The sequence below is a fragment of the Protopterus annectens genome, chromosome 14.part0 (genome assembly GCF_019279795.1).
Source record: "Protopterus annectens isolate FY-2018-M chromosome 14.part0, PAN1.0, whole genome shotgun sequence".
NCBI lineage: Eukaryota > Metazoa > Chordata > Ceratodontiformes > Protopteridae > Protopterus > Protopterus annectens.
Genome location: NC_056748.1, coordinates 1,036,882,293 through 1,036,954,381, shown reverse-complemented (window position 1 = coordinate 1,036,954,381; position 72,089 = coordinate 1,036,882,293).

The window sequence follows — 72,089 nt, the reverse complement described above, 5'->3', positions numbered from 1 at the left end:
AGTACCTAACTTCTGGCTAAAAGCATTAACATAATTACATGAAGATTTAACCATGAGTAAGAACTATTTATATGTGCACCCCGAACAGACACCAACCTGGTTAACAAAAGGAAAAACAATACTCCAACTTAAGACTGAACCTGCAAGCTGTCCTAAAAAATATAGCCAATAACTTGCCTTCCGATGATGTATAAACTATACACTGGAATTAATGCCAACAGAGTTTATAGTCATTTAGAAGAAAACTCAATCACGGCAATAGAACAAACGGTTAACAGAAGAAAGTCATATGAAACAAAAGAGCATTTGTTGTTAAATAAAGTCATAATGGAGAACTATAAAAAGGGGAAGAATCTAAGTATGGCATGGATAGACTACAAAAAAAAAAAAACATTTAACAATGTTTCACATTCATGGATATAAAAGTGCTTAAAATGTATATTATGATGACCATGAAATAGTGGCAAGCTAGTCTGCAGTTAAGCCATGATAAAGGAGAGATTATTACACCGGGGATAAAAATTCAAAGAGGGATATTCCAGGGTGATTCTTTGTCACCGCTGCTCTTGTGTCTTGCCCTTAATCCATTAAGCTGTCTACTTAAAGGATTAGGTCTTGGCTATAACTTGGCTCCCGGAAAACAACAAAATGTAAAGATTTGTCATCTTCATTTTGTGGATGATTTAAAACTGTGTAGATCATCAGATGAAGAACTGAAAGCTCAATTGTAAGTAGTCAAAACTTTTTCAGATGAATTAAGAATGTCTTTTGGTCTTGATAAATGTGCAAAAGCAACCTTTAAAGCAGGAAAGCTGCAGCACCAAGAAAACATCAGTCTGATTCAGGAATGTGACATAAAAGAACTTGAGCAAGAGGGAATGTATAAATATTTGGCAATTGATGAAGGATCAACAATAAAACATGAGCAAATGTGAATAAAACTTAGTAAGGAATATTTTAGAAGACTAAAATGAATACTGAAAACAGGGTGGCCGCGGTGGTGCAACGGTTAGCGTTGCCGCCTCACAGCAAGAGGTTCTCTGGTTCGATTCTTGGCTGGGGTGCCTTTTGTGGGGAGTCTGCATGTCCTCCCTGTGGTCGCGTGGGTTTCCTCCGGGTGCTCTGGTTTCCTCCCACATCCCAAAGACATGCAGTAGGTGGATTGGACACTCTAAATTGGCCCTAGGTGTGAGTGTGTGTGCCTTCTGAGGAAGGTTGGGCACCGGGCTGGCAACTCGACACTGTAAAACTCCACTGCCAATCTTGAGTGGACAGATGGTCCGCTGTGGTGACCCCTAACCGGGAAAAGCCGAAAGAAGTAGAAGAAAATGAATACTGAAAACAGCACTGACATCTAGGAACAAAGTCCAAGCTATAAACCAATTTGCTTTTTCTGCCCTAACTTTAAGTTTTGGAGTGATTGACTGGCCCCAGCAGGTGTTGGATTGGTTGGACAGGAGAACAAGAAGGAAGCTTCATGCTTATTAAATGATTTATAAAAATCAGTACATAACAAGATTATATATTCCCTGTTCTGAAGGAGATGCGTGCCTCCTTGAAATGTATTACATGTATAGATCTACAATTGTAGGACTGCATGCATATCTGCTGTCCTCACAAGACCCAAACATAGTGAAAGTTTTAAACATGATGAGAATGTCTAAGATGACTTCCCTGCTTAGTTTAGCAGAAGCATATCAGTGTCAAGAGGGAATGGAAATCAAACCAGAAGTAGATAAAAATCAGGCAGAAACTGAATGTGCCAAAAAACAAAGGAAACAATATAAGGTGAAGGTTCAGATGAGAAGGCAAAAAATGTGGAAAATGCATAAATATAGTTGCAAGTATAGAAAACTCTTGGAACAACCTAACACAGGAATGGTTAAGGACAGGTGAATTTAAACCAAAAGATGAAAGATTAATATTGACAGTCCAAGACCATGGACTACATACACATTGGTTTACAAAGTCCGTTTAACATGTGGGAGAAACAGATAAATGTAGGTTTTGTAAAACAGAATTCGAAAAAAGTTGCACATCTTTTTGCTGGTTGTGATATACTAATGGCAGAAGGACTGTATACTGAAAGGCATAATAATGTGGCAAGACTGTTGCACTGGGGATTGTGCAAACATTGTAATATTGAAGTAGCTGAAAAACACTGGGAACAGGAGCCACAAAGCATCATAGAAGATGATGAAGTCTACATCACATGAGATCACCCATTACCACCAGTTCAAAAAATAGATACGAGAAAGTAGTCCATGAAAAGAAGACAAAAGTACCATTGATCATTGAAATTGCTACTACAGTGTCTTACTAAGAAAGACAGAAAATCATAAAATACCAGGATTTGCAGGCAGAAATTAGGGTAATGTGTGTAAATTGCAGAAAGAGTCATTATGGGGCACACTGCAGGTACTGCAAAGAGCACTTCTGGCTAACATCAAAGATTGAAACAATATTAACTTCATGAACTTTAATCATACCCTAACTTATGAATGGGGTCCATTCCTGTTATGGTATTAGAAACCCAAAAAAAGAAATTAAAAAAGGGAGGAAGAAAGGAGACTATAGGACACAATAAAGGTGTGGGGATAGGGGGATTAGAGGCTGTAGGAGACAATAAAGTAGTGGGGTTGGGGGAAGGTCCCAAATTTGCCAGGAGGAAACTGGGAAAAAGATGTTGCAAGGTAGAGGAAGAGTGGCAGATGCCTGAGGTCATGGACCACAAGGGGTCTGAACAAATTGATGTAGGGCTGTACCAGAAAAGACAGCATTTGTGAATATGATCCTAGCCAAGACAGAAGAGGTCATGGATGTTCAAATGAAGGCACCATTATCCAAAAGTGATAATATCACTGCATGGTTTGGGGTGTTTAAGGAAAGAGTAAGAATGCAAAGATTAAGGTGATGATGTAGAAATTTTAGGGGAGTGGCTTATGCTCAGATGATGCAGAAGGACAGATGATACTCGTAAAAAATATCCTGGTAGATGGAACTGCCTTTGTGGTACACTGTGGTACAGAGGGATGACGTCCTAATTGCAACCCAGATGGCTTAAGTTTTATAAGTGGTATTTATCTTGGGGGGTATGGATCAGGGAGGACTGGAGCCATTGCTGGCTCACCAGTTCTTGGGGTCGAGGTGGCTTTGCCTCATTACAACAAGCAAATCACCCTAGACATCCACATCCCAGCCTCACCCCCCATTAGGGAAACCACCGTAAAAAAATTCTCCAAAGCCAACTTCACGCTTCTTAAGACAGAAATGGCAAACTTCACGACACCCATGCTAACGGATAATAGAGATACGATTGCTGAATCCTATACAATTGTACTTTATAAGCACTTACACGAGTGCATGGATCGTCAATCCCTAACAGAACCAAGATGCTATCCTCGAAAAAAAAGAAGCCAATCTGATGGTCCTCTGCTATAAACAAACTCTACAACAGAAGAAAGAAACTGTTGCAAAAAAGAGTAAAATCCCATGATTGGAGGAACTCCGTGGTCAGCCTCAGTAAGAAGCTGAGATCCCTCATAAAATCCTCCAAAGCTAGTTACGAAAACAAAATCGCCACTGATTCTAAAGACAACCACAAAGCATTCTATAGCTATGTCAAGAATCTCAATGGCAACACTCAAATCTGCTCTGAGTTACAGCACAATGGCACTAAATATACAGAACCAACTGATAGTGCCAACATCCTGGCAGATAGGTTCAGTGCTAAGTTTATCCCTCTCTCATCCCCTAAAGGGCCCATCTCTATACCGGAAGAATGCAAAGTACCTGTAATCACGGCTGCACAGGTAAAAAACACACTCTCCAATGCCAAGAACACAGCATCCATGGGATCTGACAACATCCCAGGCTGCGTTCTACATGAACTACAGAACGAACTGGCACCCCACCTAAGTACCATGTTCAGTCATAGCCTCACTTCAGGCTTTGTGCCCACTGAATGACGCACAGCAACAGTTATCCCACTCCACAAAGGGGGTGCCACCACGGACCCCGGGAACTACCACCCCATTAGCCTGACGAGCCTGGTCTGCAAGGCTATGGAGCGTATCATCATGGAACTTATAAACAATGACATTGGTAATCTCCAAACTCTGGACCCTACCCAGTTCGGGTTTGTAAAAGGCAGATCATGTCTCCTAAACCTGATAGACTTCTTTGAAAAGGTCACCAAAGCTGTAGATGAGGGTAAGGTGGTAGACACAGCCTATCTAGATCTCGCCAAGGCTTTCGACACCATCCCCCACTCTGGAATTATAGACAAACTCACTAAACTAGGTATAAATCCCTATGTCACAAGATGGGTTGCCAACTGGCTCACTGACCGAACACACACTGTGAAAGTAGCAGACTCTAAATCCAACTTCAGACCAGTGACAAGTGGAGTACCACAGGGTTCAGTCCTGGTTCCTCTCCTGTTTGGTATCCACTTCTCTGAAGTACAGGCTAACACAGAAGGCCTCTAGCTAACAAAGTTCGCAGATGACTGCAAACTAGGAGCCATAATCAAATCTCCTAACGATGTGGACATCCTACAAAAGGGCCTCACTGAGACAGATGCCTGGTGTCAAAGCCATGGCCTCAAGCTCAATGCCAAAAAGTGCATTGTCATCCCTTTTGGTAAAAACACTGTACCCATGAACTACCACATAGGCGGTAGTCTACTTAACACAGAAAGTGTGATAAGAGATCTTGGAACACAGGTGGACAGTAGTCTCTCCTTTGATAATCACATCACCACAGTAGTCAGGAAATCCTTCTACGTGGCACACCTCATCACAAAAGATTTCTCATCCATGAAAAAAGAGGTAATTGTTCCCCTCTACTTATCACTCATTAGCCCCATTATAGAGTACAATGCCCCTTTTGGTATGTACCTCACAAGACATCTACAACAACTGGAAAGGCCACAGAAATACCTCACAAAGAGGATTACCGGCCTCAAACAGATGCCGTACGAGGACCGTCTAAAAAAACTCCAGCTTTACTCTGTTACATATCGCTTACTCAGAGGCGATCTCTGCCTAACATACAAAGCTATGTCAAACCCAGAGCTGTTGGACATGCTCCATGTAAAGAAATCCCAATCCCTCCAAGCTACATGCTCTAGGGACCTAAACCTTGTCACCACAATAAACAGAACATGCTGGAGGGATAGATTCCTGTCTCAGAGACTTCCCATACTCTGGAACAAACTACCTATCTCTATCAAACAAAGCTCCTCATTAGCACTCTTCAAGAAAAATCTTGATGATTGGATGGGAGATAGGAAATTCACCTCGGGGATCACTTCTGTGGCTCTGCCTGACAGGGAGACAGGAAAATAATTTTCTTGGGTGGCAAAAGCCAGGGTACTGTTTGGCTAGGCTTATATAGGCCCTAGGGCCAATAGCCTAGTACCTACCTATGAACCTATGAACTTGTGTAACACCTAGAACAATCAAAGGTTGTTGCACTCACAGAGCCTGAGTCTACTGAACACATGCTGCTCACCCTATCCAGGAAACGTTTGTGTGGATGTGTGCACACCTCCTGTGAAAGGCAGCATATAGCACAGTGCAGGAGAGATACCATGGGAGTTAGGAACTCCACAGCTTGTAAGCGGAGTCTAATATGTCTGGCAGACTGCCCCACTCCCTGCTACTTAACTCCCACCTGTTTTGGAGAACAATTGGGCTGATTAGACTCTCCATCCATGGGGAAAATGAGATGCAAGACTCTCATCTATGCTGGAAGATGCCTAGCTTTCACGTTAATAAAGTAGGAGATGGGCCAGTGGGATAAAGGAAGGGAAGCCATTGGGCAAGACTCAGGGGGTGGGGGAGGAGATCCTGATACGTATACTGAACTTTTCAGATAGAGGAGCATTGGATTAGATTGGATTAGATGTACATTGGACATGGTCATTAGTGGTGTTTTTGGTCAGGAAGAATGAACAGCTTTATAGCTAGAGGTATCTTTCCTTTTGGAAACTGTCTGAATGTTATGGAGACTAAACAGTTTAGAATTAACAAAAGGTAATTTTTTTCCCTAAGCAATTTTTCGTATTCTGTTGTAATGATGTACTGTATATTATAAAATATGGCTGTAGTCCACATGGGTGGTATATGAGTCAGACAAGATGAAATGTGAAGATCATAATCCTGGAACACATTACAGATATAGAAACGAATAATGTTCTTAGCTCAGTAGTAATAATGTTCTTAGCTCAGTAGTAGTGTGCTTTAAGGAAAATTGTAAATGAAATGCAACTTCTTTAAGATTTAGTGAGTTAGGAAATATGAGAATGTTTTGGGTTGGAGAATCACTTTTTTCAGTTAAGTGTAATAGAAACAACAATCTTTTTGAAGTATAATAATTATGGCCAGATATTTTAAATAATGAACTTGTGAGGAAGTATTTAATGTTGTAATATTTATATGTCTCTAAAGTATCAATTAAAGTATTTATTTGAAATATTTACATTTTGAAGTTTAGATATATGGAGTTAATTGGGTTTCACATGACTTGTTAATGAGGCGAGTGAATATCTTTACTTAATAATTTTTTGAGAGGTTCTGCATCCCATGGAAGATTCATCTGAGGGTCTCGGGAGTTTAATAATGTAAATAAAGAAATAAATAGTGAGTTGTTGATATACTGGTTTATTTTTGAATGTCTTCTTGTAAGGTTATCATCTTTCCATTTTTCACTACCAGCAGCCAGTGTGCATGTGTTAATTAAATAATATTCTGAGGGGTTCTTTTTTGGAATCTACTCTTCTTTTGAAAGAGAGCACCAAGAGCAAGCTCAGGTCCTGAACTACTTGTATACTTCATAAAATTAGGTTTTTATGTGTGTTGATAAGAAAAGAATAGTTTCATAGCATGAGTCAAGGCAAGGGTTCTTATTGTCATAGGTACCAGCAATAAAAGTTATGAAGGGAAATATGCCACTAAATGTTTTGGTCGTACCCATAAGATCTGAAGCTAAACTATTATTCAGACTGTTTGACTGGTTCCTAAATGTGTAAAATGAATATTTACAAGAACTGAAGTAATTTAAGACTGATTTTTATTACTCTGCAGTCAGTTCATAATTTTGTATTTATGTTAGTTTTTTTTCCCATATTACTATTATATTTTGGCAGCTTGCTTGCAATGTTTAATTTAGTCCAGTTGAGTTTATTAGGGTATCTTTTGTATAATTTGAAAACTTTTGTTTTTAAAGTTATCTAACAGATTGATATAATCAAGAGATTACTGTTCTAAACAGGTTATTCTGTTTTAACATCCTAGACATATGAGTGTATAATGATACAAAGGTATTGTCAAACACCTAGAAATCATAGATCAGGTAAAAGTGAGCATTTTCCATATTGATAGGACTAAATAGGTAAATTCCTAAAGGAATTCCTATTGCTACAGAATACTGTACAATAAAAATTGGGCATTTCAAACTACCAAATTTAAGGTATCCTACCCAACCTTTTTTGAGTTGTTCAAAATGATCATCTGATAAAAAAAATTTAGAAAGGTCTTGAAGACTAGAGTGACTTGCTAAGGTGGTTAATAGCTCAGTGGTGAAATTATTAACATAAAATACACAGATCATATTAAAAGCTTCTGAGTTAATTAAGAAATTAATATTGTTCACTTGATATTTTTGAAGAGGTGAGATGTAGAGTGCTAGAGACAAAAATAAATACTTTGTATATATTAAATGTAATAGTTTCATTTTCTGAAAATGGTATGAATGTATAATAATAATTTATAATACTATATATTGTATAAATCGATAAGAAGCATACAGTTTCTGTGAAAAATGTACACAGTTGCACATCCCCTCACCTCTTGTTGAAGTTCTAGACAGATGATGTTCAACATGACCCAAGAGAGTAAGGAAATCTTTTATTCATGGTTCAGTGACAATAGCCATATCATCCTGAAATCAGAACAGTTCTGCATCAAAATAGTAGCCCTAGTTATCACAACAAGCATGGATTGATAGTCATCTTGTGCTTTCTTTTGCTGGGGAGATAAATTTCATTTGAGGGGGGAAAATTCATTTTTTTTAAATTTTATTGATTTTTTATTATTTTCCTCTTCAGGAAAGTTATTTTAAAGCTAGGAGTGTTGTGTTTTAATGCACTGTCTCAAGACTGTAATGTACTTTAAACAAAACACTCTTTTTTCTGTCATTTTAAAAGCAGTATAACCTTAATGGGAACTTATTTTCTGTGGAGAAATTATGTTTATATTTCCTTTGTGGGGCTGACATAGTGTTGTAAAGTGCTTGTTATTGTTTTTTTCTGTCAAAAAACTAACTTTTGTGGACTAGTAGTTTTACTGGCAACTGCTGCTGCTTGTCTTCCCTGGGAAAGAGACACCATTTTTGGCTTGACCATGGAGCAGACTGTTGGTCCCATGGTCGGTCCTTCTTCCTACCACAAAAAGAAAAAGTTAAGCAAACATAATCTGCCACCTCTGCAGCCTAGCAATGATGACTCTGCTGTGGCCATTTGTTCTACCTCAGACAACTCATATTTTACCCTGGATCCCTCTGCTGTACCACGTACGGCCTCTGTGGACCTCGGGGGGTGGCCACACCCTCTGTGGCTGTTGGAGTTTTCTCAGTAGGCAAGACAACGCCTCTCTTGTTGGTCCTGGGACAGGGAGCAGGGAAGGTTTCCCTGTTGTTTCAGAAGGTGTGCCCATTCCTGGGGAATCAGCTGCTGCCATTAGTGACACAGGTGGCCCCATTTTTCCTGTCAAAAAGAAACTGAAAACCAAACATGTGTACACTCTTCCTTAAATTTCCTTGAATAGGAGTAGTTTACTGGGTCTTGCTCAGGGTTTAAATCAGGCTTTTGATCCTTTTAAACTAGCTTCTGGTAAAAGAAAGAGGGATTCCTCTTTTCCTGAACAGATTCGGGATCCTCATCTGAACAGGAAGATGTAGGGATGGATTCAGGGTTTCTTCATCAGATTTCTGATTCAGACTCAGAGGAGAGTTCAGTTTCTGATTCTCCCTGTATCTTTTTCTCTGAGACTATTTCTAGAATGTGTCAGTGTTTTTGGTGGGAGAACACTGAGGTTTCTTAGTCCCGCAGAAAATACTGAGTTGATACAGAAGGATTTTACATAACCTACACCCATTCCTCCTGTTCTGTCTGCTTTAGAGGATGGGTGTGTTACTGCCTGCAATTTTCCTGATAGTCAGCTGGCTGCCCCTAAATGGCAGAGAGGATGTATAATGTTCTGCAGTAGTATTTTTTAATTTTTATACGCTAAGGTATAGCTTTAGTTGATCCCATTACTGCTAAATGCTTAGTTAATTCCAATCCTACTTTTTCTGATAATGATGGGAAAATTAATGATAGGTATGTGAAAAAAAGTGTATACTTCTGCAACTTTTATTTTCAGAATTTTGAATTGTCAGGTTCTTGCTTTAAATGTTGTTCTGACATATTGTGAAAGTATGAGGAATGTTTTATCTGCAGCTTCTTCTTGTGAGGAAAAATCTGCTTTAAATAACTTAGTTTCTTCTATTGCACAGGTCACTAATGATTGTTTGTAGCATGTGTATGACTCTTGATACTTCCTCCAGGGCTATGGGCATAGGTACTGTTTTAAGGAGCTTTGCATGGCTGCAGTCTCAGAACCTCTTATATAATGATAAAAATGAGATTTTACATTCTCCCTTCAATAGAGAAATAGTGTTTGGACCCTATGTGCAGAAGTGATCAAAAGTGTGATTAAAAGGGCAGGCCAATCCAGGGAATCTCTAAGATTTTCCAGTCCATCTTTTCCAAATTGTCCAAGGGATTTTTTAATCTCCTCATCCAATTTGGCAAAAAACAGATTAAACACTCTCAACAAAATTCAGTTCAACAGACATTTAAGAAAAATGGAAAGGAGGTTCAAAAGAGAAGCCTCGAACTTCCTAAAACCAATGACAGTACAGTGGATCTGAATGACTATTCAAGAGACCGCTTCCAACCCTGGCCCCCCTTTTTTCCCCAGAAAGTCCGAATCTCTTTTTTTTTTTCTCTTCGACAACATGTTGTTTCAGACAAATGTGTTCCTCCTTTTCAGGGGTCATTCCTCTTTTCCCAGACTAGACTCTTTTCTTTCCACCTGTTTTTCTTCCAGTCCCTATTCATTGAGACTTCAGATGTTTCTTAAGGTTTTGTGTGAGTGTATAACATTAGCAGTAGTCTGTCTTACTATTTGGACTATTCATTGAGTCCTGGGTTAGTACATGCATTTAGTTTGATCTGCCAAACCAGTTCTCTGAACTCGATCAAATCAACTCTAAAAGCCACCTGGGGTTTCTTTCCAATCCTATCTGTAACCTTGTCAAAACCTGAAAAAAAGCCTCCAGTTTTTCTCCAAAATCATCCTAATATCCAAATAGTTAAGTGTGAAGGTGGTGATAAATTCATATAAGTATCACTATTGTCATCTTTCGTGTTGACATAAGTATTGTTGCTGGCACTAGCTACCTTGGGCAATAACAAAGGGGAAAAATACCATCTTTTCTTTTAGAAATGACCTCCTTTTATATCCCTTGGACTAGCTCACCTAGATACCCCCTAGCTATAAACATGTTAGATAAAGCCTCACATTCTTTGATGAATAAATTGTCAGAGACCATCCTTGCCAATAGAACAAATTGGCCTTTAACAATCCCCGTTTTCTGATGGGCAGGATGACAACTAGTAAAAAATAAAATAGAATTCGAATATGTAGGTTTCCTGTAGATGTTACTAATAAAAATCTTTTTTTTCAACACCCTTACTAATTTTAACATCCAAATAATTAATTTTGTTAAAATCATATACAAAGGTAAACCTCAAAAAAGAAGTGGTAGAATTAAGGTAATTAACAAATATGCTGATATATTCTATAGGATTTCTCCAAGCAATAAAAATGTCACCCAAAAATGTGTATTAATAGCGCTGGGAGGTTGATTATAGTAGTTAAAAACATTTTTTTCTCACACTGGATCAAAATAATGTTGGCAAATAAAGAGGTATGTGCAGTGCCCATAACAACTCATTTGGTCTGCAAATAGTATTTTCCTTTGAAAAAAAATGAAATTATTATTTAAAACAATCTCCATAAAAACATCTAATACCTTAATTTTGTTGGATCTAAATTTGGTAGATTCCACTAAAAATTAATGCAACCATCCCAATCCCATATTGTGGGGAATCACATTAAACAAATTAACCACATCAATGGTGAGAAAACGGGTCTATATTATATCATCGAACACTTAGAAAAGCAAACAATGATTAACTGAACCCATGTAAACAAAAACTTACAATCTCAAAAGCTCAGAACAGCAATTTTTTCCAAGGGAAAAAAAATCGCTGTTCCAAAAAAAAATTTGAAATAATACATAAAGTGGGGGGCTTCACCCCACACCCCCTACTTAAATATACCAACTCTGAGATCACACTACAGTGCTGAAAACGGCAAAGTAACGGAAGCGGCCAAGCAAATTCTTTCCCCTGGGAAATAATTTGCTTAAAAGCCGCTTCGCTATTTTGCATTTTCGTTGTTTTATGTTCGACCAAGATGCATTTGATATTATGCATCTTCGGTCATCTAGTGGGAACCCGAGAAAACATATGTTGTCTGTTAAAGGCACTTCCTAAACTTTTGTAAAAAGTCCCACGAATCCTTGCATAGATAAGAGAAAGTTTCAAGTGCTTGTTAAGTAAACATCTATATATTAAGCTAAGGGATGAATTTTAGCTTTTCCAGCATTCACAGTAGGTCTTAGCAGGGGAAACTCTGTGCATTTATGGATCTTTGGACTCCCAAAGATTGATGGAACTAAGGGAAATTTTGCGTTTAAAAAATACAAGTTATCAATTAATCAGACTAAGGTCAACTGAGTGATGAAGCAGCCATTGAATTGTCATATATGAAATATTGACATAATTAATCAAGTATTCCTCATAGAATTCCTTGTTTAAAAGTAAGTTCATTTTAGTCACCGTCCAACCTAGCCATGATTACATCTCCCCCACCTTTCTCCAGCTTCATAACTTTTAATTCTCTACCCTGACATAGTTCCTTTAATAGCCAATATTCTGCAGATGACAGATTAAAATAAGAATTTTCCACCTTAGTATTAAGTTACAATCTAAAATCGAATTCACATAATATTTCAAACAATGGCAGTACTGGATGTAAAGGGGGTTGGCCATACTTTTCCTATATAAACCTTTCATGTCTATGTGAATTTTTCTGTCACCAAAAATTAATTTAAAACTAAGCTTTCTTAAAAATAATTTAAGATCAATAACAAGATCCTCAATTCTGGATCTAGTCATAAAAACAAAGCTGAAGCCTTTGACTAACACTTCTGCATGTTTGGGTTTAATACAAAAATCGGTATAGTTAAAAATCTTAAAACTCACCTTTTTCATTAGTCACAATAGTAGGTCCACAGGGTTCAAAACTAAAAATATCAACATTGGAAAAAGAATTTAGGATCTTGCTCTCCTGTTGTAGGTCTTCCGATTCCAGCTCTATTAGTACTGGGTGTTGGAGTCCACCCCTGTTTGACCCTGCTGTTGTTGGTGAAGATTGTCCTGATTCCAAATCCTCTGTGAACATCTTAAGGGGGGGTGCCCTGAAGGGAGGGAGTCAGTTGCAGGCTCTTCAGTTGGCCTGATGTGATCATCGACTTGCTCATAGGGCCCACTCACAAATCCTTTATAAGGTTTGGGCTAGGCGGTACCATTAAGATATTCTAAACAGTCCCTCTCAAACTTACCTTTGTGAATTTTTACAGCAAAGGAAGTCCTATCCACTTCAATAAATATGTTCTTGAACTGTTGATGGTTACAAAATAGTAGATCACTGGTAATAACTTTGTCTAGATCAGAAATCTCACTTACCAGTCATTTCATCACTTTCTGATTATGTTTCATAAGCACTTCCGTTAGTTCACATCCTTGCCTGTCAAACAGACCTAGAAACTCCTTGTGCAAATCTGAATGTTCCACTAACCTTGTGGGAAACTTCCAGCTTCTCAAACCTTTATGTACCCATTTTGACAAGGTTATGGATAGGACTGGAAAGAAACACAGATGTTTTTTAGAAGGGGGGGGGCTATTAAAATTCTTCTGGAAGGTGGTGATCAGCTTACTTTGAGTGCCCATCTAAATAAGAAAGGCACATATAAGTGTGGATTTTGTCCCCTATGTAAGTTTATTTTCAAGAGTGAGTGCATAAAAGTAGGCAATTATTTTATTAAAATTCCATTTAGTTGCAATTGCAACTCAACTGGTCTTATTTATTTGGCCAAGTGTCAACTTTGTCCCTGTTTCTGTGTGGGAAAAACACAGAGGAAATTTAGGGATCATATTTACGAACATCTCTATGATGTCAGATGTAAAAACACCAATAACTCTCTTTTCAAGCACTTGCTTTACTATCCCACACATCGTTTTTTTATTTTTTGGAATTGAGAGAAAGAAAAGGATCCTCGGGGGGAGAGGGTCTCTGGGCTGATTTGATCAAGTTCAGGGAACTGGTTTGGCAGATCAAACTAACGGATGAATGAACCCAGGACTCAATGAATCACTTTCTATTGTCAATTTTTTAAAATTGCATTCTTACCTGGTATCATTAAATTGTGCAGGTCTTGGCTTTTTTATTGGAATATTTCTTAAACAATATTAATAATTGTGGGTTAATGTTTGTAAGATGTATATAGCATTATGTTGGTTATTTTTTTTAATTACATGAATTTTTTTACTGTTTTTCTGTTGGTTGTAGTTTATCCGTGTGACTTAAACTGGTAAGTTATTAACAAGGTTCTTTGTTTAAAGTTGCCATTATAATGAAGTCGATGGTTATAAACTGATGAAAGAGCTTAATTGTTGTTGTATTTATTAAAAATACATATATTTTTCACTGTACACAATGCGTGGTTGCTGGCTCCTGTTGTGGATTTTCACGTTTTGGTCTTTCCTCTTCTCTCAGACCAGACTCTTTTGTTTCCACCTGTTCTTCTTCACATCCCTAATCATCAAAACTTCAAATGTTTCTTAAAGTTTTGTGTGCGTAACATTAGCAGTTCTCTTTCTTACCTTTTGGACTATCCACTGCACTAAGACTGTTCACAAAGTATCTAGCTCCAGTTACATTTCATGGCAGGCTACAGGGTATTCACTATTTTTCCACATTTAAGACTACTTGCTTATCTTTGTGGAGTCTTTTTTAAAGTGTCAGAGATCTTTTACATAAGATGGGATTCCAAGAGAACATGTAAAAACCTTTCTTGACTCCCTCATTCAGGAATGTGTTCCTGGGATGTTAACTTGACACCTCTGTTCTAAGAGCTTTTCTTCCACAGGAATAAAATAGATCTTTATTTAGATATATTTCTAAGATTTTCCACTCAGATTTTGGTCACTGTGAGGAAATACCTCAGGATTTTAGGTATCATGGCATCTATGATTCTTATGATAGCCCTGACAAAAACACCACATGAGAAATATACAGTGGCATCTGAAATCTCTTTGGTCCTAGTATCAACACCCTGTATCTTTTCCCAGTGCTGGGGTTTGTCTGAAGATAGATCTTTTGGTAGAGACAACAATTATCCTTGAATTCAGGTCTCCCTGCTCTAAAGCAGTCACCACAGACACTTTAGACTTTGTTTGGGGAGCATCTTCAGGAGGGATAAAAGTGCAGGGAGTGTGGAACACCGAGGACAGATGAATGCACATACATATCTAGGAGATACTCGCCCTGATGAAGGCACTCGACTCTGAATCAACATTGGTCCCTGGAACCTGTTCAAGTGGCTTCAGACAGTACCACAGTCATGTGTTAAATTAACAAGCAAGGGAGAACCAGGTAATACCCCATTTCAGACTAGCCGTATTAGCATATAGCTTCACAGCGGCAGACACACTGAGCAGGACCAGCTTGTCTACACACAATTGGGAAGACAGATGCTTTTCCACAAGGACCAATTTTAGTCACTGTCAGGGGAACACAGTAGGATGCAGAGTTTAACAACAAATTTCACAGCTTGTGCACATGTATAAACACTGACCGCACTTCACAATATACACATTAAATCAAATGTGTATTTAAAGTAATAAAAAGCTTTTTTTGTTTGTTTTGCTGGGGCTGGGTGCAATGGAAGCTAGTTCAGAAGGTTTTCCAAAATTTGATACATCTTTCTGGAGTTCCTCAAGTACACATCTTTCCTCTTTGAACAATCAACTGACAAGATTCTGTTCTAGGATTCTATGCAAGAAGGCCTGGAAGACATATGCCTTTTCTTTTCTTTGGACAGGAATGTTCTTGTATACTTTTCCACCCTTTCCACCAATATCCAGGGTACCTCTGCAGATTTATAAGGACTTTCTCAAGATCATTATGGTGACTTCCTTCTGGCCCAGGCAACCATGTTTCTACCTTCTTTTGGAAATAGCCAGTGCAGTTACCACAGGATTCCTCACAAACTGGATCTACTCACACAAGAACAGGGGTGCTTGATACACTGCAACACCAGTCATCTTCAAATGACTGCCTGAATGATAGAGTCTTAATTCCTTTTAGACATCTGTTTGCTGAGGACATGCAGTATGTACTAATGGAGGCAAGAAAGCCTGCTACTAGAAAATCATATATTAGGAAATGGAAAAGGTTTCTAATTGGTGCCAACAATGTAACCAGCACCCATTCAGGGCTAGTTGTTCTGTGGTTTTACAGTATTTGCATGAGTTACTATCCTATGATCTTGGTTTTTTCCTCTAACAATGTTCATTTTAGGCCATTTCAGAATGTCTGCACGTGGATCCTCTGGGTCTATATTACATCACCGAAATGCAATTCCGGCAAACAGCTATCCATTGACACCTAATCAGTGAAACAATTCACTGAAGTTAATAAGGGCAAGGAAGTACTTGCCTGCAGCACAATGTACCAACATCTACATGAAATCAAACCCATCTAATTGGGGGGCTTCACCCCCCCCCTAACTATATTCCAACTCCCAGATCGTACTACAGTGGAGAAAAGGGAAAAGTTCTGTTGTTGGCCAACTATGTCTTTGCCCTTATTACATTCAGTGAATTGTTTCACTGATTAGGTGTTGATGGATAGGTGTTCGCTAGAACTGCATTTTGGTGGTGTAATATAGACCCGATCTTCCTCTTTCAATGCAGTCTCATGTAAAAATGTTCTTGAAAGTGGCTTTGCATAAGAGGCCCCCAAGTAAATTGTGGCCCCTCATTAGGATCTTAATTTTGTGTTACAGAAGTTAACACTCGATCCATTTGAACAACCTAATCTCTAACTTGAGGTTCTTAACATGAAAAACATTTTACTGATTGGTCTGACCTCTGCAAGAAGGGTATCTGAGTTGCCAGCTCTTATGGTACGTCAACCCTACCTCATTTTCCATAAAGGCAAGGTTTCTTTGAGAACTGAACTTCTTTTATGGCTAAAGTGATATACAAGTTTACTTTAAGATAGACTTTCCATCTTCCTGTTTTCTTTTCTGAACCTTAAAATGAGGGAGAAGGTAAGTAGCAGGGACAGCCTGTGTCAAAGAAGACTGTTTACAAATGGTTGTCTAAGGCTATTACCTTTTATAATATTCACCATAACAAATCTATTCCAGGCAGGGTCAAAGCTAACTCTATCAGGGCCTTGGCTTCATCTGTGGGTTTTTGGAAAGGGTTGGAATTTGGAAGTATTTTAGAAGCTGCTACTTGGACCTCTCTACATACATTTACAAAGCACTATACGGTTGATTCCTTCTCTAGGTCCAGATCAAGGTTTGCTAGGACCATTCTGCAGGGGCTCCTGGACGCTTCTCCTTCCACCTCCCAAATGTAGTTAGCTGTGATAATCTACCCATATAGCTAAGGCTACTGTAGCAGAGATCAGTATGATGAACATACTGCAGCTGTGTAATTTGAACTTATCTTAAAAGTAGTTGTTTGAATGATCAATGCAGTAACTGTTCCCTCTGACCACCCCCCCTTCTTTTTGGTGTTTTTTTATACCATGGTGTCAAAATTTATTTTTTGTTTTTCCTATATTTGCCCTTTCAGAGCTCAGCCTTTCTTTGTCTGCTGGGAGGATAGCTCTGAAAGGCTTCCCACCCAAAGTTTTCTTTTAGCCAGCTCAGCTCAAGCAGCTTGAGAGTTTGGGAGCATGGAAAGTGCCCTGAATCTTTGGAAGTTGGTCAGCTGTTATATCCTTGGCAAGATATAACCCATAAAGCTAAGGCTACTGCAACAGTGATCATGCGAACATCTACTGTTGTGGTAAGTTCAGCTTACACAAATGCACTTTATAAATGTACTCTAGAATTGAGAGATTTGTATGAGATCAGATGTAATATTAAGGCAAAAAGCAGATGATCTGAAGATAATCAGATCATCAGAATACAAAATGAGATTAGAGAGGCATAGGTTTGAAGGGCGTAAGTTGTTAAACATGGTAAGTAGAACTGGATTCTCAGGACTGTGTCTTGGGGGCACCTTATTGTAAATATAGAAGATTAGGAGGACTCAAACTTGACTCTAAGTGATATTTTGGCAAGATAACCTTTAAACCAGGAAACAGCATCTTGGGCAGTAGTGGTATTCATGCAGTTAAGATAATGTTTTAGTTAACAAGGTTGGATGCTTTTGACTCACTCAAGCTTATAACACTATTTATGTATACTTCCATTTCATACCCATGACTCCTTAAGTGACTTGTCAGCTAATAAGAGTCAGTATTAGAAAGTGCAAAGAGTTATTAACAAAATGACACTAAGATTGTTAATATAGGATATGTAGTAGAGAAATCAGTCAATTAATTTGTCACCTACTCATATTTTCATATTCATATTTTCATAGACAGAGCCCTACATGTTGTTAGGGGGATATGGTGTGAAATGCCATGATTAAAGAGAGGAAACGTCATTGTCAGTGTCCATTTATATAACATTATACCTGAGATATTGCTAGCTGTTTGTAAGTAATTATGAAAATGAATAACATTTCCATATGTACTTAATATTTCAAAAAATAAGTGACTTACAAACTGTAGCACGACATCAGGTGAAACCTTAGAAGTTCTTGAAGAAAACTGTCTTTGATATTTGAACTGTAACTTGCACTTCTTTAGAGATATTCAGTGGTCTTTACAACATTAATTATACAATTAAGTATATGTTTTAATTTTTCTGTAAATATCTTAATAAACATGCACTCATAGATGAATTTCTTGTCATGTGAAACCTCATGTCTGGTTAACAAATTTGTTCTAACAATATATGTCTAGATAGTATAATTTTTAAGGTATGACAATTTGTTAGTGAAAATTTAACAAAAATATAATTTATGTTTTGTGTGCAATATAATAAATTACTGTATTTATGGAAAAAAAAACTATGCATGCACCGACTATTATCACTGTAAAACATACTTCTTTCTGATAACATTGTGAATGGTATAGTTTTAATACATTTTATTGTTCACAAAATATTTGGGGTGGCCACGGTGGTGCAGTGGGTAGTGTTCCCGCCTCACAGCAAGAGGTTCTCCGGTTCGATTCTCGACTGGGGTGCCTTCTGTGCGGAGTCTGCATGTCCTCCCTGTGGTCACGTGGGTTTCCTCCGGGTGCTCCAGTTTCCTCCCACATCCCAAAGACATGCAGTAGGTGAATTGGACACTCTAAATTGGCCCTAGGTGTGAGTGTGTGTGCATGTATGCCTTCTGTGGAAGGTTGGGCGCCGGGCTGGCAACTCAACACTGTAAAACTCCACAGCCAGTCATGAGCAGACAGATGATCTGCTGTGGCGACCCCTAACCGGGAAAAAGCCGAAAGAAGAAGAAGATTGTTCACAAAATATTTACATTTGTTAATCTTAATGCTTTTGTAAGTTTGTTTTTCAGAAAATGCACTGGAATGCAAGATATGTATAGGTTGCTAGAGGTGTGACATTCCATATCACATAGGTGTTAATGAGTTCAAGGAACTGTGAAATGGGCAACAGTAAGTAGATCCTTATTGTCTGCTGTACAAATAATGTCTGTAAGGGGGAACATGCCCTATGACCCTCAGTGAAGCCATGATGATGCCTGGACAGGATATAATATTTGTTAAGACATTCTAAAGTTTTTTTTTAAACTCTTGCTTTCAATCAGTTTGGCCAGGGTAGAAGGAGGGAGATAGGTGTATAATCTGAAGAAAAAGAGAAAAGTCAGTTTTTCGATGCAGGAAGATCTTAGTTTCATCTCAGAGGTGAAAAATGTGCCTTAATATTATGTAACTAACAGAGGGTAGACAATCAAGTTTTTGCACATCTTTAGAAACCATGGGAAGCTACAATCACTTCATGTTTTACTGAGAACAGGAAGAATATCAGCTAGTTTTTCAATTTGTTTAGGTGAAACTTTTTTGAAGAGAACGGTAGGAAGAAGAGATTCTGAGAGAGTTGAAGGAAGTTGATTACTGGGATAGTAAGGTAAGAAGCATATGTGAGAACTAACAGGAAAAGAAATGTTTCAAAGGAAATAGCCAGGGTGTACACTAAGAATTAATAGGAAAACCAAATGTGCTGCGGAGGCTGTTCTAGACCAGGAAGTACAAGAGGGAAAAAAAAAGTTTGTTTAGTTAATCCCCCACTAGAGGAAGCAACATCCTTGACCTGGTTATTACTAACATGGACAATCGTTGCTCTACACCAATAGTCAGTTCCTCCCTGGTTAGATCCGACCACAAACTAATCACCATGGAAATCCACATCTCACCCACACCCCCTGTAAAGGTAATCACCATGAAAAACTTCTCCAAAGCTAACTTTGGGCTTCTAAAAACAGAGGTGGCTAACTTCACAGCACCCATGTCAATGGAAAATAGATGCATGACTGCCGAATCATGCACCAGTGGACTGTACAAACATGTACATAAATGCATGGAACTAGCCATACCCAACAGAACCAAGACACTCTCCTCCAAAAAAAGGAAGCCAATCTGGTGGCCCCTGCCATTAATAAACTCTACAACAGAAGGAAGAAACTGTTGCAGAAAAAGGTGAAGTCCCAAGACTGGAAAAACTCCCTTATTAGCTTCAACAAAAATTTGAGATCCCTCATCAAAACCTCTAAAACCAGCTATGAAGGCAGAATTGCGGCAGACACTAAAAACAACCACAAAGCCTTCTGTAGTTATATCAAGATTCCCTACAGCAATAACTAGGTTTGCTCCGAGTTACTGCACAATGGTACCTCCTATACTGAGCCAACAGATATTGCCAACATACTGGCCGACAGATTCAGTGCCAACTTTACCCCCGCCAAAGGACCAATCACAATACCGGAGGAATATCAGGCACCCAGCATTACTGCAGCACAGGTTAAACCTGCATTGTCCAAGGCCAAGAATACAGATTCCATGGGACCTGACAATATCCCTGGATGTGTTCTACATGAACTATAACGTGAACTGGTACTACATCTGTGTGCCCTGTTCAATCACAGCATCACCTCAGGCTTTGTCCCTACCAAATGGCGCACTGCTGCAGTTATCCCTCTTCATAAAGAGGGAGTGACTACAGACCCTGGGAATTATCACCTCATTAGCCTGACAAGTCTGATTTGTAAGACTATGGAGTGCATCATCATGGACCTAATTAACAAGGATATAGGGAATCTCCAAACTCTAGATCCCATGCAGTTTGGTTTTCTGAAAGGTAGATTATGCCTGCTCAACCTGGTTGACTTCTTTGAGTCAGTCACCAGAGCTGTGGATGAGGGCAAGGCAGTTCATACAGCCTACCTCGATCTGGCCAAGGCCTTTGATATCATCCCACACTCAGGAATTATTGCTAAACTCACCAAACTAGGCATCAACCCCTATATCACTAGGTGGGTTGCAAATTTGCTCACGGATAGATCCCACAGTGTGAAAGTAATGGAATCCAAGTCAGACTGCTGACCAGTCACGAGTGGAGATCCACAGGGATCAGTCCTGGGTTCTCTCCTGTTTGGCATATACTTCTTAGAACTCCAGGCCAACACGGAGGGACTCTGGCTGACCAATTTCACAGATGACTGCTAGCTGGGAACCATTATTAACTCCAAGCGAAAAGAAAAGAATTACAGATATGTTCCACACTTTTAATAAAAAAACAATAAATAGTTCCAGTAGCATTGCTTTTTGCATAATACTGGTTTCAAACTTACTGCACCATTCAAACCAGGATACACATCTGCTTGAAGTCTTAGAATCCAAGAATATTCAATATTCTAAGACCTGCATGCAATCAACAACAATATCACCCCCCTGATATTTTTAAAAATTACCTTAATGACTCTAAACTTGAACAATATTGTTTTTATCAATTTTGTTAATTTTGTTAATTTTTATTAATTTTGGTCAATATTGTTATTATCAGCTATATGCTTATCCAATGCATTAGATTGAATGCCCCTTCTAATCTCCAATTTATGTGCAATTATGCAATCTGTCAATTTGCTACTACTTTTTCCAGCATAGAACGAGGGGTATTTTGTGCATGTAGCCAGGGTTCCCCTTCACAAGATCGAATATATGAATACTCGAAATGCATAAGCCTGAGCCCAAAATCTCGAGTATTCATATACTCGAAATTGTGAAGGGGCACAAAAGGAAAGAAAAAAACACTTTTTCTAACTTTTTTTGCAGGGGGGCTGTGCCTCCCTGCACCCCCACACACCCCTACTTAAATATACCAACTCTGAGATTGCACTACAGCAAAGGAGATGGAAATGTACCATTACACACTGTATGCATAAGCGCACAATGGGATACTTTCCATTCCTCCATTGAAGTGCGGTCATGAAACCTGCACATTAAGGAAGAAACAGTACAGGGGGACCCAGCCCCCTGCAAAACGGTAAGTAAAACCCTTAATCTAATTCTTTACACTTCCCATTCACAATTTCGAGTTACTGAAACTCGAGATTTTGAACTCGATCTTATGAGTTTCTAGCTTTCAGTAATTCGATCTTGTGAAGGGGAACCATAGCCAGATATATTATCTGTGATGTATTACAGTTAGCATAACAATTAAATACATATACATTCTTAGATGAAGGATGAACAAACTGTGTTAGCAGCAATATCTGCACAACAACTACACTTCAAAGGAGGAAAAGTTCCTTGTTTTGAGTAAGTAGTGTTTTTATTATTAATCAAGTCTTTAAAGCATAATCTCCTTTTAAAATTCTTCTCATAAGTTGGCACATATATTATTTTATCTCTCCTTTCATTAGGGTTATATGCACAGTCTGCACCATTAAAATAGGGGGGCATATTACCTATTCTCCATTCAATAACTTTATTCATAACCTGGCTAACTGCTTCTTCATTATATCCCCTTTCAATAAACTCGGATGCCATCTCCCTTCATCTGATAAGTACATATTTCTTCATCAGTATTCAACCTGCTTACCCTACTAAATTTACTTTTAATAATACCTTTAAAAGTATGCGGAGCATCCATACTACCACCCCAGCTCTTTGCAAGTAAGGTTTACCATCAAACAAAAAAATATATTATTTGTAAGAATCATATCAATAATTTCACAAATATTTCCTATTTTCCTCCCTGTTTCATCATCATCTATTTCCACTTTGAATTATATTTTTCTGCTTGTGCTATGTATAGGAGCCTTAACTGTGTTGCTATGAAATGCTCCTTTAACTCGGGTAATCCCAATCTTCCCTGTGCTATTGGAAGAATAAGCTTATCCACTTGACATCTCCCCATCCCAGATAAAATCCTTCAGCTCTTTATTAATTGCTATCCACAACTTCTCCTCTAGTTGATAAAAATATGTCTGACCAGTGTATAAGTCTAAAAGGACTAAAAACATTTTAACTGCTTGTATCTTACTAACAATATCCATATAACAGAGCTACCATTTTCTCAGTTTTTGTATTATCTCATGTTTAGTCTCTTCCCACATATCCTTAGCTGCCATAGCAGTATCATTTTTAATCCATACTCCTGAATACTTCATTTTATCATGTACCCATAAATATGGATATTGCTGAAGCAATTCATATGTGGTTACATAATTTACTACTATTGCTTTTGTTTTTGCTTCATTAATGTTGTATCCCGAAAAGGTTTGAAACTGTCTCAGTATGTTCCACAGCATTGTAATGTCCCTTTCTGGTTATGTAAAGTATAAAATAATGCCATCTGCAAATAGAGCCAGCTTTTCTTGACTACCATACCAATTATATTCTTGAATTTCTGAATCCCTTAATTTCTTTGCCCGTGGTTCTAAATATAATGCAGGTAACAAAGGGGAGAGAGGACACCCCTGCCTGGTCAAACAGAGATTATCAGAGAAGACCCCACCCACTTTAATTTTTTTTCCCTCTGATCCTTCATATATCCTCCTAATCAACCTTATCATTTTATCAGGGAATGCAAATGCTTCCATTGCTCTGCTCATAAAATCCTAGCTTACACTGTCAAATGCTTTCTCTGCATCAAGACCCACCATCAACAGTGGTGTTTTCTTACATTCTGCTTCCCTCTGGATCCTCACTGTTCTGTTTATGTTGTTAAATGCTCGCCTTCCCTCCACAAAACCACATTAATCCATATCTATCAATTTTGGCATCACCTTTGCCATATTTTAGCCATTACAGACACATACAATTTATAATCATGATTTAGTATTGAAATGGGCCTGCAAGAAGCTGGATCTGATGGATCTTTACCCTCTTTAGGTAGTACAGCTGCTATCACTTTCTTCCAGGGTGTTGTTACTTCTCCTCCTCTTAAAATACTGTTAAACAAAACCTTCCAGATCTTCATCAGTTTTTACCTTCCCAGCTTCCAAACTTCCACAGGAATACCATCTAATCCTGGGGACTTTCATGTACATTGGTTATACATCACCATTTTTATCTCATCTCCTCCGATGTTAATTGTTAGTAATTGAGCCTCCTCTCCCTCAAGCCTTGGCATATTTAATTCTTCCATAATCATTTCCATTTGTACCTTTTCTTGATTTCCATATTTCCCTGCTTTATACAGACTTTCATAGAGTTTCTGAAATATTTCTAATATTTTTACAGGATCCCAAGTTATATTCCTTGTAATAGGCTCCCTAAGCTTGGTGAAAGCCCTTTCTAGTTTCTTTTGTCTGAGTTGTGATGCTAAAAGTTTTTGTGCTCTAGTGTTATTATCCAAAAAAAAAAAAAAAACAGTTGCTTAACAGCAATCTTTCTAAGCTCATGCATATTATCAAGGTAGTCCCTTATTTTCTATTTAGCATTCTGTAGTTGCTCCTCTTCTTGTTCTGTGAGATTCCTCCCTGTTTTGCAATACTTTAATATTTGTGTAAATAATTCTTGTTACTTCTTAACCATATCTCCCTTTCTTTTATTTCCATGCTATTTTTAAATTTAATTTTAATTGTATTCTATTCTCCAGCTATATTTTCAAAAGTTTCTATCTTCTCTAATAGCTCCTGAATTATTTCCACTACCCATATTCCTCCCTTTTTAACAGGTAGGTGGGACAGTGCCAGTGTCTCATTTTTATTTCATTTCCCTGTGTTTTTATTTTAGTTATTATTGGGACATGATTTGAAATAGTTATTGGGCACATATCAAGACCTTCAATTAAATGCACATGTTCCTGTGAAATGTAAATTCTGCCTAGCCTAGTCCAGTTTTTGTATCTTGGGGAATAATATGTAAATTCACTCTGAATTCCTAGTACTGAATTCACATCTTCCATGCCAAATATTTTCATAAATTTCTTTAAAAATCTACCCACCTTTGTTATTTTCCCTTTCTGGGTCCCCCAGACACATCTTCAGTTTTGCAAATCAAATTCCAGTCCCCAACTATAATATACCTTGCTGAAAGCTGATTATTTCTGTGATGATAGGAGGTGCTGCCAGCCATCCAGGAGCAATAGGACAGTGGATTTGTAACATACACCAGCACAGGTAGCTGAAAGTTTGTAAACAATTATATGTCATTTGTATATCAAACTGATTTCTACAGATGCTTGTACTGAAAATGTAATTGTGAGGTTTGCTTGTGTTAAAATGTATCAACAGTGTGCCCTGCTGGAAGGAAAAGAGATGTACATGCAGTAATGTAAATGTTTAAATGTATACATTGTAACAGCATATACTGGAAGTGAAGAGGTTAATCTTAATCCACCTGACTTTGCAAAATATTCATGAAATTAAATTATTTTATGAGTTAAGCAATCAAGATGTTATCTCACACTTTTGAAGGGAGCCAGAGACGCAATGTCTATGCTAGAGAATAGGTTGCAGCTCCTGTAGGAAGAGTGAAATGGTTTTATGGTTTTATGACTTCCAGCAGCTGCATCACATCTGAGCAAATATATCTCTATCTGTGTGTATTGTAGCACATAGGTGCTAAACCCGGGTAGCTTCTAATGATGGAGGATAGTGCGGAAAACAGAGTCAGATGACCAGATGTATGTGATATCATTCTGTACAGGAATTATGTTTTAATATTTGAGGAGACTGAAGTCTCAGCAGCATTCTGCATTCTGTCTTGGATCTGACAACAAGGACCACTCACCAATCTTTCCTTGGTCTAGTCATTAAGTAGGAACAGTAATTCTTTTAGTCAATCAGGAATAGATAGTGAGACTAGCTAAATACTGTTTTTTGTATCTGTGTGAAACTTTCTATCGGTGCTATTTTTAATATCTCCTGTGACTGAAATTCTGGTGTTTACTGTACATAGATATTACTATAGTCATGTTATTTTATTATTTATTATTAAATATATTTGAACTTTTCATTGTGGCTGATCATTTTACGAAATATATTTAAGTTTTGACAGTATTTGCACATATTTATTTGGTGATAACTCTGGCCACTCCTGAAAGTCTGGCAGTTTGGTCAACATTACCATTTGTATTAATATTATTTTCACTCCGTATAATTGGATATCCTTTTAAGAACCTAATAGTAACTGACTGGTGGCAGTGAATCTGCCTTATAGTCTGGGCAAAGTTGGTAGAGCAGGTAATTTGTCCCAGCCTTTCCCATGTATGTGTGTGTGAAAATGAAATCTCAAAGAGTATGTGTCAGCTACTTGGGGCAGGGACATGAAGTACTGGTTTCACGGTGCCAGTGTGGTACCTTATTGGGGACCTGGGGAGAGACAGAACCACCCAGACCCCAGGCTGAGTGTGTGCCTTGTGTGCTTTTAAGGGAAATTGTGCTGGATGCAGGGAGGTCTGCATCTGTTAATACCAAGTGTATTCAGTTGTATTCCAAGTGAATGTCCCTCTTCAGTGTCAGTAGTGAGGATTCAGGCTCCTTTATTACTGGCCCAGCATCAGGACATCACAATTTCTCCCAGAATTTTCTTTAGCTCTATTATATCAGTTTTCAGAGGAATATAAATACATGCCAGTGTAATCCACCTCCCTTGCCGGTAGCCCCTTAGTACTCAAACCTACCATTATTGTCTTGTTTCCCTCTTTTATTACTATTGAGGCTTCTCTTGCAATTAATATAAGTACTCCTCTCTTCCTTTGCCCCAGGTAAGAGAATGTAGTGCTTATGATGAAATGCATATTAGATTGATATGCAGTTTTATGGAAATTGTGTTGAATAATAATGCCTTTGTGTTTGATGGCCATTACTATTTGCAACAACATGGGGTAGCCATGGGTACGAGCTATGCGAATAGTTATGCAAACTCAGAGGTAGCACAATGGGAGGTTGAGAGAGTTTTTTGCAAAGACATATGTAATAAATATGTTAAGTTTTACCGCCATTTTGTGGACGATGTGTTTTTGATTTGGGAAGGAACGCAACAACAGTTAGAAATGTTTGTGGAGTTTTTACACACTACATTTGACTTTCTCAAGTTTACTACTAAGTCCTCATTATTAATGATAGAATTTTTGGATGTTATGGTTATTAGAGATGTATCAATCATCACCAGTCTTTATAGAAAAGAATGTTATAGGAATCACATTTTACATAGGGATCGTATACATCCAAGAAGAGTATTTAAAATGTGGTTAAAGGCCAGGGGATGAGAATGTTAAGGTTACAATATAAAAAGGAAGGCTTTAAAAGGGGGATAGAACAATTGGAGAGTAATTTTGAAGCCTGGGGATATAAACATAATGAGATGAAGGAAATCTTGACTGAAGTGGAAGGAATGAGAGGGGGAAGGGCGAAGCCATATTTTGAGAGAGTGCGAACAGAGGGAATGGATGCAGTAGAGACTGTGAATAAGAAAGATGGATGTGGACATGTTAAGTATACTATGTTTTATACCAGCAATGTTAATAGTATTAAACAAGTGATTGAGAGAAACTGGCCCATTCTTTTAACAGATGAGAAGATTGCTAAACTGGTGGGGACGAATCCAAGTTTTTGTTATAAAAATTGCCAATCAATGAAAAAATTACTTTGCTATCCAGATAAGGTACCTTTAAACAAACATATATGATGTGTGAAGGGACACATCCATGTGGCAAATGCAGATATTGTGAGCATATAGATACTGTTTCAGTAGAATTTATACATCCAGATAATGGTAAATAATATAGATTCAGTGTGAGGGCTGATTGTAATACCAAACATATAGTCTACATGGCAAGATGCCTCTGTTGTCAAAGATTTTACATAAGGAAGACAGATCGCACCCTTAGGGAATGCATTAGAGAACATTTATACAGTGTCAAGAATGGTAATAAAAATAATGCAATAGCTAAATATGCTTTGAATACTAGACTTGAACATAATTTTAATTTTAAATTTATGATGATTGAAGTTATACATGAAACAGCTAGATTGGGTAATGTGAAAAATAAAAACGAAGGGGCAGAATTGAGATGGATTTTGAGACTTAGAGCTGATAAGGGAGCTGAACTTAATGAAGTGGTTTCCATTAAACCAATACTTAAAGCTAGAGGTTTACCTAGGTGATTGTGTATATATATTTTGGATGTGGTGATGGACTACTCAAATGTTCAAGTTTACTTAGGAAGTATGATATGCCTTTAAGATAGCTTGGATGATGATGTCATTAATGAATGGGAGGATAAGACATTTCATTGGATGTTTTAATTTACAAAGTTTTATAAGTGAACATTGCATAAATGTGTGTTATTAAGGTCTGAAGAAGCACTTACCTAAATAAAGTACAACTTGGTTTATTTTATATGCTCGCTGTGCTTCATTTTGCCTAAAAGCATTTGATTTTAGTGTTAATTTCAGGTTAGTTAATGCCTCTGTATGTAGATGTCAATTTTGGACAATTGTTCCTATCAGGAGGGTTAAACTTCACTATATGGAGATGTGCATAGTTTTGTGTATTTACGTTAATAGGTTATGGGGGTGTTTTGTGTGTGTGTGTGTGTGTGTGTGTGTCTGTGTGTGTGTGATATGTTTGAGGTCTTCATTAAAGTAAAAATTCTTGTAAAATTTGACATAGGTTCAAATAGAGATGACAAGAAACAACTGTATAAAGGACCTACCTGCCAAACATTAGTGGGTGCATATAACACAAAAGCTGGAAATAGATATTTAAAAAAGCTGTCATATATACTAGGTGGAAATAACAGCTTCTTATTATAATGGCTACACTAAACATATTGTTTTGGAACATGAATGGCCTTACAGGAACAGACAAAAAGGTAAGAGTACTGAATTATATTAGGAAATGCAGACTGCAAATAGCAATGCCAAAAGTGACTCGTTTGGAAAGAAGAGAGCATGTGAATTTGATAAAGAAAGGATTTCAGGATGGATATTCAGCAGAATGTCAAGGACAAAGGAAAAGTAGAGTACTTATGTTAATTGGTAGAGAAGATCCAATAGAGATATTAAAGGGAAAAAGATAGTCATGGTAGCTTTGTGGTAGTAAGGGGGTACTGGCAAGGGAGGAGGATTACACTGGCATGTTTTTATGTTCCACCTAAAACTCCTATTATGAAGATTAAGAAAATTTTGAAAGAAATAATCAGCTTTCAGCAAGGAATATTACTTTTAATTGGTGACTGGTGTGATGAAAGGAGATACTGCTGGCACAGCTAGCTGGAATGTTTTAAATAATTATATGTCATTTGTGAATATCAAACTAATTTATGCAAGATGCTGGTGTTGCAAATGTATTAGAAGATGCCTGTGCTACAAATGTATTAAAACTGTTTGCCATGTGTATATCAAACTGCTCTATACAGATATTTGTGTTGTGTTGCAAAGTGCTGTATTTAAAATGTAACCACAGTGTGCCCTACTGGAAGAGAACAGAAATGTACATGCACTATTGTGACTGTTTAAATGTATATATTTTAACAGTGGAAGCTGGAACACAGGAGGTTAACGTCAATCCAGCAAACTTTAGAAAAATACCTGAAATTAAATTTATGAGCTAGGCCATAAAAGATTGTATCTTTCAGTTTTCAATGCAGCTAGAGACACAGAGTCTGTACTGGGAAGATTTCTGCATTGTCCTTAGGGTGAACTAATTACTCATCTTGAAATGTGGAGGAATGAAATTGTTTTATGACTTCCAGCATCTGCCAAAGATCTGAGCAAAAAGCCCTAGGATGAGTATTTTTACAGGTAGATGCTAAATGCTACCAGCTGCCAGAACTGGGGGGTTTAGCCTGGGAACTAAAAGTCAGATGACAAGAACTGATGTCATTCTGCAAGCTATCCCAGCAGTAATATTTGAGATATTATTTTGAGAGGTCTGTTAGTGAGAGAGAGCATTCTGCATTCTGATTTGGACCTGGCAACAACAAGAAGATCCATTCACCACATCTGCATGCTCTATTAGTAAGTTCTTAGGTGATAGTATAATTCTTTTAGATTTAGTCATGAATATAGTGAAGCTTAGTTTAAATATCTTTCTTTATTTATCTGAGACTGTCCTGCAATAATGTTTTAAATATTTCCTGTGGTTTTCAACTCTGATCTCACTGTGAATATATATTTAGTATTGTCTTGTTCTTTTTTATTATTTATTATTAAATATATTTAAACCTTTCATTGTGGCTGATCTGTGTAGAGACATTTAAGTTCTGAGAGTACTTGCATGCTTATTTGGTGACACTGTGTGTGTCACTCCTTATAGCCTTGTTCTTGGTCAAACTACCATTTGTGTTAATATTAATATTACACAGTAAAAGTGGTTACTGTTTGTTAATGGCCTTAAAGTAGTTGTCTAGGAGTGACTGGTGGCAGTGAAACTACCTTATAGTCTGTGCAGAATGGGGCATAGCTAGTAAACCTGTGCCAGACTCTCCCAGAGCTGTGTGTGTGTGTGTGTGTGTGTGTGTGTGTGTGTGTGTGTGTGTGTGTGTGTTAGCTACTTGGGCACGGACACGAAGCACTGGTAGGTCAAAGAGGGTACTGGAGGTCTTGGTTTGGTCACTCAGCTGAGATCTCAACTCTATAGCCGTGCCATTGGGGAGTCTTACTGGGGATCTGGAGAAAGCATGAGAAAACAACCCTGGAGTGACTGTGATCTCTGTGTACTCTTAAGGGAAATTGCACTTGATGCAGAGAGCTGCATCTAGAAATACTGTGTGTGTACCTGCCATCTTCTCGGTGAACGTTCCCCCATTGTCGCCATTTGTGAGGATTGAGGCTTCTTGATTACTGGTCCAGTGATGGGTTGTCACAACTAGAACTTGATTTACATTAATGAGGATGTAGCTGGGGAACCTAGAAGGGAAATATAGCAAAAGAGGGCAGATTTATAAAGAGATTTATGAAAGTATTTGGTGTGGAAGACATGCATTCAGTAGTAGGAACTTGGAGAGAATTTACATATTATTCTCCAAGGTACAATAACTGAGCTAGTATAGACAAAAATATATATATTTCAAAGGAACATGCACATGTAATTGAAATCTTTGACACACATCCAATAACTATTTTAGATCATGCACCAGTAACAACTAGTATAAAAATGCAAGGTAGGGAAGTACAAATTAGACACTGGCACTTCCCCATCTACCTGTTAGAGAGGAATTTAAAGAATGGGTAGTGCAAGTTATTCAAGAGTTAATAGGGAAGACAGAAATTTCTTTAGAAGTTATAGCTAGTGAGTGGAATAAAATGAAAGTGGAGTTTAAAAATAAGGCAGAAATAAAAGAAAAAAGATATAGATACAGAACATGCTGTAGGGATAGATTCCTATCTCAGAGACTTCCCATACTCTGGAACAAGCTACCTATCTTTATCAAAGAAAGCTCTTCATTAGCACTCTTCAAGAAAAATCTTGATGGTTGGATGGGAGATAGGAAATTCACCCCGGGGATCACTTCTGTGGCTCTGCTTGACAGGGGCACAGGAAAATAATTTTCTTGGGTGGCAAAAGCCAGGGTGCCATTTGGCTAGGCTTATATAGGCCCTAGGGCCAATAGCCTAGTACCTACCTATGAACCTATGGATGGTGCAGTGGTGCAGCAGTAGCATTGTCGCCTCACAGCCAGAGGTTCTCTGGTTCGATTCTCGGCTGGAGTGCCTTCTGTGCGTAGTCTGCATGTCCTCCCTGTGTTTGTGTGGGTTTTCTCTGGGTACTCCAGTTTCCTCCCATGTTACAAAGACAGGAGTCTGGAGTGTTTCTCCCCAGGCTGCCGCTGAAAATTGGTTTTGTTCCAAGTCAGACTTTCCTGGTAAACAAATGTTAAATAAATGGCTAAGAAGTAAAATAATTATTTGGAAGGGCTGACAAAGGTTAAAGTATTGAGGAAGAATGGGGTCTCATAGAACAAGAAGAGGGGCAATTGCAGAGTGCTAAAGAGAAAATAAGGGAGTATGTGTATAATGTGCATGAGCTTAGAAAGATTGCTGTTAAGCAACTGTTTTTTTTTTTTTTTTATATATAATAATTCCAGAGCACAAATAATTTCAGCACAATGACTTAGACAACAGAAAGTATTAAGGGTTACTGCCAGACTTAGGGAGCCTATAACAAGAAAACTAACCAGAGATCCTGTACAGGTATTAGAGATATGTTGGAAATGTTATGAAAATTTGTATAAAGCAGAGGAACATGGAAATCAAGAAAAAGCACATATGGAAACATTTATGGAAGACTTGGGTACTTGGGTATTCCAGAGTTACAGGTAGATGGGGTTCAACAATTAACAGTTAAGATAAGATAAGAGGAGATGAGATAAAAATGGTGATATATATAATAAATGCGCAGGAAAGTCTTCTGGAATAAATGACATTCCTGTGGATGTAATACGGATGCCAGGAGGGAAGTAGGTGATAATGATTTAGAAGGTTTTGTGTAACAGTATTCTAAAAGGAAGGGAAGCACCAACTTCCTAGAAGAAAGCTGTGGTGGCTATAATAGCTAAAGACACTAAAGGGCCATCACACCCAGCTTCATATAGGCCGATTTCAATTTTAAATCATTATAAAGTGTTTAGGTCTATAATAGATAAAAGAATGGTAAAGGTTTTGTCAAAATTGATAATTATGGATCTTTGTGGTTTTATGGAGTGAAGACAAACATTTGACAATATTAATAAAAAAATAATGATCCAGAAGGAAGCATAATATAAGAAAATGCCACAGTTGTTGGTGGGTCTTGATGTAGGACAACATTTGACAGAGAAAGCTGGAATTTTATGAGTAGGGCAATGGAAGCATTTGCATTCCCTGCTACAATAATAAGGTTAATTAGGAGGATATGTGAGGTATTGGAGGCAAACTTAAAGTGGGAGAGTTCCTGTTTGGTAAGTTGTGTCTGAATAGAGGCAGGGGTGTTATCTTTCCCCTTTGTTATTTGTGTTTTATTTAGAGGCACTGACAAAGAAAATGAGAGACAGAAATTCAAGGATATAATTAGTATGGTAATCAAGAAAAGTTGACTTTATTTGTAGATGATGTTATTCTGCACCGGATAAAACCCAAAAAAAGGACATCTCACTGTTATGGAACCTTCTGAGTTTCATATCTTTCCAGTATACAAAATTAATGAAGACAAAACAATGGCTATAGCTCTAAACTATGTACCCACATATGAATTGGTTCAGCAGTACTCGTATTTATGGGGCCATGTTAAAATGAAGTATTTAGGAGTAGTGGTGAAAAAGGATTCTGTTATGGAAGCTAAGGATATGTGGGAAGAGTCTAAGCAAATGATAATACAAAAACTGAGAAATTGGAAGCTGTTGTTTATGGATATGCATATCAAGATGCAAGCAGTGAAAATATTTTTAGTCTCTTTAGTATTGTATACAGCTCAGGCATAATTTTATCAACAAGATGAGACGTTGTGGACAGCAATTATTAAAGAGTTGAAGGCTTTTATCTGAGAGGATAAGATGGCAAGGGTCAAGTGGGATAAGTTGATCTTTACAGTAGAACAAGGTAGTTTAGGATTACTTCATTTGAGAGGATATTTTAGAACTACAGTTAAGGCTCATGTACATAACACAAGCAGAAAGATATAATTCAAAGTGGAAAGGGATGATGATGAACAGTAGCCATAGAGAATATTGTGTTCATAAAGTTGCAGAAAGTATTCTTAAAACTAAACCAAGACAAGAATGGAGGAAGGAGATTCTGACAATATGGATGAATTCAATTAGGGGTACAGGGAATAGGCAAGAGGGGCTATAATCTATTGGAGAAAACTGGCAAAGGAACCAAAGTATTGGTAGGAAATAATTAGAGAGTGAAAGGTGATAGAAGGAGAAGAAGACAAGAAGAGATTTACATTGCAGGCAAGAGAATGCCTTCCCTATCAGAGATTGATATCAGAATATAGGCAAAGAGAAAGGGATAGGGGGATCTTAAGTGAAAGATGTGTTCTGATAGAGTTTTTATTTGAATCCAGAACATAAGCTGCTGTTAAAAGGTTAATTAGTAGGACATATAAAATATTGCGAAATAACTACTGGAATCAATCAGAGGAGGTTAGATAAGATTGAGAAGAGAGACTGGATTAGCAGGTCACAAGGAAATAATGGGAGGACATATGTATAGCTCCCAAGTATGCATCAAAGTCTAGAAGATTAAGGATTTTTTCCTCAGGTAAATGGCAAATGTTGGAGGTTGGAGCAAATTACATAGAAAAAAAATGGAAATTGTGAGAACAATATATGCAGAATAATGTTTTGGAAGAGGAGTGAGATTTAAGTGAAGGCAGGAATTGATCAATTTATGTAATGTTTGATCGATGATTATATAAAAGAATATATGTGATGCATAATGTTTGTAGCTGTGAACATGTTAACATGGTTTGTTTTCTTTCATATAAAGATATGTTTGCTTATGTCTTAAGTGATAATTCAATAAAGGTGTTAAAAAGTTTTAACAAGCAAGATAATTGCAGCTTACATCTTTGGAACTTTAATGAACGAATAAAAGAAAACCTTAATACTTTATAGTGGTGTCTTGTAGTTTAATGCTACTAAGCCTTCAGAATACTGTGTCCTTAGGTTCAGTTTTCTGTATTATTTTATGTCTTTTTTTGTTTTTGTCCTGCAGGATTGTCTCAATAGCTCCCCTTTCTGCCCCTAACTGATCCATTTAGGACTCCATGAAAGCCATCCTGCAACACCACTGTGATAAAAAAAAGTTTTTTGAATAATATTTATTATACTCCATGATTCTCTGTAGAGCTTGTACATTCTTTTATTTTATTGTTTACAAGCTGCAATACTGTTCACATGTGTAGAAAAAGTCAAAACCATATTCTAATGTATTTAGCTTTTTTAGGTTTTCACTCATGATCACAAGTCCAAAATGTTTATTCTGAGATAGTCTATGAAGTACACAAGCACAAACTTTTTGATGGCATCCTCCTCCCACCCTTTGTCTTTTTTTAAATGAAAAACCATTGTAACTTTGACCAGCTGCTAATATCTGTTTCTTGCATTAAAAAAATACTGTGAAATGGATAAGTGGGAAGTATACTGGGTCATGTACTAACGCATTGGAGAAGCTGGAAATTGTTAGTTATATGGAAAACAGATCTAAGGGTTATGAGAAACAGTTTGTGTGTGTGTGTGTGTGTGTGTGTGTGTGTGTGTGTGTGTGTGTGTGTGTGTGTGTGTGTGTGTGTGTGTGTGTGTGTGTGTGTGTGTGTGTGTGTGTGTGTGTATACATGTATGTGCAAATGTGTGTGCCTGTATGCATATTTCTTTGAATGTGGAAGATGGGAAGTGAGTTAATGCATGCTGTTGGACTCAGGACTTAAGTAATGACAAGCTTTGCTTTGTCTTTGTGAATGTGTGTGGGAAGAGGAAACTGTAGAAATCTGTTCATAATACAGGAACATCAATAGTGATTTACGTGGCAAATGTCTGTCACTCACTGAATAGTAGAGCTGATGAGCACCTACATTTCTGAGGCTGGCAGGCATTCAGAGTAACACTTCAATCCTATTTCAGCAGCATAGACTAAAAGATGTTAATTAGCCTTAAGGTAATGAAATGTTGTATTCATCAAAATTTAAGTGATCGTGTATCCACTAGTACCCAGTGGGAATAGTGCCTCTGAGCACAGTGGAATGATGTCATGGTTCCTGGATTCAGGGAGTGTAGAAAGGATAACGATAGCAACAAAGTTTGGAAGTGCCATACAGTGTATATCCAGGACAGAAAATTGTACTGCAGATACAAAGTGTAATAAAGAAAAAAAGCATTCTTGTCTTTGAAGTCTGAATTGCAATCACTGGTCTTGGATTTTTCTCAAATACTTGGAGAGTTGGGGGGGGGGGCAGAAAGAGATTTATGACATTTTCTTCTAATAAACAGAAGTTGTAACTTTCTTGCTTATGCATAGGTAGTATCTCCTTGAGTAGTTAGTATCCCCTTACCATTCATGTTTCAGTTAACAATGTGATTTTTTCCTTACAAAAAACAGTAGCGTTAGACACTGCTAAAAGGAGAAGGAGCTCAAAACTAATGAAAATGAGCTTTAATTGGTAGAATGTCACAAATTTCTCTGTCTTTGGGAATGTTTTTGGAAGTGCTTACAGTTGCCAAGAAATGAAGGAAAGTGAAGTCCCCCTAACCTTCAGGAAAAACTGATTGACATAGCTAGCTCAGTAAGTATTATATTAGAGAAATTTCTGTATACTCAAGGAAAGGGGCTTATTTCCAATGCATCACGAATCTGGGTATGGCTTGATGCATAAACAGAATTTTTCATTTCAAATAAAGTGTGCCTTGTGTTTGTAAGGCAGCTCACACCTTAACAGTTAATACTAGTAGTTTACAGCATATTGGAACTCCCATATCGCCTGCATCCACTTTAGGTTTTATGTATGCAAAGTCTGACTCGGGTCCCCTTTCCCCTTCTATGACTTTTCTGTTAAACAAAAAATGGGAAGTTACTGAGGTTTAAAAGAAGGCAGGACTTAAATGAGCTATGTAATGTTTGACTGAAAACAATTGGGTAGGTTATAAGTGATGTATAATGTTTGCAACTGGGAGTGTGTCAGTATGGTTTGTGATGTAAAATGCTTGCAACTAGGATTGTGTCGGTGTGGTTTGTTTTCATTTATATAAGTGTATGATTGCTTATGTTGTAATTTGATAGTTTATAATAAAGTCATTTCTTGTTTTAAAAAAGGGGCAGAAATTGAATAATTTATGTAATGTTGTTTAAGTTATATACTGTATAGCAATGTATGTGACATATAATGCTTGTTAATGTTAATTTGTTACTACAGTTTGATTACTTTTGTATATGTGTAAATTTGCCTATGTCAAAGGTGTTTAAAAAATATTTATAATTGTCTGAAGAGCGACTCAAAGAAAGCAAAACATAATTAAAGCATAATTAGGTTTAGTTAATGGTAGAGGACACTAAAGGAAAAAGAGGCAATCTGTATCATATACTTGGAACAGAAAATGCAGTGAGAGAATAAGAAGAATTCTTGGCTGAAAAAGAAAATCACCGTCAGTCATGGTATTGTGTGGTAAAACAAATTATACAATTTGTGAGACTGTCGAACGTAAATTGATGAAACTGAAAATGTAATTTTATGGTAGATGGAATTTATTTGTGTTATGGAAGGTAGTGCTGTATTCTCCATGTCACCCACAACTACATGAAAACTAAAGGCTCTTGTTCAACTCTGAGAACACTTTTTATTTTTAACATCACCTTTTCTGTCCATATCCCATTATACTACAATAATAACTACTTCAAGACCAAGATAAAAACATTTTTTTGGTTTCTCCATAATTGCTCTTGAAAGTATTGTTCTTACTTTAAAGAAGTAAGCATTTAGTAAGCTACTCAAATTCTAAATGTAATGACAGTTACTTAAAATGTATTATCACTAATCACTACATGACTGCGTATGGTTATTTACAATTATTTCTCAGAGAAGAGCTCAAAAATCATTCTTTGTTTATAAAATGTATATTATTTTATTTATTTTGATGAGCTGATCAGAAGGAGGAGGTAAATAAGATGAAAGTACTCACCTTGTATGTTAAGTACTCTCTACTAGAAGCATTATCACAATGAATGTAGTTACCGGTAATGTGTACTGATTTTTGCTTGCAGTATTATGCATTGAATTATGACCAGACTCCACTGCAGGTTTTTAATCTGGCTGCATTAGAGTCAACCTTGAATTTATGTGGAGAAATAGAGCCCCGATATCTTGTTGCAGTACACGGTATTGCTACAGAAAGCACTTGATTTTTACATTATTAAATTTCAATAAGGATCTGGATTCTTTTTTTCATTTTAAATTGCATATTACCAACACTGTCAGAAAAAAATGAAAATAAATTAAATATAACTATGAATCATGGGCCACTTGAAAACAACATGTTGAAGGGCTCAGTTCATCTTTATCTACAATGTCTTTCACATGTTCCTGTATCCTAACTGTTTTGTCCAATATACACCTTTCCAAATTTAAAGAAAAAATTGTTTTCAAAGATGTGGCTGAAGAAAAAAAAAATCACTACAAGCATTATTTTCTTCTTACAATAATACTCAGCTTTAACTCTTGTATACAGTCATCGTATCTTTTCAAATATTTTTATATGGCTCCCTTTAGAAATGTCAGCACTCAAAATGCTGAGTGTCAACAAGCTGAAAAAAAGGGCCAAAAACACAGGAGAAGAGCGAAATTGCTGTTCTTTTAACTTCTTTTTGCAAGGGAGGCAAGCCCTCTCTGCATCCCACACCCACCTGAACTTACATGTAGCAATTCTGAGATCACCATACCTTGGGGAAAGGGAATATTCAGAGAAATGGCATCTCAGACTTAGTATATGTCAGTCCAATCTTTCAGCCATTTAGACTGTATTAACATGTCCTGACATTTCAAATGGTTACCTTTTTATACCTTGTCATCTAAATGCTAATCAAGAAGTACTAGTTATTAACAAAATAATCGATAAAAAGTGGATGAAAAAATTAAATGAAAATAGTAAAAAATATGTGTGTTCAGATGAGGAAATGAATAAGAGGAGGAGTATGCCAGTGAGAGAAAGATGTGATAAGATGGAGGCAAAAATAAATTACCTGCCAAAGACAGAAGTAATGTCTTAAATAGACATACCCCGAGATTCAGAAATAATCCTACAGTGGGCAGTAAGAGCTGGGATCACTAGAGACCGTTTCTGTGATTAGTAAACATGCACTTCAGAGAAACTTTAGCCGCAGTGAGGAAACAATTAATTATAGGCTAATTTGTATGTCACTGAATTGGTGGTAATTACTGATATTTCAAACCAGTACTTTCCTGTAGTAAGCTTCTCCAGCAGCCCGTGTATTGCATTGGCACAGGCACACCTCCTCCTTTTTACAAACACACACACACACACACACACGCACACACACACACACACACACACACACACACACACACACACACACACCTCTTACCTGTCCTTGCTGTAGCCACTTCTTATTTCCCTGCCCCTCATAAGTCATGGACGAGTGTATTCAGTCAGTAATACCAGCCATTAGAGTTTGGAAAATGAATTGTGATGCAAGACCTTGTACTCCATTGAGGTTCTACATCATTCAGAGTAATATGTAAAATTCCTCCTTGCTGCCATCTAGTGTTTCTTCCAGCTTTGAGTGAAAGACTTCAGCATGGCTGTTTGAAGGTATGTCAGCATCCCTCAACATGGTCACACCCTCATTCACCCTCATTCCTCTCAGATGTCCCTGATTTTACAGAACATTTCTGTTTTTGCCTCTTATACCCTATCTTTAGTAACTCACACATTGTTACAGCCAGTCAGAAATGAGAGCAATTAGAGTTTCATACATGTTATTGTTCAGAAGATAGATCAGGATGTAAGAGTCATTACTTCATGCAGTCCTGTGTTGGCATAGAGGACTGAAGGTCTACTTACTTAAGGAGCTGCCTTCTGTATGAAGGGTAAACAGTTTGAATAATCCCCTCTTCTATCTTTTTTAAACTGACTTAGCGTAATAGGTGTCTAGTGTTAGCATAGAGGGGTAAAGGCAGTGTTCCTTGTACTAAGGATACAGAGTTCAGTAGTTTTCTCCTTGTGAATATCTTTTTAATGATTTAAGATTAATGAACGAATCTCCCTGGTGTCCAGTGTTAGCATGGAAAAAATAAAGTGCTTTTGGTGCTGAGGGTACAGGTTTGAATCTTTTCCCCTCTTCTTTTAACTTTTTTAAGTCACTTAGAGGAATATTTTCAGAGTATGTTTAGTGTCTAGTGTTCACCCACCCATACATCTTTCATGGTGCAAAACTATTGTAGTATTAACTTTTTTAAGTGGACTTTAGCTGAAATGGTATCCCTGGTGTGTAGTGTTCCCCTCGGCAGTACATCTTTTCTACAGCAAAACCTGTTGTTCTACTCACTTTTTAAGTGACTTCCAAATATATATATATAACACTAATTCCCTTGTATATCCCCCAATATTGCAGGACTCACTTGTTAGTCTAGAGGAGTTAAGAGGCATGACAGGCTCCTGCACACACAAACATGTAGGCACACACACACACACACACACACACACACACACACACACACACACACACACACACACACACACACACACACACACAAACTGACAGCCTCCACAACTGAATGGGCACACTCACCCATTTACCCATGCACATACAACTACCCTACCTATCCCTTATTTGTCCCACCTACTGAGACAATACAGGTAGACACACAGTCACTCACACACAGACCAGGTAGAATTAAATATATTTATGTCAGACTTAACAATGGGAATTGAGAATATCATTAATTAGTTGAAGGTGATGATAAAACAGGTGGGGGACTAAAAGATGGAGGGAAAAGCTTAAAAACAGGATCTCAAGTTAGAGAGTAGAGGAAAGGGGAAAAGCTGCCTTTGGGATTTAATGAAGGTACACAAAAGTCACCTGAGGACCGACATGTTACTTAGTCTTTTAATCAAATCAGATTCTTTGTGACTTCAAGGACTTTGGTGTTGCAGGCCTATATGTCAACAGTTGGTTGTTTAAGTTTTTGCAAATTCATATTCATTACTTCAGTGATGAAATCTTCCATTGTAGCCTCTGCTACCCATTTCTTCTTTTGTCATCTAGGGGAGATCTTGCCTGTTGAACCTAGTTGACTTCTTTGAGACTGTCACCAAGGCCCTGGATGAGGGAAAGTCAGTACGTACAACTTACCTTGACTTGGCCAAGGCCTTTGACACAATCCCTCACTTGGGCATCATCAGAAAGCTAACACAACTTGGTGTAAATCCCTATCTCATCAGGTGGGTGGTCAACTGGCTCACCTACAGGACCCTTAAGGTGAAAATAAGCACCTCCACCTCCGATAGCAGACCTGTCACTAGTGGAGTTCCCAGGGATCTGTCCTGGGACCTTTGCTGTTTGGCATCTACTTCTCAGAGGTCCAGGCAAAGACAAAAGGCCTGTGGCTGACCAAGTTTGTGGAAGACTCTAAATTGGGTGCTGTCATTGACTCCCCAAATGAGGTTAACATACAACCTGAGGGTCTCACAGCAACTAATGACTGGTGCCAAAGTCATGGCCTCAAGCTAAATGCAAAAAAAAGTATCATCATACCATTCGGCAGAAACACAGCCCATACTAATTACCACATCAACAGCAACCCCCTAAACACACAACCTGTGGTTTGAGTCCTGGGTACTCAGGTTGATAAGAATCTCACATTCAACCATCATGTAGCGGCAGTTGTCACAAAAGCCTTTTACTTGGTTCATCTCATAAGTAAAGGGATTGCATTCAGAAAAAATGAGGTTATTACTTCTCTATATTCCTCCCTCATTAGATCAATAATTTGGTTTAATGCCCAATTTGGTATGTACCTCTCTAAACATCTGCACCAACTGGAAAGGCCACAGAAATACCTCACAAAGAGAATCCATGGCTTCCAACACCTGTCCTATGTGGACAGGCTCAAATCACTATCACTCTACTCGGTATCATACAGATTGCTCAGAGGTGATCTGTGTCTTGCCTACAAGGCAATCTTGGACCCTGACCTACTAAAAATGCTCCATATCCATAAGTCTGACTCCTCACACATTACCCACTCAAAATGCCTGAATCTAATATGCAACATCAACAAAACCTGCTGGAGAGACATGTTTGTCTCCCAAAGGCTACCCTGTCTCTGGAATAGACTTCCCGTACACATCAAGCAGAATACCTCACTGACCCTATTCAAGGACAACCTTGATGAGTGGATGGAAAACCACAAATTTCTCCCAGGGGTTCCATCTGTTTCCCTCATTGACAGGGGCGACAAGTGCTGACTGAGGTTTCTTTCTGGAAATAAACTCTTGGCTAAGCTTGTAAGGGCCCCAGGGCTATTAGCCTAGTAACCTCCTATGATCCTATGTCTTTGATTTTTCTCCATGTCATTGCATTCTCTAGTGAAGCCTAATCTTTGCATTGTGTGGTGAAAGTATTTGAATTTCAGATTTATTGTCAGACCTTCCAGTGAACAGCTTGGGTTTACTTTTTTAAGTATGAATGGAATTGATCTTGCAGTGTATAGAATTTTCAAAAGTTATCTCCAACAACAGTTCAAAAGCATCAACATTTTGTTAAAAAGCCATACCTATAGTCCAGCTCTTACAGCCATATTTTGCTGCTGAAAAACCATAGCATTGACTATATAATATGGACTTTAGTTGACAATGTGATATCTTTGCTGTTCAAAATCTTACCCAGATTTTCTGTAGTTTTCTATCTGTATAGCTTGTGCTTGTCTTTAATTATTAATATTTAGGTGTAATAATCCGAAAGTGGATTCAGATTTTTAAGTATATTATTAAAAAATTAGACCAAAAAAAGAATCTAGAGGTTATTGCTTGTGTAGAAATGATTCATAAGGTTTGCTGTAGCAAATGCAAATTAAGGTATTAAAATTAATTGTAAAGGGAGTAGCTCAGGAAACAGGGAATTTGTGCTATCATGAGAAAAAAAATCAAGTAGTAATATACATCAAGTTGATTGCAGGGTTTCAGAGAAACATAGTCTTTATACGCTTGAAGAAAAGAAGGAGAGAAGAAACATGGTTATTTACATAGAAGGTTTCCTTTCATGTACTCAGATAGTACTTGTTTGTTTATTGCATGTATGGGAATGGTTAGAAGATGCAGTACATTCTTTGTATTTACTAATTGCTGTAGCAGTGTAAGCGGGCTCCGCTTAATATTGACTCTGAGACTGCAGTATTTCAGAGAAAGGGCTAGAAATGTGTTTTTAATGTTCTGAAATAGAGTGACTTTAGAGTGGAATAATACAATAATAGGGTACTGGAAGAGGCTTGCTTCCCTGCAGAAACACTTCTTTTTTGAGTTGTGTGCAAAAACAAGATGTTGCTAAGAAAAACATGGGTTCAAAAGTTATAACTGTAATAATCAACAGAATAAGCAATGTCAACTGTAGTTCCACTTTAATAAAATAATGAATGCATAAAAAACAAAATTATAGTAACCACTTTTGACCTCCAAGTGAACTTCTTCAGACTGTACTAAGCACTAACAAACACACTTATTTTATACAAGCTGCAAGGCACTCATATTAACAAACACTGATGAGCATACTTACTTAGCATACTGGGCGAAAGCACTAAATTGTATTCAATAAATTCATGGTCATTTTGAACTTCATACAGTGGTTTTACTTTCTCAGTTATTTGTGGCTGGAGAAGTGGAGCGTGAGGAGTAAGACAAGACCTTCATGACACTGTCATTCAAATAATACCTTGCCTTCAAAAGAATTCTTGGTGCTTGTGGTGGTCAGTCTAAAAAAGGGACTACAAGGGACTCTCAGAGTGACAGGCAAGTCAGATCTTAACAACGACAGATGACATTGCTTGGGAGCTCATCTCATCTAAAAGTGGATACAAGACAAGTGGCCTGCCAGACTACAAATATTGTCATGGAAGACTGCTTTTTTTCTTTTGGTTCAAAGTCAGGGGAGTTGTAAAGTATGTCATCCTATAGTCTTACTAATGATTTGATCCTTTCAATATTATAAACTAGAAAGGTCTGGTACTCAATACATCTGCCACTGAAATAATGGACCAGGTCCTGCAGAGTTTTAAGAAAAGACTCGTGGTGGTTTGAGGCCTTTACTTAAGGAGCTGCTTGATGAGGGCAGTGTTGACAGCCCAGACATCATTGTGATACTTAGAAATGAAACTATCGCTGTGGCTGTGGATGTTGTCAGAATATCTATTGCCCTAGTTCTGACTAGAGATTGCTGGTATGATCAGCAGCTTCATGAGTTATTGAAACTGGCATGCAAGTTGGAATGCATGTAGAGGATACATGCCTGAGGAAACACCTAAAGTTGACAATCATTCTGCTAGGGAGCAATCAGAGATTTTTTTTTAAGAAGTCTAAGTTCTTATCCAGTAAAGCCTCAAATGCAGATTCCTCTGTGTTCTTCTCCAAATTCCAGTATTTCTTTTTTAAACAGTAGTTAAATATGCCATTTATGAAAGTGTCATGAATGCATTTTCATCTGTTCCTTCAACTACATATAGATTTGTATCCATGCCTTGCCAAGACAGTTTAATTTTGCCTGGATTTCCTGAAGTTAGTTATTTTTTGGAGTATGTTTGCTTTTAAAAAAATACACATGAATAACATCCCTTCCTTAAGAAAACTTCTTTAGATTGATGCAGATTGGAGAGTTTACACATTGTCTCTAAACTGTCATTATTGTTTATAAAGGTTATTGAGACAGAAGTTTATGAATGCATGTTTTTCTTGCTTATTTTTCATGACCATCTTAATTGATGCCAGTCTGTTTTCTGTCCAGGACTCAGCAATGGGATAATCCTTAACAGAGCATATAGCAAGATTAAAAAAAAAGAAAAATATAGGGACTGTCTTCTTGGTCTTGTTTAGGAAGTGTACAGTACTAAAGGCCACTAAATTAAAGTTTCTTTCTGTTGCTTTTAAAATATAGTGAAAGTAAACAGAGTTTCATTAAAAAAAAGACACAAAGGAAGGGTAAGTTCACAATGCAGTAACTGGTTTTGACTCAGTTTTTAAAAATATTTCTTTTTCTGCTACCACACATGCTGAGCATCCAAATTGTAACTTCTTTTTTTATTTTTAAAGTTTTAAAATATTAACCAATTACAATAAAAAAATAACATATTTCACACAAAGTAACTATTTACAATAGTCCATATTCAATCAAATTAACATAAGTAAAGTAAATTGTTTTTTAAAGACAAAAATCAACATTCAATTAATATTTTTCCAATAAACTTTCTACTTTCAAACTATTTCATATGGAATGATTACTATTACTTCTCATTGTAATAACACGTGATTCGTATAACAGTTTTTGCAATATTTACAAATTCAACAATTGATGGAGTATTTGAATTCTTCCAATTTTTAGTGATCACTTTTCTAGCTATTGCTAAAATATTCCAAAGAAGATGATATTGTGTTTTAGGAGTAACTTGAGAAATTGGAGCATTAAATATTATTAAAGATTTAGTTCACTTAAAATTATCAGATCATAATGCTTGCATAAATAGTCCAACATAAACAATGGCAGTGAAACAGCCAAACAGTAAACAAACCATAAAACGTTTATTAAATTATAGAACGGTAAGCGCTTCAGACCAGAAGCTTTAGTGAAAGCGCTTACCATTCTATAATTTAATAAATGTTTTATGGTTCATTTACTGCCTGGCTGTTTCACTACCATTGTGTACATTGGACTATCTGGTTTTACATTTTTAAGCAGTGGAACACTTGCCTTGTGTTGAGCTATCTGGTTATTTTTTATGCTTTCATAAATATATTAATATATTAATATTATCCCAGAAAGGTTTTAAAACTTCACAATCAAAATTCATATGTTGCCAGTCTGCTTTTGAACTAGAATTACATCTCTAACAAGTAATATTTTCTTTCTTGTCCATAATTTCAATTTTATGTGGAGTAATAAAAGCTTTAGGTAAAAATTTCCATGAAAATGTCTTCCAGGTTAAAGATGTTGAAGTATTTACAGGTGACTTTAAAATAATTTTTTATCATAATCTGAAATTATGGTATTATTTATCTTTATTTCTTAAGATCAACATTTTATTTATATTTGAAGAATCTGTATAATCCTGTGTAAAAGTAATAGGAAATAATATGAATATCCAAGACTTTAAATCCAAATTTTTATAAATAAAAATTCTAAAAGTGTTAAAAATATTATTAATACAATTAGAATTTGTTATTTTAAAGCTATTTTGTAAAAAAAGCATTCTTTATTAACCAAATAAAGTTATTTTCTAAAATGATTGTATAATTTTGAAATATTTCTATCTATTTCAAGCTGTATGTACTTATGTACTCATGTATAGTTTTCCATTTTGCTGAGTAATGCATATTTCTCCAGATTAACTGACACTTTATGATTTAAGATTTCTGCATATTTTAAGTTTAAAACAATAAGTTTAGACCCTAAAACTTTATTCTCATTTTGTATAAGTATTTTAAGATGATCAATTTCAATTTGTAAATCCAAAAGTTCTTTTTCACATTCCCTTCTTCTATTTATTTACCAACTATATATTTTATCATAAGTATATGCTTTTAAAGTGTCCCATAAAATATCAGAAACTTCTTTATTAATATTAAAAAATAAGAATTGTATTTCTTTAAAAAGAACATTAATTGAATTATTTCAACTTTGTTATATATGCTGGAATTCTATTATGAGGACTTAATGTATTCAACTTAAGTTTTATAATAAATGTTATAGCATTGTGATCTGACAAGGAACATTATGTTATTATAACTTTTCCAGTTTTGGTATTCAGTTCATTAGAAACAAACACTTTATCTGTTTTAGTTTGTGTGCCATATCTGTATGAATAATGAGTGTATATCAATGAATTTGCAGTTATAAAGTCATTATCTTTTAGATGTGGGGTATCAATGAAATTTATAAGGGTTTTAGCCAGAGCTGAACATCAAAATTTTCTCTGAGAAGTAGAAACTTCACTTTTCAATAAACAAGTAAAGTCTCTAGCCAAAATCAAATTTCCTTTCATATATAAGTATATCCAAGTATTTTCTTGAGTAAGCTCCAATTCCTGGAATCCAATATACATTTGCTAAAGTATAAAGTTATTTCTGTAATTCAATAACCACAATGTTCAGCATTCCATTTTATGTGACTATATCTCTTTAATGTTAGGCATTATAGCACTATTTTCTATAGAATAACAGTACTTCTTTTTGTTCTAATATGTGAACTTGAAATTACTATATAGGCTTTAGATTCCAATCTAGCAATATCATCTTGAATTAATCCGTTTCTTGTAAAAATATTATATGAGCTTTTTTGTAATATTTAAATATTTAAACTCCCTCTTTTAGAGCTATTATTTAAACCTTTTATGTCCAATGAAATGCATTTTAATTGAGGCATATTAAAACTAAGGCTACAAAATAAAAGTTAGAATCATTTTGTAATTTCCTAGAAAAATCTAAACATCTGCTTATAAAAAGATGAAACATGCTCTTAATAATCATAAAACCTTCATTTATACAATTCAATATGGACTTAAAACCAAAACTTAACTTATCCAAAACAAACCTAACCATAACTTTAGAACCCATCATGGAACCAGTTGTTCCTAGTTTGATGAGAAATCTCATTCAAACTATCAGCTTTATTCTAAATTAATAATGCTTTCTACTCTTTCATTTTTGCTACTGCTATATATTAATATCATACCACTTAAGTGCAAGATATAAATAAGAAGTGAACTTTAATAAAGAACTGATTTCCAATTGCTAACAAAATATACATCTATAAAAGTAATATCAGTCTTGCTGTTAATATCTAATACACAGAAATAATTTTGTAGAAATATTTCAAAACTATGTAATAACTTTTAAGGCCAATAGAATTATAGAAGAATGATATGAACTAGTTCAAATTTCCAAAACCAGAATGATCATCTGTTGAGAAATTACCACAGTCGACCTTATTTTTTTTAAATGAGAGTTAATTATGATTATCTTCCTTGAATAATTATATTCCAATGATGAATGATACTTTTATTGTTTGAGGCTGAAACTGGAACACTGACAAAATGCATCAGATTTCCTGACCTTTACTCTCTGGAGATGTGACAGTAAAATATTATTATTTTTTTACATTTATCAAAAAGAACTCAAAACTCAAGCAAGAAATAAATAAGTGACGTAAGACATATGATATTTCAATACATGTAAAGAGTGTTTAGATATTGTAACCATAGTAAAATATTTATTTAATCAGGTAATTTAAAATAGAAATAAAAGAAAGAACTATATTTATTCAATTACATTTTTATATATGTATTCAAATCCCTTTAATATATAACTGCAAATATACATATATATTTACTATATTAACAAAACTATTATTTGTTTGTTTAACTTTGCATAAATTAATTACTGTACTATTAATCTACCATATCTAAATTTAGTCAGCATAACTAATTGTTAATAAATCACCACTCATTCAGCAGTCATACATATTTACACCTCATAAATAAATTTAAATAATTTTACTGAGTTCTTACATCAATAATATACCTCACGTGTAATCATGAATCCCTAAAGACTCCACCAGTACAAGCACATAGTTTTGATTATATTTGTTACATGAATGAGGTTAATAAAAATAAGAAGAGAATAAAGTTTACATGTTTACACATATTTGAATGCTAAACTATAAAACAACATACAAATATACTTCAACAAAACATTAAATGTTTATGTGTACGCTGTTCTAAGTTTGTTTTATATAGTAGATCATATAATAGATTGCAGTCACTTTACTGCCAAACTTACATCAATAATCATGATGTGTAAAGGCAGATAATTATATATGTGCTAAAGTTTAAAACTGCTTTTGAGAACTGTCCTGAGGCCTGACATCCATCTGTATTTATCATATTTGTCATATAAAATTACAGCAGGAAAGGTACTCAAAACCTGTCTCAGTGACTGCATCATTATTATTAAAAGGGTGTAAATGTATAATATATATTGCTTCAATTTATACAGGTTTGGATATTCTTAATTGTATTGCCATGTGTTAATCATTATACTTGATGTAAATTAACCCTGTCGATAAATTTGCTGCTTAAATATAAACATGTTGGAAAACATCTGCTCATAAATATTGATTAATTCTATTGTCCAATGAATATTCATAAAGCAGGACAACCAGTTGTTCAAAACTTTGACTACAAAGTTCATATATAAACAAGCATCTAAAAAGCATGAAATGTAGTAATTAATAATAAATTAATATTGTTAAACTTGTAAAACCAAGCAAAATATTTTTATTTTAATTTAATTTTATTTTAATTATGTTATCAGTATCTATATCTACCTATACTTACTAATGCGTCTATATGTGTGAAAAGTAAACTAATAAAAAACAACTAGAAAAGCTAATTACTTTTCAGCAATGTAGTTAATAGCTACAAATGATTCTTAAGCCTTTTTGATAGTAGATGCTGATCATTGTTGGCAACAAAAGATGACTTAGTAACCCAGAAACATAAATCTTGTCATGTCACTAAATACTAAGTCATGTCAGCATCAACTTAGCTTCTTATTATTCCATGTGTGACTATTAAAAGTCAATAACTTAATTTCATAGATGGACTACTGAATGAAGTAGATTGTTTAGCAACAATATGTGACTCTAGCACAGAACCACAGTGCTCAGCACCAGTAACACATCACAAACAGGGTGATGCCACATCATGTGGAACGCCAGCCAGAAACAGCTGATGCATATCCAGTCTGCAAATCTCTGCATCAGGCTAGCAGAAACTCCATACCAAACTCTAAAAACCTGCAAGGTTGTCCACCAAGGAGAAGCAAGCCAGAACTGCATAAAATGATGGCATGAGACAACAAGGCAATGGTAAAAAAACAGGAACAAGCACAAATGCAGGAACCTTAGCCTGAACACCGACCAATCCTTCAACAAGGATATTAACTCCTAAACTGAAGACATTCCACACCATGACAGAATGTACCTCTACTTTCTGTGTGACTATATTTAATAATGTGAGGTAATACTAATGGAATTGTCTGAATCTGGCAAACTCTTACCCGAAATGTCTCTCACAAACTCTCTATTTGCAAGGATCAAAAAGCCCATGGAGGCTTTTAAACTACAAACAAGTGCAGCATCTGCAACACACAGCAAGTACACCCAAACTGAATCATAAAATTCACCACCAAGGAGAATGCACCAGCAAACCCTCCAAACGAACCCGCAATGCCTTCTCCCCCACCACCACTAGTCTCAACCTCTTGGCTGAAAAGTCAGGGACAGAGCCACAAGTAATGGAACAAAGCTTAAAACCAGTGATATGGTTTAAATCATGTTCTTATTAACCAAAAAATTAACAAAATGAAACAGCAAAGGAAAGTCCATTTCCAGATAATTTCTAAACAATGTGATGCGTAACTGTAATGTCTCACATTATTTAATGAGTACAATCTCTGACATCAAAAATAGGGGCAGATCCAGAAATAATCAAGGACAATTGGGAACAATTTTTAACATGCTTGTAATTTTTAACATAGGATATTGACAAAATAAGAAGTTCGAATCAATACACATCCTCTTTAGCAAAATAAGTCCACACCTCTAATGATTGGAACCACCCACTTACGTATAATTCACCACCATTTTTCAAAGGATCACCAGTACTATATGGTATTAAGAAGGTCACAGCTCAAACCCAAGTCAAATAAGAAAATGGAAGAATGACCCCATAAATCAGGAACAGCTGAGAGACTTGATCTCTGACAATTGACAAAAAGTTAGAACACACATTTTGTCAGGGGCAGACTAAAGTCATAAAGCAAATCAGGGACAGTATCAAGTATAATAGCAACATAAATGAAAGAAGAAAAGTGTGTGTGTGTGTGATCTGTAGCTTGCTTTATGAAATGCACATCTGCTTTTATTGAAATATTTAGAAACTTGCAAATTCATCAGCAATCGCGACTTTTGACCTTTAAAAACATACAACGTTGATTACTGCTGTTCCTTATTATATTCAAACAAGAAACCTCAAGACTTAAGCAGGAAATAGGTAAGTGTTTTAAAACAGATAGTATTTTGAAATGCTTGAGCTCTGTCTTAGAAATAATAGCTTAGATGTTAGTAAAGGCCACCATTTTAAACAAACAATTTAAATAAAAAATAGAAGTTATTAGCATCAGCACTGTTCAGTAATACTCCCTATACACGTAATTTAGCCTATTCAAGCCACACAAACCCCCTTTCAGCCATAAAAGCATGACATTTCATTTTCTTTACAAAAACTATTATTTATATATATTCTAATATACTGTAAGATTAATCACTCTTTGTAGCCAGCTCTATCAGACCTATTATATATAACAAAACATAAATAATACATCACTCACATACTAGTTATACAGATTATATTATATAGATATAATTAAGACTTTGTTAAATTATTAAAATGAATAAGAAAATATTATCAGAATTAGTTATTACCTTTCTGAAGATATTTCAAAGTTATGTTTGATGATAAAAGAATAAATATAAACAACAAAATAAAATATTAATTTGTATCTAAGCTTTTTATTCTTCTCTTTTGCTGACCAACCACTTCCTGTATCTTGTCTTTTCAAAGATGAACTCCAATCCATCTCCTCTGTAGTGTTAAGTAGATTATTCTTTTGAATAAAAGAAGCTGCATCTTCCAAGGAGTCCGAAGTTGGTAAAAATAAACTTAATTTTGCTGGGTAGATCAGATATGTTTTTATTCCAGATTTTTTAGGCTCTTTAAAAGAGGAATATATACTTTCATTTTTGAAACTACGAAAGAAGAATAATCATTGTCAAATCTAATAACAGCATCTCCTATTTTTATGGGTGAACCAGACCAAGCTGTTTTTAAAATTAAGTCTTTATCTTGACTGAAGATAAATCTAATTATTATAGATTTTGGATTAGAAGGTGTCTTTGTTGAAATTATTGTAGATAATGATCTGTGAGCCCTATCTATGCCAAAAGACAGAGCTTTAGGAAGGTTTAAGATTTTTGGTAGCCAGGAAGTTAAAAAAATAAACATGTTGCCTCCTTCTTGTTTCTCTGGAACACCACAGATCCTGATATTGTTTCTTCTCTCTATATATTTTCTAAATCGTCCAGTTTTTAAAAGGAATTAATGATTCTGTTTAAGAATAAATTCAGTATTACATTCTTCTTCTGTTAGTTTACCGTCAATGTCATTAACTGATTCTTCCATAGCAGATATTTCACGTTTTTGTTGTTTGACAACTTCACTAGTTAGATCAGTCTGTTTTTTTACAATCTTCTTTCATTGCATCTGTTTTATAATCAAATTTGTCCATTTTCAAAGATAAGTCCTGTATATTATTAAGATAGACTTCTCAAGAAGATTCTTGAGATGCTGCTTTAGAATGGCTCATTGTTTCTAGTAGTTGTTATGATTTGTATTTTTGACAGGAAAACATTTAAATAGATATATATTTTTTCTCCTCAGAAAGTCACAGATGGTTTACTTTGTGATATTTCATCTTTTGTGAATATTTTTTGATGAGTTTGATAATTAAATCCTGTCAAATTTGTTTAAAGAAGAAGAGCAAAAATCTTATGCTGCTAGTTGCTTGCCATCTCCCCCCTAAATTGTAACTTCTGAAGGACATTTTATTTTCAGTCTAGCACAAAAAGCTTAACCTTTAAAAGTGAAGCACATAATGAGAATTTATTCTGTGCCCACAGAGAGAGATTTCCTCACAGTAATCTGGTTAAATTGATAATAAAATTATACATGCTGTTAGTCAACCTTTGCAGTTACTGTGAGAATGCCATGACATTATGCAAAGCAATAGCTAGGTATTGAAACATGGTTTTATGGCTGACAACATGCTATTTTAAATAATAACTCCTTAAGTTGAAAAAATGTTTATAATGGAAATATTGAGTTACTCTTGAACATGTAAAAATAGGAACCCACGTAACTTTTAGTCTGGCAAAAATGCAAATTTGTCTGAATGGATAAGTGCAAGGGGCTGTTCTTCATACTCCCACATTACAGTAGCCCTGGAACTGATTATTATAATAGCAGGGGTGTTGGGGGCTTTGGCCTCTACAGTAAACACATTTTTAGAATGTAATTTCAATAACACAGCTGCAAATCCAATCTGCATTTAACTAACACATTTTCATTAAACCATTGTAGACCGTAGTGGTCTATGTGAATATAATATGTTAGTACTATAGATTTTTTTCCTCTTCATTAAATCTAGAAATAGACAACATACTTATGTGTGTTTGCATTTATTTTGTATGTCTGAATTGGGTAGGATACTATAAATGCAATAGGAATAAAGATCTTCTAAAAATCTCCACAACAGCTTTAGAACATTTCATCTTCATAAGCAGTTTCAACAAAACAGCAAGGAGAAAAACAAGAAAGAGGTGATTGTGTACTATAAACCAGATAAGCTTGGGAGGCAACACAGAGAAGGGAACTGCATGTCTTAGACCAGAAAATGGATTTTTTGCTGAGTGGGAAAAATCATTGTAAAGAAAACAGTATTCCGTGGTATAGGTCTAATGACAAACCTCTCTAATGACATTTGTGGAGAGGTAGCAATCAATGTAGCACTGAGGAACTCTCATTTGTTTTTCAGATGGCATTTGCTTATTTATTTTTGTTTACCTGGGTAGAGCACTGATCAAATTTGACCATTTACAGGCTCAGTCTGGGTTATGTATATGGTAACAAAAGAAAAAATAAGATTAAAGGTATCACTAAATTATACAGTATAGTAATATAACATAACACAGATGTAAAAAAAATGTATATATATATATATATATATATATATATGTATATATACACACACACACACACACACGTAAATATATATATATATATATATATATATATATATATATCTATATATATATATATATATATATATATATGGATCTATGTCAGATGATTAAGTTTTCAGAAACTCGAAATTCGTCTGGGCGAGACCATATGATTGAGTTTCCGAAAACTAAAACATCAAAGTCCCCCTGCACCCCTCACACCCCCTGCAAATTATATATACCAACTCAGACATCACACTATAGTGAAAAAAGGGTAAATTTCCTGATCCTTGCTGTACCATGATCTCCATTCAAAAGCTTTGAGTTTTAAAAAACTGAATCATATGATCTCGACCATTTGAATTTCGAGTTTTTGAAAACTTGATCAACTGATGGGGATCTATGTATATATATATATATATATATATATATATATATATATATATATATATATATATATATAAATAGATATAGATATAGGTCTCCATTGCTTTATCGAAAATATGGTTCATTGAACCATATTTTCGATAACTCACTTCCGTGAAAGTGCATTCTATCGAAAATGCACTTTTGTGGAACAAAAAAATAAAAAGTAAATTAAAAAAATGACACACTACACAGTATTATGCAGGGGGGCATGCCCCCCTGCACCAGCCATGCGGGGGGCTGTGCCCCCACACCCCCCTACTTTAATATTATCATTCTGAGATCGCACTACAGTGGGGAAGAGGGAATATTCCCTTATCCCCACTGTACCACAATCTCAACAAGACTTACCTTAGTTGTACATCAACAGTATACGTTGATGTACAACTAAATTTATTTAGCGAAAGTGCATTTTCGACAAAATGCACTTTCGCTAAAGTAAGTTCAACAAAGTACTGTTTGATGAAGCGTACTTTCGACTATACAACTAGAATCCGCATATATATATATATATATATATATATATATATATATATATATATATATATATATATAGTTTCACTTCATAATCTTGAGATGCTGAAATACCGAATTTCAGCATTCCGAGACCATGAAGCTGAACCATTCACAATACCGAAACCCACAATCACGAACATGCACACATCATGCACCACATAACACACACACACCATTCCACCCACAGCACACAAACCACACAACCCTACACTACATATAAGTATGAGGCAAGCCCTCCTGCACCCCCAATGTGGAGGGCTGCACCCCGACACTCCTCACTTATATATATCAACTCCGACATCCCACATAACATTAAAAAAAAAAAACTCACACCACGCCATTCTCCACTCACTTGCACACAAATACACATCACACATACACAAACACCAACAAATCCAACACTCATGCTTACACCTCCCTACCCTTACCCACACATACAACATACAAAAACACACAGAAACACTCACCTGCAATTTCAGGCACCATAACACTACACGCAACGTACCGGAAATGCATAAGCATGGATTTGAGATATTCGAATTCGCTCTTATGCACTTTCGGCATTCTACATTTTCGGCTTCATAGTCTTGGAATGCTGAAATTCTGTTTTTCAGCATTTCGAGATTATGAAGTGAAACTATATATATATATATATACACACACACACACACACACACACACACAGGCACACACATATTTACAAGAAGGGTTATAAAGAAGCATGATCAGGAGTATGGAATGCATAATATAGAGGATTATCATATGGATATCGATCAAAACTTGCTTATTATGTTTTTGATACATGGATGCAAAGAAATTCACCTCGAGAGCCATCTTGACATCCATGTTGAGAATACATAATTTTAAGTTATGATTGGAGATCCCATCATAACACTTTGTAATGCATAAAGATTTGTCTGCTCCATGTACTTGTACGTACAGAGAAATTAAATTAAAAAAAACAAACAAAAAAACAGGTGTTGTGCTGCTTTGAAAGCCAGTAATGGAGTTGGGAACCACTGTATGTTTCTGCATATTCCCCTGTTCAAATGAAGCAACTGGTTCCCAAATACATTCTTCATGAGTGTAATGTAGACAGCAGACAGAAATGGAGTTGATATTAACCTGTTTCATATTCAGCTGTTGTTGCTGTTATTTACATTCACACATTCACATAGTTGAATAACACCCTGGTTCAGCTCTGTAATAGCACCATACATGACGTTAACAGCATAGGGTTGCTTAACAGTTGTTAAGCACCCTTCTAAGCATTTTTAAGTTTGGGTTTCACGTTACTATAGAGCTGAATCAGATGTCATATAACTCATATTTGAGTATAATAATGGTGCTCCATGTACTACAAAGGTGTTAGTAGATGAGGTAAATGTGGTCCAGGAAAAAGAATAGACATTGTATGTACAAGTAAGAAGGGAAATTTTAGCAGTGAAGGGAGTAGAAATTGTAGAATACTAAACACTGGGTTTGAGTTTATAAATTGGAGAAGTTAGGAGATTAAGTAGTTAGGCTTTTCTGAGATGATTGTAATTGTGTAACCATGGGAGTTAGGTGACATGGCCTGTGTTCTGACATGCACACTTATATTGTTTAGTATGGTGTTCTTTGAACTGACATCTAAACTGTTTTAGCCCCTGCTTTCAGTACTATCAGGTGGCAAAGATTGCCAAGGGCAAGAACAGAGAGGCTGTTGTCTGTGGAATGATGTTTAGTAGATGTAGTTATAAGAGTAGGGTCATTAGTGGATTGGCTTCTTAGGTTATAGTGTGGATCCACTTGTACATTATTTGAAGTGTTACTATTAAGCCTGTTTCTTCATAAAATTTTATTTTTGTGCTTTATTTTTGTTCTCAGGAATTTTAAACTCTGTATCATATTCCCATCAGTCTTGAAGCCGGTAAGATACATTAGAGTTTGAGTAATTCTGTTACCATTGCCTTGCCATTTTTCTAATATATCTGTTTACAGCATCATGCACCCAGAATATAAGTAGGAGAGCTAGATCTAGTACCCTAGATTATGCCCCATTAGTGTTCCACTCAGTGATAGCACCATCTTTTTTTTGTGCTAATGTCACTTCTAAGTCACCACAGCGTTGCTTGTCAAGTCCTTCCTCTAGCCTTTTCACACAATATGGTTAGATATTATGTGCCATAGTGGTGCAGCAATTTGTAGTGCTGTTTCACAGCTCTTGATTTGCCAGTCTGAGTCCCCACTGGGTGCCGTCTATGTTTGGGCATGCATGTCCTTCCTGTGTTTATGTGGACTTTAACAAGGGCCCCTGGTTTCTTCCTGAATCAGACATGAGGTTAGGTGAATTGGCAATGCTTCATATTCGTGTGTGTGTGTGTGGACGGGCATGTGCTCGCGTGTATGCATATGTGCATGTGTGTGCGTTTGATTGTCCTATGACGGACTGGCATCCTATCCTGGATTTGTTTCACCCTTAATCCCATCACTTGCTGGGATTTGCTGTGGCTTTCCTTGACCCTGAATTGGATTAATCTGTGTGATGAAAATGGATGTGTGGTTATATATAATCTCACTCCCATACACACAGACACAAACACCATTTGTTACTTCTGGATTTCTGTATCCTAAAAGTCTATAAATGTACAGGTTAATAGAGACTCAGTTTCCTTATTCTGAAATATTAATGCAGCATAAAGATTACCGTAATCATCTTTAACTAAACTTTGGGCTTATAGAAGTTTGTGTTTAAACCTGAAACAAAACTATATTAAGAATCATTCTTTTAAGATTTTTTTTATCTTTTTAAAATACTAGAGATTATGCTGTGGTTGTGTTAAAAATTTATGTTAATTTGATTATTGTTTAATGTTTGAATGCACTGATAAAAGTTAATGTTTATTCGTTCACAAAAAATGTTGGCTTGAAGTGTTTTGTAGAAGCTCCTTCCAGTTCTACAGCTATTCTTCGCAGAGCTAGTATCTTTAAAGGATCCAAAAGATCTTTTATAAAATCCAACACAGCTTCATTTTCTCTTAATTTATATTTGTTATTTGGTATTACTTATCTTTTAACAGGGAGCCAAGAACATTTCGCACCACAGAATGCATCTCCCTTGGTTAAGTGCAATGTTGTGTAGCCACGGGGCAGCTGTTATAGGTTTCTCTGTGACATTTGCTCATCTTGACATATTCTATTCCAAATTTAGTTTGTTATTTTGATGTTTCCTTTGCTGTGGTCAGAAGGAGAAAGTACAAGTGAAACTGAGAGTGGCAGAGTCTGAGAAGAGGAAACAGAGGCCACAGCTGCGTTGAACAACTTAAGACAATTACTAAACTTTAGAATGAGATGCTGCTAATAAGATTTTGTACTCTCCAGACCTTTGCAGTTTCATTTTCTGTGTACAATACTATGTAATAGTCAGCAAAACGTGTGAATCTTTCCTATTTTAACGTGTCTTCTGCAGTAGTCTGTCCTAGGACTTGCATGAAAATAGATGATGCATTTAATTAAATTGACAATGTAGTGACAGAATAAATAAATAAATAGTTGAATCACTGCAGCATGGTAGTTTCATTTCAGTTAGAAAGCATGCAACAAACCCATATTCCATTCAAAGGAAGGCCGAGTGCAGCAAGACATTCTTTATTTTATTAACAAAACCATGTGCAATAGGATATGCTGACTATGTATGCTGTTGTGCTACTTTTAATGTTTTCATCTGTTGGGATTTTTAGTCATTCCCAGACAAATAACAGTTTAGGTCTGAAGTGGTGAGGTTGTTTAATGCAGTTAATTTTTTTATCACAGTACTTACATGCTGCCACGTCACACTAAATGAAATAAAAATAGCTAAGGACCAGAGTAATATTCTGATAGCAGTCAAAAATGGTCAGGCAGCAGTCACTGAGCAGGTGTGCACTGAGATAGCCAGATAGCCACACTGACACAAGTCTTTTTGGAAAGCTAGAATTGGCTCTATGTGGCTGCCTAAAATGGATCATTTGATGTCCACACTAGAGCTGACATTTGACCCTAAAATCTCTTCTTACCTGAACTTTCCACTTTATCTTTGACCTCCAGTCAGTGTAATCCTCTGAGATCTACTTCCCACACATTTCCCATTTCATTCCAGGAGGGGGTAGTTCTAAACCTTTTCTTAGCAAATATGCATCCTACTATGAAAAATGCAAAAAGCTGTGACAGCAGATTTTTATAGTATCTTTGTTCTATTTTTTTCCATCAGCAGTGTTTAATGATTACACAATGCTAATTACTTTTTTATTAATAGACATATGCATTTTGTGCATGGAGTATTATACTCAAAATGTAAACAGGTGGCATCAGATTAGCATTTTATGTTGAACAGTTGTTTAGCATAAGAAGCTATGCTGTGTATGTATTTTTAATAGTCTCCTCTGTTCCCCATTGGTCTCTGATGACCTCCAGTTTTCCTCCATTGTGCCCTGAATTCCCCTGTGGTCGATTTCTAAACATTCCCAAAAGAAAACTTCATTGAATGGGCCTCTTGCCTTCTTGGAGACCAAAGCCTTAATGTCTCACTACACCATAACAGTCTGAGAAGTGAGAACTCAGTCAGGCAAGAGACAGGTGACTGCAGACAGCCATTATACTGCAGTTTCTATGCAAATGAATGATGTATAATGATGGTGAGAGTTGGGGTGCATTCTCCTTTACCTCCTACACCTTGCATCCACAACTCCTATTTTATCTAGGATAGCCTGCAAGGTACCTTTTCTTTACCAGATGCTGTGGAAACAGTACCTCATCTCCCATCCCCTTTCCCTGGCATGTGACAACCAGTTGTTCACCACTTTGTCTCCTGGCCAACCCTACCAGTTTGCCCTTAAATGAACCTTGAGTGGCAGTTGCATAGATGGATGCATTACTTCTATCTCATCCGGCTGGCACTGGCCTCAGTCCTTTGTTTGGCAGCATTTATGAAGCAGCAAGTATAGTACTGCATGCTGTATTGAAGTATCATTTGACTCTTTAAGGAATATATGAATGCTTTCTAACCTAAAGACATAGAAGCAGGGAAAAACAAACAAAATATAAAATTCATAGAAATTACATGGGTTCACAGCAAATGCTCCTCTTTAAAAACAGCCATATAGCATTTTACCTCTTCTTTGGATAACTATTTTGTAGGTCTTGCCTTAGAAGCCCTTGGAGAAGTCAGAGAGAAGGGGAAGGGCCTTTCTGCAACCCCTCCAGCTCACTGTGTGTTTGTTCTTTAGTAACAGACATCTTTGGCTGTAATGCAGCTGTGACAGAGTTATTTAATCACAGTCATTATCCTCTCTTCAGCTCCCTGACACCCAGTTGTGTGGGCAGCCGAGCCACAGAGCTCTGTGCTTATTACTGTGTCTCCTGTAGTACACCTACACACTCCTTGTGTCTTATGTGCACATCGTCTGTTCACAAAACCTTTGAGAGGTTTTAGTGGCATTGTGAACCCTTTTTCACCAGCCTTTAAAAAAGAGCTGTTTTCTGCTTTTCTTCCCTTTGTATTTAGCAGACTTCCTACCTCTCTTGATGTATTCCAGAACCTGGGACCTTTGCTGATGTGATTAGCTGCTTTCTCTTTGTGTCATAATCTGTTTTATCTATTTGAACATTGCATTTACTCTGCTACATTATAATTAATCAACATTTGCACAGTAAATTAAAGCATGGTAATAGAGCTCCTTGGTAAGTTGGTATTCTTTTCTGCTCTGAAAGAAGAAAGATGGTACTGCAGGTCTTTTTGCTATTACAGTAGGAGTGTTTAAGTGACCTCCAACACAAACATACACACACACACACACACACACACACACACACACACACACACACACTGACTCTAATTTTATGTTGAGTTTATTTAACATTTTCTGTAGTGATTGCATTATAATATCATGTAGATTTGTATTATACTTTATATTTTCTGTAAATCTGGATGTTATTTGTTAATACCCAACATTTGTGTCAGTTAACAACTAGATCTGATGTTGTCATTTTCATTCATTCCTCAACTGTTGGGTTCAGATCCACCCCTTGGATCTGTCTTGGCCGCTTCTTCCAGCTTGTGGAACACTGAAACTCTCAAGCACCTCCCTTACTCATAATGCCCTGTTACCTAAAATACATTAAAATTATATTCCTTACTTGAGTGTTTCTTGATTACCATCTCTGGAATCCCTCCTTTATTGTACTTTAAATTATATCTTTAATTACCATAATTCGTATTTTCTCCCTCTTGTCTTAAAAAAAAAAACTTTTCCTTATTAACCATATTTTTTTTACTAAGCAATGTCTGAGAAATCTTGTGATTTTAAAAAGTGTACAGCCTGTGGTCATAAAATTCCATTATCTGATACACATACTATGTGCGTCTACTGTTCAGACCCAGCACATCTTGATTCTAAATGTGACATTTGTAAAGCCTTCAATTCAAGAGCCTTAATCAATAGGAAAAACAAATTTATTTTAAGAGGTTTTCTGCCCCCTAAATCTGCATTGACATCATATGAGGTTTAAATCCCACAAATATCTGACAAGAAAGGAGATTCCCTTTATAAAGAATTGAGAAAACATTTCCTGGATCTGACTACTACTTTTGTTCCGGTATCTAAACCTCCCTGTAAAATACCTAAAGTGTCAGATTCAACCTCTTCTGATCTAAATCTTGACAAGACAAATCCCATTGGATCTGATTGCCACAACTGGTCCCCGATCCTGTCTCCTCTCAGCTCCCTTCCCCTTTTTTGGAACGGTCACCAAGACATCATCACTCCAGACCATCTTCAACAACATCCTCTATATGATGTTCCAAAGGTCTGACTGAAGTCGATGTGGACAGGACGATGAGGAAATTCCTCTTAATGCAGATTCAAATGGAAGTTCTTCTGGCTCTAACCCAATTGGGCTGGAGACTTTTATCAGTACTACTCCTTTGTTATTGGCTCCTTCTCTGATCTGACCACTAGTTTTGGAATAGTCAGATCCGAAGATTCTGGATTCATCTGCATTGGATCCGAAGATACTGGTATCTTCGACTCTAGTGACATCTGTGAGTGGACTGGTGCTGAGCACTTCAGAGCTGAACGATTCTCGGTGCTAGATCTGGGGTATTGGAGTCAACTCCATAGTGATAGGAGCTGTCTCTGCCCCTCAGAGCTACAACACAATATAGCCTGGCTCCAACTCCCTCCTCGAGTATTCTGCTTTCAGGGAGGAGGGAGCCAACGGTCATGTTTACCTTATTGAAGCTGTCAGTCTCCTTCTTTCTGAGGAATTCTGCTTTTGAGTTAGTGGAGAGAGCTTTCTTTGTTCCAAGAGTTTGGACTTCTCTCCCCCTTCAACTCTGACTACCCAACTTGTTCAACTCTGCGTCTAGAGCCTCAAACAACTGTGCCACTGGGGCAGCCAGCCCAAACTAATCTCCAGAACACACAACAGTGTATACAAATCTCTTCTGACATTTCTCCAGAGCATCCCAGCAAAGAACTTCCTAGAAAAGAAAGTGTAAAAGGAGGCACTTGAACTCTCCACAAGAGTCTGTAACAGAAGATACTGACTTTGATGAGGGAGAAGGGTCCCCAAGATCACCACCCGATCATGTCTTATATGGAGACATCCTAGAAATCCTAAAGCAAAGGGGTGGGTGGTCTCCTGACAACCATTCCCAAGAGCAGTCAGTATTTCTTCAGTATTTCTGGAGGCTTTTGGACCTGGCCCATCTATGTCCTGTGTGACTCCACCCACTGATGAGCTCATTGATTTGGTCTCTACAGGTGTGTAAGGAGCCTGACACCATTGAGTCTATCCCCAAGAGACCAGATAGGATCCTGGCACCACTAAAGGACAGAGTGTATTGGAGCAAAGGAGTACCAGTTGATGCCATGGTCATAGTGGTGGCCACAAAGAAGGAACTAGTGGAACAAAGTTCCTCTGTCCACCCCAACAGGGAATCTAGGGTGCTGGACAGATTTGAGAAGTGTGTCTGTGCTTCAGCAACCTTTGCCCTTCAGTTCCTGAATTATTTGGCACACTTCACAAGACTCCAAAGAGATTTGATTAAGGAACTTAACAAATCCCTCACTGGGACCATTTCTTCCGAGGCAGAGACCACTGTTGCCTTGCAGTTGGCTACCCTTCAGTCCATTTCAAACTTGTCCTTGAGGCTTATCTCCCATGCAGCTTAAAGTACCTCATGGGCAGCAGGTTAAAGTATTTCCATCAGGAGGCATGCCTGGATGCGCTTGTGTGATTTTGTGGAACCCTTCAAATTTTCATTCTTCAATGCCCCCTTTGACATAAGTTCCTTGTTTGGCCCCAAAGTAATAGACAGACTCACTAGGTGTGAGCAGGATGGAAAAAATCTTGCCTGCTGTGGGGGTACATTTTTTGATCACTCAACGGACCTTTTTTAGGAACCAACGGGGTGGATGGATAATGTTCAAAAAAAATCCCAGGGTCCCATCCAAGATCCATGTGGAGACAAATGGAAGACACCGTCCCTGTAGCAGAGGTGATCTGCATAACCAAGGATATAGAGATACTTTCTCTGACAGATCCTATCAGCGTTCCTGAAAGTAGAACCAATATTCTGCCTCTTGAGGCAGTCAGGAGTCATTTATCCTTGCACCAGAGATCCTGGCTAGAAAATACAAAAGATTCATGGGTGCAGAGGATAATATCCAGAGGTTATAAAATACCATTTTCCTATCCATCCCCACTAGAAGTAAACACAATCTCCAATATTACACCCAGTCAGAGGGGAGCAGCAGCACTAGAGGTAGACGAGCTACTAGAAAAAAGTGTAATCCAAGAAGTGCCCCCAGACCAGGAAAAAGTCTGGAACTTACTCAAGATTATTTTTACTGCTGTAGAAAACAAGGGACTGGAGACCAACTTTGAATCTTAGCAGTCTGAATAAGTCGGTTCTGTACACAAAGTTCTGGATGGTCACAGAACATCCATTTTGCCTTTTCTGCGCAAGGATGACTGGATGTGCTCGATACATCTTCAGGATGCATACTATCATATCAAAATGAACAGATGATCCAGGAGATATCTACACTTCTTGCCTGGAGCCTGTCATTACCAATTCAGAGCTATGCCCTTTGGTCTCAACACAACACTCCAGGGTGTTTACCAAGTGTATGACAATAGTAGCAGCTCACTTAAGACTGCTGGGATTCTGGGTGTTTCCATATCTAGATGACTGGCTCATCATACTCCAGTTATGCTTCCACCTGGGGATTTCAATCAGTCACAACAAATCTCATCTCAAACCAACACAGATATTGGGATTCATGAATGCCTTGCTCAATACAGTCACTCAAACAGCCTTTCTCCCTCTGTCAAGAGTTCAGATTATTCGGTTCCAGGTCAGAAAGATCATTCAAAGTTCTTTTCTTTTAGCTTCAACTGATCCTTCAAGCTTTGGGATCCATGTCAGCAGCAATCATTCTGGTACCGTTTGCAAGATACCATTTGAGGATTCTTCGGTGGACATTGGTAACTCAATGGTCCTTTCTCTACCAACCTTTATCCAGGCAGATTAAAATAAAACAGGCTTGCAAAAAATATCTTCTATGGTGTGTTCACTCCAGTGAAGTACAATAAAGTTGTCCCTTTGTTTTCCCCTAACCCAAGGCCACAGTGACCACAGACACCTCCCAGATTGGGTGGGGGTGGCACTTTTTGGGTAAGACAGTCCAAGGCACATGGTCCCAAGAAGAGGCCAACATGCATATCAATGTCCTGGAAATGACAGCTGTCCTTCTAGCATTGCAGGCCTTCCAAGACACTCTCCCCACCGGGACTGTTGTGATCCAGACAGACAATATGTCCATGGTCTGGTACATCAACGAACAAGGGGAAACCAAATCTTACCCCCTTGTGTTGAGAAGCTATGAAAGTGTGGCAATGGGCAATCTCATCTATTTGATTTCTGATAGTAATGCACATTCCGGGGAGATGCAACGTAATTGCAGACAAGTTAAGCAGGTCCCTTCTAATGCCTCATGAGTGGTCCCTCAATGTGAAGGTTGTGGAAAGGATTTTCTATTGATGAGGACAGCCATGCTGCGATCTCTTTGCATCTCCCCTCAACAACAAGTGCAGCAGGTTCTTTACCCTGATCTCCCCACTGGGGTAGTCACCAAGGGATGCTCTACTTCATGATTGGCCCCCTGTCTCCTTTATGCCTACCCCCCCATTACCTCTAATCCCCAAAATTTCTTCAGAAAGCATCTTAGTTGAGGAGCACAGTTATTATTGTTGCCCCATACTGGCCTCGTCAGATTTGGTTTCCCTTTCTTTGGCCTCATCTGCTTCAACCTCCATGGATTCTGGATCCAACTGCAGAACTATAGTCTCATCTGACAGACTTGACACATCTTGACATTCAAGATGTAAAACTGACCGCATGGTTTCTCCACTTCCGTTGACTGCTAGACAGCCCAGGCTGTCCTTCCCTATCCATCACATTCTCGTATCATCCCACAAAGCTTCCACTAGGAAACTTTACAGAAGTAAATGGAAAAGATTTTTCTTTTGGCACAACACTGATTCCTAAAGTTCTTGAAATTTTAGCTACTATTTTCAATGAAGGTGCTAGCTCTTCTACTGTAAAAGTACAGCTAGCTGCCATTTATAATTTTCCTATAGGTGTAAATAACTCATCTTTAGTTCTTACAAACTTTGTAAAGCCTTTCTAAGGGGAACTTTTCTACTTAGACCCCCATTAAAAGATCCCACTCCTTCCTGGGATTTGAACACTGTTTTGCAAACTTTTTAACACAATCCCCATTTGAACCACCAATTAAATGTGAACTAAAATTATTGACCTATGTTTTTACTGGCCATTACCTCTGCTAGAAGAGTATCAGAATTACAGGCCCTGTCATCCAAGCCTGCTTATTTGATTTTTGATATAGATAGAGTATCCTTACGGACCAGTCCTTCCTTTCTCCCTAAGGTGGTGTCAAATTCCAATATTAATCAAACTATCAGCCTTCCAGTCTTCTTTCCATATTTCTCAAATAAAAGAGAGTATATCTTAAACCTTTTGGACGTTCACAGACAATTACGGTTTTATGTACATAACACCCAAAATTTGAGGAAATCAGAGCAATTATTTTTCTTTTTCAGAATCAAAATTAGGCAAACCAGTTTCTAAAGTGACTTTAGCCAAATAGTTCACTGATTTTATTATGTTTATTTATGAAAAATTAGACTTGTCTTTACCAAAGCCACCAAAAGCACATTCCACCAGGTCTATGGCAACTTCTTCTGCATTTTTATCCAGATCTTCAATGGATGATATTTGTGCAGCCACAACTTGGGCTAATCCTCATACCTTTACTGCTCATTACAAATTGGATCTTGTCTCTAGGGGAACAACAGCCTTTGGCTCAGCAGTGTTCAGGAATATCCTTCCTTATCATAGGATCATAGGAGATTACTAGGCTGTTGACCTGGAGGTCATTTTAAGCCTAGAGATTTTATTCCAGTGTAATACCATAAAAATGTTGTCAGTACCCAAGATTGCATTTAATGATGACTGTCCATGCCAGGAGGGTTGTGGGCTCTATCTCCAGTAAGAATTTACGGTGCCCTATCCACTCGTCCAGGTTCCTCTCCAACAGTGTCATTGAGGTGGTCTGTTTTACATGAATTGGTAGCCAGTTCCAAAGACATGGCAGTTGCTGGGAGATAAATCTGTCCCTCCAGCATGTCCTATTTAAGTCACAGGCCATAATTAGGTCCCAGGAATGTGTAGCCCTAATCCCATTTGATTTACGGATATGCAGCAAGTTTATTAGGTTTGGGTCGTGGACTGCTCTATAGGCCAGGCATAAGCCTCCCCAAGAAGTCTATACATTACAGAGTATAATGACAGGGACTTTAGTCGGTCTGAGTAAGGCACATGCTGGAGCCCCTTGATCTTCTTTGTTATAAACCTCTGAGGTCTCTCTAATTGCTGCAGGTGCTTAGTACGGTACATGCCATATGGAGAGTTATACTCAATTATCGACCGGATAAGTGCCGAGGATAGGCAGGTTATGACTTTTTTTGCTCTCAAGGTGATGCCTTCACTAATCAAGTGTGTGCATAGAAAGCTTTCCTTATTACAGTAGACAAAAGGTAGTCGAAGTTAATGTCACAGTCAAATTGTGATACCAGGTCTCTTACTACTTCATGGGTACTTAGGGTATTGTTGTTGATTTGATATTGTGAGGGGGCACTGTTTGTGCTGAAGGGAATGATGATGCATTTCTTTGCATTCAGTTTGAGACCGTGACTAATACACTAGTCATTGGTCATCTGAGACCCTCCTGGAGTATACTGGCATCATTTGGGGATTCATTGTTTGCACCTAGTTTGCAGTCATCTTCAAAATGGTCAGCCATAACCACTTAGTTTTGACCTGAACGTCTGAGAAGTATATACCAAACAGTAGGCGGCCCAGCACTGACCCTTGTGGCACCCCACTGGTAACAGGTCTGCTGGTTGATGTGGAGTCACCCACTTTGATAGTGTGTGTCCAGTTTGAGAGCCAGTTAGCAACCCATCTTACAATGAAGGAGTTTACATTCAGTTTGCTAAGTTTATCGGTAGTGCCTGAATGTGGGATTGTGTCAAAAGCCTTTGCCAGGTTGAAGTATGCTGTGTGCACAGATTTGTCCTTGTCAGTGGCCTTGGTCACATTTTCAGAGAAATCCACCATATCTGACAGGCAAGATCTGCCCTTCTTGAAGCCAAATTGGGTAGGATCCAGGGTTTGGAGGTCACCTATGTCTTTATTTATGAGGTCCATAATGATATGTTCCATGGCCTTACAGATGAGGCTGGTCAGGCTTATGGGTCTGTAATTTCCCTAGTCTGTTGCTAGGCCACCTTTGTGGAGTGGAATAATAACTGTTGCTGTTCTCCATTCCACAGGAGCAAAGCCTGTGGTTAGGCTATGATTGAAAAGGGTACTTAGTGGTGAATCTATTTCATGTTTTAGCCGGTTTAGAAGATAGCCTGGGATGTTGTATGGTCCCATAGAGGCTGTGTTTTTTGCTTTGGACAAGGCTTTGAGGAGCTCTTCAGATATGTAGTGTGGAGGAAAGTTTGGGAGAAGTTTTTTTGTAAGTTAGGAGGAGATAAGGGAGTGGAATTTTCATCAAACCTATCTACTAGCAAGTTTGCTATCTCTGTGGGGTAAGTGTGTGTGATACCATTGGCCACTAGTTCTACACATGTGTAGATCCTACCCTTATCCTTGGCTGTACTTGCCAAATTTCTCTCAAAGGAGCCCTTGGAGGATTTGACAAGTTGTCTTATTTGCCTGTTTAGGCTGAGGAGGGTGTATTTCCATTGTCAGGGCCTTGCCTTTGTTTTCTTGGACAGCAACATTTTGCATTTATTGTAAAGTTTGTTGATGCTGGATGTCCAGCATGGCAGCTAGTTTTTACTTGTGGCTCTGGCTTTGATTATTTCTGGTACAGCCGAGTATGTACACTTGTGCAAGTGATTGTACAGGGCTTTAGTGTAAGCTTCAGCATAGTTACCACTTCCAGCTTGGAGTGAGGCTTAGAATGCATTTATACCGTCACCTAGGAGGGTATAGTTTGACTTGGTGAAGTTTTTTAGTCTGATTTCACCCTTTGTGAGTTCTGGTGTTAGTGCCAGCTCAAAGGTGACTAATTTGTGGTCAATTTTAACTAATGAGGGTCCGACAGTTGTGGCAGTGCATCTGTTTGACATGTTGATGAGGACCAGATTCAGAATGTTTGGTCCCCTTGTCGGGGTATGGACAATTTGCTCCAGGGCATTTGAATTAACACAGTCAAGGATCTTTTGCGTTAGTGAGTTAGGGCTAGCGTATGTTTCCCAGTTGATGGTGGGATAATTGAAATCCCGCATAACCAGTGCGTTTGGTAAAATTTGTATCATCTCCAGTTTGGTCAAGTAGGCTTTGTGAGCGTCATGACCCATGGAGGTTGCTCTATAACTGGCCATGACTTGAATGGGGGTCTTACCCACTGTAACCTGGATCTGCAGTAATCCCATGGAGTTGTCCAGTCTAACTAGATGGGAGGTGTATTTATCTCTAATATAGATTGAAACACCACCTCCTTTGGTTTTCACACATTTGTTTTGTTGTCTAAGGGTGTGGAAGGCATTGTAGCCTTGCAAGGCCGGGGTACTCTCTGAGGCCTTGAACAAGGTTTCTGTGACTGCACAGGCATGTACATCTTCTAGTGATGCAAGTGCTTCCAGGGAGTGCAGTTTTTGGTTTAAGCTCCTATCATTTAGCAGCATGACCCTTATTTTGTTCTGATTGGTTAATTTCACATTGGTAATGTTGTTTTCAATGCCTTGCCTAAAAAAGGCACCATGGAGAAGGCAAGAGCCTTTTCAAGCAGCCGAAAGCCTAGAGGTGCCATGTGCAAACTATCTCTGGCAAAGCAGCGAGGTTTGTCGACCATGGCTTCCCAGGCTGACAGGAAATGGATCCCCTTTGAATGACACCAAAAACTGAGCCAATTATTGAAATCAAACATTTTTTGTTTATATGTGGCATCATTCTAGCTGAGGGTAGTATGCTCCTCAAGGGTAGGGACATACCTGCCTGGGACACATACTCAGAGAGCTCAACCATGTCTCTATTCATATAGACCAGTAAGGTATGTCTCAGGTCATTCACACTAACGTGAACTATGACAGAGTCATAACAGTACTTGTTGCTAAGAGACCTGAGTGCATGCATGATCTGACGAATCCTGGCAGAGGACAGGCAGCTGACAGTGACTTTCTCCTTCTCCATCCTGTTGAGTGGGACATCTGTGTCTCATTACTGAGTCTGCAATGACAAGAAAATTTGTTTTTTGAGTGTTACGCCTTACTGACTTGGTGGGTGAGACACTGGTGTTGCTATGTGTCATGGGTGCTGTGGGGACTGGGCTGGTTGTAGCAGTTTTGTGTTTTGGAGGTCTGTGGTGTTTTGGCAAGATTTTCGAGAGAACCTCTGCATATGTGGATTTACTTGTTTGATGCGCACTATGTGTATGAGTAGTGGCACTATGAGCATATGTAGTGGTGGATGAGTGACAGCCTTCTCTGTGTTATTGTTTTGAGTGTGAGAGAGAGAATGGATTCTAGATTCTTGGTGTAAATACATCTCTCCCATTCTGTACCACAGTGCGTTATTAGAAGAGGGTAGTCTGTGTACATGAGGCAAGTGCTACACTGCCTCAAGAGACCAAGGGTAGTCTAACTGTCCATAATGCTAGGTTGAATTGAAGACTGTTGTGGCTATTCAGAATCAATCAAGGAGGAGGTCAGTCAAAGGATATTTCTGACTGGGTTTTAGGGAAAAGTTGTTGAATTTAACTGTCCAGCTTTTGCTCACAACTGTGGAGCAGTGTATGGTGCCGCACAATGTACAAACAGGCAGTGCTCAAATGCAAGTCCTAAATACCAGAAGATAAAAGCTTGAAAAAAAACTTTTAAAAAATTAAAAAGGACCAGTGAGAATACTTATTCCAATCCCTAGATGGGCCTCCCTTAACCAGATAGATCCCAGTCGCACAGTTCTCTTACAAAAGGTCAGATTGGCCCCTTCCAATCCAAGATGGCCTGGAAAATGTGCTCAGAGCAAACAACCCACTACAAACATCTCCAGAAGGAGCAAGCCTGTATCTGGACTATGCTATAACTACTAGCTACCCTAGTTTCAGTGGGAAACACTAGAGAATGGTTAAAACAGCAGAAAAATAGCTGAGACTCTAACAAAAAGTTTAATACAGCAAAAAATCAGCAAGGAGTCTCTAAAGAATGTTTTAAATAGTTAATAGATCAGTTATTTAAACACTGCTTGGCAGGAAAAGCAGAACAAGCAGAACAGAGAGCTTAAAAACAGTGAAAAATACCAGTAAAGACTTAAATAGTGAAACTAACAAAAAAGCTTTGTAAACAATGAAAGTCTTCCTGGCATATAGGTAGCTGGGGAATCTGACCCAACAGTTGATAAATGAATGAAAATGACAACATCAGATAATAAAGTTATGTACTCAACATAATGTTCCATCTGTGTTGTCCATTTTCGTTCTTCAACTTCTGTCCCTCCAACCCCCTCCATGTTGGACTGTTGGAAGGATAGAAAGATGTTGGAGGGACTGCTCTTCCTTTGTTTGAGTTCCAGATTCTGTTATTTTATCGTTTCTTAATGCTTACAGGCTCAGCAAGCAAATCTGCGGTACATTAGGTGACTAGGGCATTATGGGTAAGGGAGGAGCTCAAGTGTTTCAGTGTTCCACAAGCTGGATGAAGTGGCTGAGTTGGATTCGAGATTTAGATCTCAACCCAACAGTTGTGGAAAAATAAAAATGGACAACACAGATGGAACATTATGGTGAGTACGTAACTTTTTTCAGAAAACCAAACTGCATGCATTTCATGTTTCTGTTTCATGTGGGTCACATTATTTTCCATTTTTTGTTTGTCTCAACCAGTCAGGAAAACTAAACTACAATTTTTTTTTTGTGCTTCACGTAGGCTATTGCAGGTATATTACCCAAGTCCTCTATACCCCTGAAAGCAAGTCTTATACAGCTATATTTTGAAGTGTGAGAAACTTTGTTTTGTACACTGCAAATTTGTTTGATATGGAAACATACTAAATTTTTATTGCGTTTACTTACTCTTTTCATTATAGGGAGATGAGCAGTTTTGCACATTTTCTGATTAGCATTTATTTTTCTTTATGTGAATAATAAGGGGAACTTAATGAGTTCACCATAGAAGTATACAGACTGGTTTCCAGCCTGCTTTGCCCCGATATTATGGTCATTTTGACCTCTCTTTATGTCATCCTATGCCAGTACTTGTGAAAAAAGAATTCAGTGCTTGCAGTGGCACATTGCTGTACCTGCCCTGCCCATGATTTCACACTTTCCTGCTTCCATGTCATTATATCTGCTGTAGCAGAACATATTATGTCATAACCAGAATCTGTGATTCTTGATGTGGCTTGAGATGTTCTTACAGTCTGCAATTACACTGATACTGTGTGTGGTTGTTATTAGATCCAGGAAACAAACAAAATACAATGCTTTTAAAATCAGCTGCCTAAACACAATATCGTTTCAAGTGTTATTCGAAGTCATCAAGGCAGTCATTACTGAAATGTGAAGAAGTAGCAAGAAAAGGTTTATGCTATGCATCTGGTAGTGGCCAGCCCTGGAGATACTGTTTGTGATCAAGCAGCGTGCTGACACAATTTGATTGACTGTAGTGCTGTATTGTTGGCACTATGGCATAGACTGATGAAGCCTCTGACTATTAGCCAGAAAGCCTGAGTTCGACTAGCTGCCAGGGTGCTGGAGAAGTGGACTGAATGAGGTTGAGTGTGAAGTAGCTAATGCCTGCTCACCCCAGCTGAGGTTGAGGGTAGTAATGGCATCTGCCACAGCACACAAAAGGTTCCCCACCTGACAAAGATCAAGGTGCTGTCATTGCCAGGCAATGTTTGCAGTATAGTTGTAATGGTGCATACATAGAAGCAAGTATGCAGCACTGAGCCAGCATTGCAAAGGCCCATGTCAGCCACTGATGGGAAAGATGGGTAAGGCATAAAAAATAAATAAATAAATAAATAAAAATAATGGCTGCCTGGATGACAGCCTCCAATGATTAGCTCTCACCTATGGGGGATAAAACT